Source organism: Siphateles boraxobius, unplaced genomic scaffold (assembly GCF_051911475.1).
Source record: "Siphateles boraxobius isolate OS27281-9 unplaced genomic scaffold, OSU_SipBor_1 6, whole genome shotgun sequence".
In the NCBI taxonomy this organism is placed as follows: domain Eukaryota; kingdom Metazoa; phylum Chordata; class Actinopteri; order Cypriniformes; family Leuciscidae; genus Siphateles; species Siphateles boraxobius.
In genome coordinates, this window is record NW_027509186.1 from 4056092 (window position 1) to 4126161 (window position 70070).

At 41.9% G+C, this 70070-nt stretch overlaps 30 non-coding genes across 30 annotated transcripts; 17 read left to right on the plus strand and 13 right to left on the minus strand.

The window, feature by feature from the left end:
* Window positions 1-15219: 15219 nt before the first annotated feature.
* Window positions 15220-15293, plus strand: trnam-cau (transfer RNA methionine (anticodon CAU)). The gene has a single exon. It is a non-coding gene; the product is annotated as a tRNA-Met (tRNA).
* A 2496-nt stretch (window positions 15294-17789) lies between these two features.
* Window positions 17790-17872, minus strand: trnal-cag (transfer RNA leucine (anticodon CAG)). Its single transcript has one exon. It is a non-coding gene; the product is annotated as a tRNA-Leu (tRNA).
* A 1010-nt stretch (window positions 17873-18882) lies between these two features.
* Window positions 18883-18956, plus strand: trnam-cau (transfer RNA methionine (anticodon CAU)). The gene has a single exon. It is a non-coding gene; the product is annotated as a tRNA-Met (tRNA).
* A 665-nt stretch (window positions 18957-19621) lies between these two features.
* Window positions 19622-19704, minus strand: trnal-cag (transfer RNA leucine (anticodon CAG)). The gene has a single exon. It is a non-coding gene; the product is annotated as a tRNA-Leu (tRNA).
* An 832-nt stretch (window positions 19705-20536) lies between these two features.
* trnal-cag (transfer RNA leucine (anticodon CAG)) lies at window positions 20537-20619 on the minus strand. Its single transcript has one exon. It is a non-coding gene; the product is annotated as a tRNA-Leu (tRNA).
* Window positions 20620-21629: 1010 nt separating this feature from the next.
* Window positions 21630-21703, plus strand: trnam-cau (transfer RNA methionine (anticodon CAU)). The gene has a single exon. It is a non-coding gene; the product is annotated as a tRNA-Met (tRNA).
* A 665-nt stretch (window positions 21704-22368) lies between these two features.
* trnal-cag (transfer RNA leucine (anticodon CAG)) lies at window positions 22369-22451 on the minus strand. Its single transcript has one exon. It is a non-coding gene; the product is annotated as a tRNA-Leu (tRNA).
* A 94-nt stretch (window positions 22452-22545) lies between these two features.
* trnam-cau (transfer RNA methionine (anticodon CAU)) lies at window positions 22546-22619 on the plus strand. Its single transcript has one exon. It is a non-coding gene; the product is annotated as a tRNA-Met (tRNA).
* Window positions 22620-23284: 665 nt separating this feature from the next.
* Window positions 23285-23367, minus strand: trnal-cag (transfer RNA leucine (anticodon CAG)). The gene has a single exon. It is a non-coding gene; the product is annotated as a tRNA-Leu (tRNA).
* Window positions 23368-23461: 94 nt separating this feature from the next.
* Window positions 23462-23535, plus strand: trnam-cau (transfer RNA methionine (anticodon CAU)). The gene has a single exon. It is a non-coding gene; the product is annotated as a tRNA-Met (tRNA).
* Window positions 23536-24200: 665 nt separating this feature from the next.
* trnal-cag (transfer RNA leucine (anticodon CAG)) lies at window positions 24201-24283 on the minus strand. Its single transcript has one exon. It is a non-coding gene; the product is annotated as a tRNA-Leu (tRNA).
* A 94-nt stretch (window positions 24284-24377) lies between these two features.
* Window positions 24378-24451, plus strand: trnam-cau (transfer RNA methionine (anticodon CAU)). Its single transcript has one exon. It is a non-coding gene; the product is annotated as a tRNA-Met (tRNA).
* An 842-nt stretch (window positions 24452-25293) lies between these two features.
* trnam-cau (transfer RNA methionine (anticodon CAU)) lies at window positions 25294-25367 on the plus strand. The gene has a single exon. It is a non-coding gene; the product is annotated as a tRNA-Met (tRNA).
* Window positions 25368-26032: 665 nt separating this feature from the next.
* Window positions 26033-26115, minus strand: trnal-cag (transfer RNA leucine (anticodon CAG)). Its single transcript has one exon. It is a non-coding gene; the product is annotated as a tRNA-Leu (tRNA).
* Window positions 26116-26209: 94 nt separating this feature from the next.
* On the plus strand, window positions 26210-26283 carry trnam-cau (transfer RNA methionine (anticodon CAU)). The gene has a single exon. It is a non-coding gene; the product is annotated as a tRNA-Met (tRNA).
* Window positions 26284-27125: 842 nt separating this feature from the next.
* trnam-cau (transfer RNA methionine (anticodon CAU)) lies at window positions 27126-27199 on the plus strand. The gene has a single exon. It is a non-coding gene; the product is annotated as a tRNA-Met (tRNA).
* Window positions 27200-27864: 665 nt separating this feature from the next.
* trnal-cag (transfer RNA leucine (anticodon CAG)) lies at window positions 27865-27947 on the minus strand. The gene has a single exon. It is a non-coding gene; the product is annotated as a tRNA-Leu (tRNA).
* A 94-nt stretch (window positions 27948-28041) lies between these two features.
* Window positions 28042-28115, plus strand: trnam-cau (transfer RNA methionine (anticodon CAU)). Its single transcript has one exon. It is a non-coding gene; the product is annotated as a tRNA-Met (tRNA).
* Window positions 28116-28957: 842 nt separating this feature from the next.
* trnam-cau (transfer RNA methionine (anticodon CAU)) lies at window positions 28958-29031 on the plus strand. Its single transcript has one exon. It is a non-coding gene; the product is annotated as a tRNA-Met (tRNA).
* Window positions 29032-29696: 665 nt separating this feature from the next.
* trnal-cag (transfer RNA leucine (anticodon CAG)) lies at window positions 29697-29779 on the minus strand. The gene has a single exon. It is a non-coding gene; the product is annotated as a tRNA-Leu (tRNA).
* Window positions 29780-29873: 94 nt separating this feature from the next.
* Window positions 29874-29947, plus strand: trnam-cau (transfer RNA methionine (anticodon CAU)). Its single transcript has one exon. It is a non-coding gene; the product is annotated as a tRNA-Met (tRNA).
* Window positions 29948-31528: 1581 nt separating this feature from the next.
* trnal-cag (transfer RNA leucine (anticodon CAG)) lies at window positions 31529-31611 on the minus strand. The gene has a single exon. It is a non-coding gene; the product is annotated as a tRNA-Leu (tRNA).
* Window positions 31612-32621: 1010 nt separating this feature from the next.
* Window positions 32622-32695, plus strand: trnam-cau (transfer RNA methionine (anticodon CAU)). Its single transcript has one exon. It is a non-coding gene; the product is annotated as a tRNA-Met (tRNA).
* Window positions 32696-33361: 666 nt separating this feature from the next.
* On the minus strand, window positions 33362-33444 carry trnal-cag (transfer RNA leucine (anticodon CAG)). Its single transcript has one exon. It is a non-coding gene; the product is annotated as a tRNA-Leu (tRNA).
* A 94-nt stretch (window positions 33445-33538) lies between these two features.
* Window positions 33539-33612, plus strand: trnam-cau (transfer RNA methionine (anticodon CAU)). The gene has a single exon. It is a non-coding gene; the product is annotated as a tRNA-Met (tRNA).
* Window positions 33613-52697: 19085 nt separating this feature from the next.
* trnam-cau (transfer RNA methionine (anticodon CAU)) lies at window positions 52698-52771 on the plus strand. Its single transcript has one exon. It is a non-coding gene; the product is annotated as a tRNA-Met (tRNA).
* Window positions 52772-53437: 666 nt separating this feature from the next.
* On the minus strand, window positions 53438-53520 carry trnal-cag (transfer RNA leucine (anticodon CAG)). Its single transcript has one exon. It is a non-coding gene; the product is annotated as a tRNA-Leu (tRNA).
* An 835-nt stretch (window positions 53521-54355) lies between these two features.
* Window positions 54356-54438, minus strand: trnal-cag (transfer RNA leucine (anticodon CAG)). The gene has a single exon. It is a non-coding gene; the product is annotated as a tRNA-Leu (tRNA).
* Window positions 54439-54531: 93 nt separating this feature from the next.
* Window positions 54532-54605, plus strand: trnam-cau (transfer RNA methionine (anticodon CAU)). The gene has a single exon. It is a non-coding gene; the product is annotated as a tRNA-Met (tRNA).
* A 14482-nt stretch (window positions 54606-69087) lies between these two features.
* Window positions 69088-69161, plus strand: trnam-cau (transfer RNA methionine (anticodon CAU)). Its single transcript has one exon. It is a non-coding gene; the product is annotated as a tRNA-Met (tRNA).
* Window positions 69162-70070: the final 909 nt, after the last annotated feature.

Genomic DNA, 70070 nt, shown 5'->3' on the forward strand with positions numbered 1-70070 from the left:
ACACTTGCAGGAATGTTTGTGGTTTAATCTCTTTAGAAAAGGACAAAAATAAAACAAATGACCATTGAGGTTTCCTGTGTTTCGCTGTAATCCTGCAATTCGCTACAAAACCCTTACTTTTGAGACAGGTCAAGGCCATCGTACCAAGGAGCTGTAGGCAGACTGCCATGCTGAATGACCTCTGTTCTGTTGTTTGTGGAATTTACAGACTGTCACACTGCTTGCAGGGCAGATTATGGGAAGCAGCCATCTTCTAAAAAGCACATGCGTCTCATCAATAGGTTTCCGTAGTGTATTGGATAACACGTTTGCGTTACAATTTTTCTGAAATGTCAGGACTTGAAATTCCAAGTGCCATAGAATCCCATACATTGCACTAAAGTGTTACTTTAAAGGTCATGTACTGCAGGTCAGTGTTACTTTAATGTTTGGTTAATTCTAGCATGAACTGAATTGCAGTGCTTTGTCAACATTACTGCATTTCTGGATAAACTTGCCAGAGGGTTAAAGACTCTAGCTTGAGCCCGCAGCCAAAGGTTAGGTTTGTCAGAAGTGGGATTCAAACCCACGCCTCCAATGGAGACTGCGACCTGAACGCCAGCTGCCGAAGGATAGTCAGTCAAAATGGGGATAATGTTGAACGCTATAACATTTTCAGCCAATCAGAGGGGGCCATTCTTGACTTTTTCCTTAACATTTTCGACATTTGACCAATCAGAGTACAAGGAAATGTTGATGGCACGTTTACGCTTAACACCGCTAGGAGGCAGAGCCGGCGGCAGAAACAAATCAATGGACGGGCATTTAATATTCTTGGGGGGGCCTAATTATGACAAACAAATAAATTGTGGGGGGGGGGTGCTTACATGCGCTTCATGCACGCAAGGTCTCGCGCTCTCTACCTCTCTGCCGTGCGCGCTGTTTGAACGTATATTCACGTAGACTTTCGAAAACCGGGACATATTCTTCGTAGCCTTTCGAAAACCGGGACATATTCACATAGCCTTTTGAAATTTTTTGAGCCTTTTGTATATCATAATTCTTATGAGCCTTTTGTATATCAGGGAGAGTTTATACATTTCCCGGGACAGGTTGTTAAAAAGAAGAACAATCCCGGAAAAAACGGGACGGGTGGTAACACTAGCTACAACAGTTTCACAGCGATTTCAATATCCTAACTATAATTAGCCTATTGCCCAATCATATTTCGGCTATCATGAGATATCATGTTACAGTTATAGCCTATAGGCTGTGAACTAACATGAACAAACAATGAACAGCTGTATTTTTATTAACTAACATTAACAAATACAGTAACAAATGTATCGCTCATGGTTAGTTCATGTTAGTCATTAACTAATGTTAACTAATGAACCTTGTCTGCATTGTTCCGTGAACACAGCATGCTATAAGCCAACTTCCTATAATAACAGCCAAATAGTCACAAATCTCAAGTTAAGTATTAAATCAACCATGCATAATCAACTACGACACACTCACACACATATTACATATAAATACTGCACGTAAATTATTATTATTATTATTAAAATAATTTATTAAATGCAAATTGGATGGAGGGGTGGCACAGGAGCTCTCTAGGCGGGCCCGGCCCCTAAGGCCCGCCCATAGCGCCGGCCTTGCTAGGAGGAGGAGTCAGGAAGCTAGCCAAGTGTCAATCAAGTTGCCGAACTGAGCCGAAGGTGTACGAAGTAATAACATATCAGGTGGGGCATGTCAGAGGGCAAGAAGTTCAGATGTCGAGCATCACTGTCACGGAGGTCAGGTAGCATCATTTTAACGGAGGACTGCGAAACATATTTTCCGGTCACTTTAACGGTATTTTTGGACAATGTCATTTTATATTTGTATATAATTGTATATATATTATAATTGTAAATATCGTGTGTGCTTTTTTTTAAGAAATCATTTTTATTGATAGTAGTTTTGTTCGATATAACCTAACCGTTAGCCCCCCAACAAAAAAAATGTCTGGCAAAAAATCCCATAAAGCCATGTCAGATACTGACTGGATTGCAAGGCTAAAAAAGTTTGTCAGCACAGGAGTTTGGCCATCAAATGAGGGTAACAGGCCAGCTCCTCGACAGAAAAAGTGGCATGACGTGTACCAAAGGGTGAGTGTGCTTTTGTCACCTTTGCATGATGTAATGATTCTAATCCTAATCATTTAATTCAATGTCATCATTATTTATAGATATGTATGTAGATAATGTTGCAGATATTTGAGAATTATGTTTATTTATGTAAACAAAAAAATTTTTTTTGCACTGGGAGATTCAGAGATTTGAGGCAGTGGGGGTGGGGATGTTGAGTGAATGGATATTTTGAAGGTGTGAAATGTTCCTCTCTTAATTCTAGCATGAACTGAATTGCAGTGCTTTGTCAACATTACTGCATTTCTGGATAAACTTGCCAGAGGGTTAAAGACTCTAGTTTCAGCCCGCAGCCAAAGGTTAGGTTTGTCAGAAGTGGGACTCCAACCCACGCCTACAGGGGAGACTGGGACTTGAACGCCAGCTGCCGAAGGATAGTCCGTCAAAATGGGGATAATGTTGAACAATGTTGAACGCCACAGCCAATCACGTCGACGCGCTATAACATTTGCAGCCAATTAGAGAGCGCCATTCTCGACATTATAACATTTGCAGCCAATCAGAGAGCGCCATTCTTGACTTTTTCCTTATCATTTTCGACATTTGACCAATCAGAGTACAAGGAAATGTCGATGGCACGTTTACGCTTAGTACCGCTAGGAGGAGGAGTCAGGAAGCTAGCCAAGTGTCAATCAAGTTGCCGAACTGAGCCGAAGGTGTTCGAGGTAATGACATATCCTGAGGGGCGTGTCAGAGGTCAAAAAGTTCAGACGTCGAGCATCACTGTCACGGAGGTCAGGCAGCATCATTTTAACGGAGGACTGCGAAACATATTTTTCGGTAACTTTAACTGTATTTTCGGACAATGTAATTTTATATTTGTATATAATTGTATATATTATAATTGTAAATATCGTGTGTGCTTTTTTTAAAGAAATAATTTGTATTATAGTTGTTCAAAACGATATAACCTAACCGTTAGCCCCCCAACAAAAAAAATTCTGGCAAAAAATCCCATAAAGCCATGTCAGATACTGACTGGATTGCAAGGCTAAAAAAGTTTGCCAGCACAGGAGTTTGGCCATCAAATGAGGGTAACAGGCCAGCTCCTCGACAGAAAAAGTGGCATGACGTGTACCAAAGGGTGAGTGTGCTTTTGTCACCTTTGCATGATGTAATATTTGTAATCCTAATCATTTAATTCAATGTCATCATTATTTATAGATATGTATGTAGATAATGTTGCAGGTATTTGAGATTTATGTTTATTTATGTAAAAAAAAAAAGATTTGAGGCAGTGGGGGTGGGGATGTTGAGTGAATGGATGTTTTTTTGAAGGTGTGAAATGTTCCTCTCTTGTTCTTTTAAAGAACATGAATAAAAATAAATGACACACTACAATAAATGAATGTGCCATTCATACTGATAAGTTAGAAATGCATGTATTCTATATTATATGTGTGATAATGTTTACAGATTGAAAGATGTCCGATGCAGTCTCGTGGCCAGACAACCTTGCTCGGAGCGGTCCCAAAGTGCATATGTGGTTTTCACACTCAAAAGGTAACAATGTAAAGATGTAACTTGTATTTTTTATATATATATATAATTTACTGAACAAATTCTTCTCGTTCAACAATTATTGTAGCCTATGTATTTTTGTGGTTGTCTTAAGCAGGCCACAGCCTCTATTAGACAAGCACCAAGGGTTGTTGAACAACAGTCTGCCGCTACTGGACCAGCACAGGAGGTCATGGTGCAGAGTCAGCGTCAGCTCCCACCCCAGCCTACTTCTAAAATTATACCAAGTTTGTCAAAGGTAATAACATTTTTTTTTTATATAATTGCAGTTTTAATATGCGTTTAGTATAAAGGTTTAAGTTCAGTAGAAATGGCTGGTATGTTTTTACACCTACCTGCCAGCTGTGACACCTTGTACAGGGGCGGCTGTAGTCTGCTTATTGGTCAGTTTCACTGTCTCAGGTTGGTTTAGATCAAGTAAAATGGTGAAAGAACAATGTAACCTATGTGATCTCTTTCTTCTCTGGGCTCTGCTCTTGCATTCTCCTCTTCCTCTCTAATTAGGCTTTGCCATTATGGGTGAAAGGACACTCACGTCCTTCATGGCATCTCTCTTGATTTTTCCAACTGGCTACTGAAGCTACGTCTTTCATTCTGTATTTCTCAGGTAACATTCCACTAATGCACAATTAATTATACACGTATTATTAATTAAGTCATCATGAATCTGCTTTGTTGCCATTTCAAGGGTAACCTTCTTTCTCTCAAGGATAGCTAAACTTTAGTCTAACTGGAAAGAAAGGCTTTAACAAAGAAATGGCCCCTTAAACGATTGGCTTCAATTACCCCTATATGTTTAAACACATTGAAGACCTTTCTCAAACACAAAACAAGTCCCTATTTCATTTCTGGAAGCTGTGTTAAATAAGCAAGCACTGCATTCAGATATCAAATACAGACATTAAAGAATACATGAAAAGAACATTTCAGTAATCACACTGGTAACTTATATAAATAAAGTAAAATCTCCAGAGAAGTCATTCAATTCATTTGATATTTAGAAGGAAAAATATTGATTAATACCTTAATTATAATCAATCATTACATATACATTGAAGCAGCAGTGGATTCCAATCCACCCCCTTCACTGTTAATAAACGCTTTCTCTTACAAACTATGTGCAAACAATTTTTGATTTTAAGTCATTTTTAAAAGGTACTTGTTAAATTACTATATACTCACATTCTAGCAATACCTTCCCACACATTTTTCTATTCTAACTGTGCTTATTTCAATCTGTATAAGTAGTAGAGTGTGGTAATACACAGACAAAAAAATAAGTTAAAGAAAGAAAGCAGGTCCTTTAGTTATATAATGAATGATAGGATCAATAGATATTTTCTCATTTTACATTTTATTATATTTTTGGCCAATGTGCTGTTACAATTCAATTTGTCTTTTCATTGACATTGTTTTGCCCTTTTTTGGTTTACCAAGCCAAGATTTGGTGGGTCCCACATTGCTGCTGCAAAGCCAAATCTGAGTGTGGCTAGGAGACCATCTCAGGCTGTTAACCAACCCAGCGCAGCAGTGTCCAGTGCCCCTACACCAAGCACCACTGTCTCTGTAAGTACTGGCATAATCCACATTGCATTCTAAGACACATTCCACATCTGTGCACTTTTTAGAAATATATTTTGTATGCAGGAAATCTTATCATAATGAATTAAGAGCAATACTATACAGTTTTCACACAATATGCAGTCAGTGAACACATTTCCACAATGCTTACATTTTCTTAACAGAAAAGCTATACCTCCCAACAAAATTATGGATTGTTTTTGTAGTATTTACAAATGTTAACACACACCACCCCACAATAGCAAAAACAATATTCCAAACCTTAGATACAGTATAAAAACCTCGGCTTCTTCAATGATATCAGTTCAAAAACAATATATCTCAGCTGATAATAAACAAACAATTGAATAATTGACACACACCTGATTTATGTTGGGTAAATTGAGCCAACCATAGCTGATTCCAGTCTGGCTTAGACTCAGTGGCAGGGGTTATTTTTTTCTGTTACATTGACACTTATACATTAAAAGGAGGACTTTGAGGAGTGATGTTTTTGGAAACAGAAAAAGACAAACACTGTAATGTCTGGACGAGGAAGAGTAAGAGCAAGGGGCCCAGGGAGAAGAGCAGGCCCAGTGAGATGTGCAGTGACAGATGCAGTGAGAGATGCAGTGAGATGTGCAGTGAGAGATGCAGTGAGATGTGCAGTGAGATGTCCAGTGAGAGGTGCAGTGAGATGTGCAGTGAGATGTGCAGTGACAGATGCAGTGAGAGATGCAGTGAGATGTGCAGTGAGATGTGCAGTGAGAGGTGCAGTGAGAGGTGCAGTGAGATGTGCAGTGAGAGGTGCAGTGAGTTGTGCAGTGAGAGGTGCATTGAGATGTGCAGTGAGAGGTGCAGTGAGAGGTGCAGTGAGAGATGAGAGGTGCAGTGAGATGTGCAGTGAGATGTGCAGGGAGTGGTGCAGTGAGAGATGAGATGTGCAGTGAGATGTGCAGTGAGATGTGCAGTGAGAGATGAGATGTGCAGTGAGATGTGCAGTGAGATGTGCAGTGAGAGGTGCAGTGAGAGATGAGAGGTGCAGTGAGATGTGCAGTGAGATGTGCAGTGAGAGATGCAGTGAGAGGTGCAGTGAGAGGTGCAGTGAGAGGTGCAGTGAGAGGTGCAGTGAGAGGTGCAGTGAGATGTGCAGTGAGAGGTGCAGTGAGAGATGAGATGTGCAGTGATAGGTGCAGTGAGAGATGAGATGTGCAGTGAGAGGTGCAGTGAGAGGTGCAGTGAGAGATGAGAGGTGCAGTGAGAGGTGCAGTGAGATGTGCAGTGAGAGGTGCAGTGAGAGATGAGATGTGCAGTGAGATGTGCAGTGAGATGTGCAGTGAGAGATGAGATGTGCAGTGAGATGTGCAGCGAGATGTGCAGTGAGAGGTGCAGTGAGAGATGAGAGGTGCAGTGAGATGTGCAGTGAGATGTGCAGTGAGAGATGCAGTGAGAGGTGCAGTGAGAGGTGCAGTGAGAGGTGCAGTGAGAGGTGCAGTGAGAGGTGCAGTGAGATGTGCAGTGAGAGGTGCAGTGAGAGATGAGATGTGCAGTGATAGGTGCAGTGAGAGATGAGATGTGCAGTGAGAGGTGCAGTGAGAGGTGCAGTGAGATGTGCAGTGAGAGGTGCAGTGAGAGATGAGATGTGCAGTGAGAGGTGCAGTGAGAGATGAGAGGTGCAGTGAGAGGTGCAGTGAGAGATGAGATGTGCAGTGAGAGGTGCAGTGAGAGATGAGAGGTGCAGTGAGAGGAGCAGGGCCAGGGAGAAGAGCAGGCCTAAGGACTTCCAAGGGCTGCAAGAACAGTAGTCAGTGATGAAATTCGTGCCACTATCATTGACCATGTAATCAACCACGGTCTTTCGCTAAGAGAGACTGGTACACAGTAAAGGGAAAAAAAACTGATTTGCTTTTTACTGGAATACTGTACATGTGGACATACAGTTCCCAACCAATAAATGCAAATACCTGTAAAACTGAAACACAAAAGTCTATGAAGTTTTTGTAATACAATAGCCAGTATTTTGAAACCTGGTGTACTTTGATTGACTGCATGTACCTTGTGAAGTGAAAACAAGTGTTATTCTTTGACAGAATAATTTCATTCTGAGTCAGATTTCCAGTGTTTTGGTAAAGTTAGTGTGTGCAGAGAAAGATGTGTTCTATTTTGAAATGAAGAGTTAGTATATATTTACAGTTTTTTTCAATTGTTTACACGCAATTTTGAAAACCTCTACCTCCTTCTCCTCTTCATCTACCTCCTTCACCTCTTCCTCTACCTCCTTCTCCTCTTCATCTACCTCCTCCTCTTCCTCTACCTCCTTCACCTCTTCCTCTACCTCCTTCTCCTCTTCATCTACCTCCTTCACCTCTTCCTCTACCTCCTTCTCCTCTTCCTCTACCTCCTTCTCCTCTTCATCTACCTCCTTCACCTCTTCCTCTACCTCCTTCTCCTCTTCCTCTACCTCCTTCTCTTCTTCCTCTACCTCCTTCTCCTCTTCATCTACCTCCTTCTCCTCTTCCTCTACCTCCTTCTCCTCTTCCTCTACCTCCACCTCCTCTTCATCTACCTCCTTCACCTCTTCATCTACCTCCTTCACCTCTTCCTCTACCTCCTTCTCCTCTTCCTCTACCTCCTTCTCCTCTTCCTCTACCTCCTTCTCCTCTTCATCTACCTCCTTCATCTCTTCCTCTACCTCCTTCTCCTCTTCCTCTACCGCCTTCATCTCCTCTTTGAGCCCCCCCTCTTATTCTCACTCTTCTTCTTCTTCTTCTTCTTCTAGCTCCTTCCATTTTTGTTGAAGACAGGTGAACTCACCTGCTGCCTTTTATAGCACTCCTGAGTAATGCGTTTTCAAATTAGCACATGTGTGCTTCCACGCCTGATGGATGTGCATATCCAATTCATTCATTAGTGTGGTCAATGGCAATCCGGGGCTTTGTAATGACAAGGAAGTAACCTCACAATCCTTATCTGTGTCTAAGGTGTGAAAATGTGTGTAGAGTTTTACAAATCACTGTGTGTAATGTTTTGCTAAAAGGGTAAAGCAGACATTGTGTGTAATGTTGTGCAAATCTGTGGAGGGGTTTTGCTCATTGGAGTAGAATTTTGCAAATTGCGTGGAAATTTTTATTTTAGTGTGTAAACAATCATAAAAATCTGTAACAAAATGTGTTCTTGAGAAGAAAATTATCCATTTGGCCAATTGTGTTTTGTTGGTGTGAGTCTGTGTTAAGAGTTTAGGAAAAAGTATCTGAAGTATGGGTAAGCGCTTGTTAGCGATTTAAAAAAACTGTAAATACTTTTGAAAACAGATTCAAATAAGCGGCGATCCTAAATTGCAATATTATTTCCCACTATTACTGTTTTTGACTGTATTTTAATCATATTTCAAAAACAAAAAGAATCTTACTGAACATAGACCTTTAAACAGTATTGTATAATTCCATCTAGGATTAGTTAAAATTATTGGACAGTTATGACTGTTTCTTTCTCTTGTTATATATGCAACATATATTATATTTCATTGCATGTTGTCTCGGTAAGTAATTTCAAATTTTATTGGTCCAAAATAATTGAATTTGCATATTAACTGTCACAACTCAGTAGAGTCACACAAATTAGTGCTAGCAGCTGACACAATTCTGAAAACTATTGGAACAAATGTATACATTTTATTCTATAACCTTAAGTACGTATTTGACATCCAATATTTTCTATTTTATATGAGGGTAGTCTTGGATAGATAAAGCGGTAATTAAATAAATGACCTGCTAGACTAAATGTTTTGTCTTTTTCCTTCACAGACTACTCCTTCGGGGGCATTACTGCAAGATGCATCTACAGTTCGACTGCATCGTTTGTGGTCGGACACTTTGCCACCAGAGGATCACAGGTGGATTGCCAGCAGGCTTTTTAAAATGGGGCCCAAGGGAAAACCAGAGCTTCGAGACAACCTACAGCTCTGGTATTACCCACCACAGCCAGCACTTATTTACAACCAGGCTCCAGCTCCAGACAGATTTTTTTGGACATCGATAGGATGTACAACATGGTCACAGAAACCCTCATCTGTACCAAGTGTAAAGCCTCGCATGTGTCCTGGAGTCAGACTGTCCTGCAACAGCTGGATCTGGGCCATCGCTCTGAATTTCGGGTCATCCTCACGCGGAAGTAAGGGCACTTTAATTCCACATCCAGTTGATAGCCCATCATCACATATGTTTGCAAATACTTTACAAATCAATTATGTAAAATATATGAATGTGTGGATTTTGCTTTTCCTAAGGTATGCCTGTGATATGAGAGTCATTCGGCTCCTGCGTGAGCGTGGCCTAGGCAACAGTCCCACGCGGGTCATCAAACAGCTGCGTGAGAACCACAGTGAGGAGTGGCTCCAGCGTATGGCCCGGAACACCACCCAATGTGTGGACTTCCTCAAACGACCCGGGGTGTTGCAAATACAATTCCAGGAACCCCCAGAGCCTACAGTGGTCCCAAGCTGCAAGTGGCTGCTCACCGTGTACAGCCAAGACATCCTGACAAGGCTGGATGAAATCCATGCAAGGATAACATCTACGTATGGTTCAGTCTTGAAGATGGATTCCACTAAAAAGGTTAGCAGGGGATTTTTGTTAATTTATGGTGTTTACTGTTATATCATTATCAGAGCATGAGTATCATATTCTACATGTTGTGATGTTTCATTGCATTGCATGCTTCCTGTCATCTACTGCAGATCACTAAGAAGCTGGCTGGGACGGCAAGGGGAACGGGACTCTGGCTTACCTCTGTTGGCAATGAGTTTGGTCAGGTGCTCATGAGTGTGCTGACAGCACAGGAAGGAGCAGGACTGGACATGATGGTCGATGGTCTGGTGAAAAGGTACCAGCAGGCTAGTGTGGATCCACCTGCTGTTTTGTACGTGGACTGTGGCTGCTGCACTGATGTGGGTGAGACCAAGCTGAAAACCAGATTCAGAGGGTGGCCTGATCTCATGATTCGGTTGGACATCTGGCATTTTATGCGCAGGATTGCCATGGGGTGTACAACTGATGCCCATCAGCTGTATCCCATCTTCATGTCACGGCTGTCAGCGTGCATTTTTGAGTGGGATGCGGCTGATGTTTCTATGCTTCGCAAAGCAAAGAGAGAGCTGTTGATATCCCAGGGTTGGCCTCCGCTGACAGATGAAGATGTCCACAAGCATCTTACCAGAAATGAGCTGGCACTCCATTGCCGGAGGAGGACCTGTGGAGAGGAGACTACCATCCTTCTCCTTGAGCGGCTGCTTACAGAGCTCCTGAGCAGCAAGGGCAAAGACTCCCTGGGTGTTCCTCTCCTGGACCGAGAAAGGATGGAGCACATCTGGAATGTCCAGAAGAAGCATGTGAAATGCATTCAAGACCCCCCTGGTGTTGTGCTCTATACAGAGACAGGGAGCCTAAACAAGGGAGGTGTGCTTCTAAAGACCTACAGATGTGCCAGAGGCTCCACTTCTCTCGAGTCCTTTCATTTACACCTGAACCGTTTCATCCCAGGTATTGTCTTTGTCACACACACTGTGCATGTGTAAAGAAAGAGCATTAAGTGTTTTTGTGTGTTCCTTTAACACCTCCTGAACACTGTTGTGTCTATTTACAGGGACCAGTGCAAACAGTCTGAACTTTCAGATTTATCTGCTGGAGGGTCTACACCGGTGGAACCAGGACCGGGAGGCTGCTTCCCTGTCATCGGAGCCATCAGCTTTGCGCAGCTACACAGGAGAACTTGTTCACTGTGTAAACGGCAATTATGAAAAGCTGTTTGGCAGGAAAGTGGTCCCCACGTTTTGTCCCCCTGCATGTTACACCGGTGAGAATTATTTTATATATTTTTTATTTTATCAACTTGCAATTACTGTGTAACCTCCGTCTATATGTCAGATTTAACCCTATAGAGTCGATTGTATCATAATTGATATGCAAGTTTCTAAAGGACTCTAAATGATCAACATGATCAAAACTTTTAAGGAAACATGCCCTCTGTCGTCTGATTGATTATAGTCTTTTAGTATAATTGTAAAAGTGTCCACCTTCAGCTCGTGCCTCACGTTTCTTTTCATTGTGAAACATTTACTGATTTTATAAAGTAATTGTAAGAATAACTTTTATATTGTTACTAATATTTAATGACTAGTTACTAGACTGAAGCAGCTTGGGTTCACTTGATTAGAAAATCATGTTACATGTAAATATCAAAATGATCATCAGACTTTTCTCTCAATCATCATTGTATTGCATTTCATTTCATGTTTTGCCCACATAATTAAACGTGTTGGGCCTCTAAATAAAACTGTTTTGTTTTTTTTCTCCTTGACGATGAGCTCTATATTCTCACACTATATGAGCTACTACAAAAGCCTAAGGTATCAAATATGATACACAACATTCTATTTAATTTCCATTTGTTTATTGTTTTTATTTCAGGTGAGCTCATTGGAGTGCAGTATCTGTTCCAGCAGACTGGTCAGGCACTGCAGGACATGAATCCTGACTCTGAGCAGACAGCAGAGCTCATTGAGGACCTCAGTGTGGAGGAGCGAGATGAAGATGAGGGCTTCTGTGACATCAGCGAGGATCACACAATAGCAGATCCGGAGGCTGTTCTGTCACCACCCTCTTCCACACTGACACTGGGTTCTTCTACCCTGGTCACCAGCAGTGCCACACCTGTACTGGGCTCCACATCCCCTTCACTGATCCCTGACCCCAAACTTGTCCTCACACAGTCTCCTTCATCACCTGGACCCTCAGGGACTGCTGTCACACCTGTTCCCTCTGAAATATCTGTTTCAACACTCCCCTCAGAGCCAGAGGATGCTGGTCAGGATGTTGATGAAGAAGAGACGGTAAATACTACTCCTTTGTATGTCTTTCAAATTAACTAGAATAATTATGATGAATTAACATCCAGTGCTTTAAATCCAGACTTTCCACATATTTTACATTTAAAAGTACAGCCTAAATTCATTTGTAAGCTGCAAATACACATCAAGTCAAGTCATCTTTATTTATTTGGTGCTTTGTAAAATGTCAAGAATGGCGCTCTCTGCTTTGTACTATACAGTGCTTTACGGTGATAAACAGGAAAATAACACAATCAGTTATGGAATTATGCATTAGACAGATGTGATGTAATAATTGTATTGCATGTTTGTGTTTTTTAATAGGCTGTTGACTACCAAAATATCCCGGGTTATCAACATGTGGACCAGCTGGCAGAATATCTGGTGGATCTCCGGGACCACACAGCCCTCAGCCTGACCAACCAGGAAGCCAACACCATAATTGCTCTTTGGCAGAACCTGGATGACCGGGACAAGGAACGGGTGGTGTATGACAGTCGATGCCGAAAGAGACTGCTGAGTGGACGCTTCAAGGTCCCGAAGAAGCCCACTCACCCTGGTGTAGAGAGCACCACCAGATGTGTGCTGGGTGCAAGCAGCGCACCTGCTCAGTGGCCTGACTGTTGCCGTCTGGTGGAGACCATCTTCATCAGACTTTGCACTGTCCACCCAAGCCCCAAAAGAAAAGGCAAGGGAGCCCTGTCAAGATGGTCTCTGATCCTGCAAGACTATCGCAGGATAAGGCAGCTTGTACTGGGCAACAGCTTGGTGATGGGAGGAACATCCATGCAGCTGGTGGAGGTTAACCAGAACACCCTGCTTCAGTGGTATAACAAAAGACAGAAAAAGCAGGAGCTGTCTGTGCTGCTTCAGGGCATTCAGTTGCCTCAGCCCCTCCCTGAAAATCATGAGCCTCTCCAGGTAGCCAAACGTCTACGGACTGAGCCAGAACAACCAGGGGAGCAGCACCAGTACAAGCTACCAGAGAGCACAGCTGGTCAGGCAAAGCAGAGGCAGACTTCTGTTGGGCGACCCCCTCTCAGACCCAAGGCACCAGCGCAGAGTCAGACGTTGCTGACACCATCTGCATCTGGAGCATCACTGCAGATGGTACCAAATATACTTATACCATCAGCACCAGGTTTCCAGGGTGTGCCCATGTTCCAGGCTGTGCCAATGTTCCAGGGTGTGCCAATGTTCCAGGGAGTGCAAATGATCCAGGGCATCCCAATGGCCCAGGGGATGCAAATGGTACAGCCACTGTTACAGCCAACAGCTGTACAGGGCACCCGCTTACCCGCTTCACCAGCTGCCAATCCAGACGCCATGCCCAAGAGACCCTACAGGAGAACCGTAGAGGCCAACACTTGCAAAAAATGTGGGCAATTTAAAACAAGTGCTACAGGACATAGCCAGTACAGGGGCAGGGTGTACTGCCCACAGACTGAGACTGTTTCAAAAGAGGTGTGGTTGGAGGAAATGCGGAGAACCATTTCCAAATAATGTATATATTTTCATGTATATAGCATCATGTATATAGTGTAAACAGTTGTTTAAATAGTTAATACTTGTGTTGAATATTATTTAATTGTTTTTTTTAACGTTATTTAACATTTTAACTTTTTATTTCTTGTTTTTGAAAACCTATTTAACTCTTCATTTTATTTATTTATTTTTAAAACATGTTACCAGTATTTAACATTTTAATATTCATTACTGTTCTGTTGGCATGATTGGAAAATAAAAACAAATTGGCAAGTGATTTCTTTTTGACTTTGACTTTCATATAACACTAGTTCATCAGAACACTGCAACAATATAACATTTGTATATAAAAAATATAATTTATACATTTTGTTATTCTTGTGATTGACATTTTCAGCATATTAGTTACTATTTAATGGGTTGCATCTTTGTTCACTACAAATAACAGATTTGCAAGTGTCTTGTTTGAATGTAACCTAAAAAAATACTTAATCAGATCAATAATAATACAACAACTACTAAATAATAACACTGTTCCATTGGCAATTATATATTTTTATGAAAGAATATCAAAGAAACACAACAAACAAATTACATATGTATATTTTATTAACACTGGAACAGTATGCATTCAAAAAGAATTTGCTTATTTACTTTTACTTTCATATAACACAATATTTCATCAGTACACTGCACCAATATAACATTTGTATTTAAAAAGATAATTTGTCCATTTTGTTATTCTTGTGACAGACAGTCTTCATATTAGTTACTATTTAATGGGTTGCATCTTTGTTCGTTGCATAATAATGCATTTTTTTTTAATGAAAGAATATCAAAAAACAACAAACAAATTACGTATGTATATTTTATAAACACTGGAACAGTATGCATTAAAAAATTTAGCTTATTTACTTTTACTTTATTATAACAATATTTTATCAGTACACTGCAACAATATAACATTTGTATATAAAAATATAATTTGTACATTTTGTTATTCTTGTGAAACATTTTACAGCATATAAGTTACTAATTAATGATTTGCATCTTTGTTCATTGCATAATAATGCAAATAACATTATTTTTCATGATAGAATATCAAAAAACACAACAAACAAATTAAATATGTATATTTTATTAAAACGGGAACAGTATGCATTCAAAAATAATGATTATTTATTCAAATAATAAATATTACAAAAATTTGTCTTTAGCTGGATTCGAACCCCGGTCTTGGTGCACACCTGCAATAGGAAACAGTGTGATATAAATGCGTGATTTTCACACACGAAGAAACCGGAAAATGTATCATAAGATCTATGCTAATGAAGGCATATCTTTGACCATCAAATTTCAGCCTTTCTTTTCTTCGTTTTTTCTTTCTCTTCTTCCCCCTCTCTTTTTCTCCCTTCCCCCTTTTCTTCCCCTCTTCCCCACCTTTGTTGGACTATTGTTCCCCAGCTTGAACGCAGCGCCTTAGACCGCTCGGCCATCCTGACATGACGGCCAGTGATGAGCAGCATTTTTCCACCTACACGGAATGGCAGATGATCTAGAATCTAGGGGTTAACGCTCATCTGAGTCACAGCACATGCCACGTTGGCGCAGTTAGGCAGCGCGTCAGTCTCATAATCTGAAGGTCGTGAGTTCGAGCCTCACACGGGGCAGAATGGTGCTTTTTGATACACGGGACTGTGTAAATAAAGGAGCTGCTTTCTGTATTCCCTTTTATGCCTTTGTCCATTTCTTCATATGCACTGTAATTGAAATCCAGTGTTTTTTAAGACTAATGTTGAACAAATGCAGTAATAGTATTACTCTCATATTCATGTCATATGTGTCAGTGTTGTTACAATGTTTTGTTAAGGCTTATATCATTCTTGCATTCTAATGGCATGTCTTGTTAATGCTAATGTAATGTTTTACATGACATTCCTTGAATCTTGTGTCATGACACTCCACCCCATGCCCCCAAACCCATGACATTTCATTCCAAGAAATTTCCAAGAATCCTTGCCATGAAATTCTACTGCATCTTCTTCCGGTAAACATCACAACGTTATTTCGTGAAATTCAGTTGAATCCGATTCAATCAACATGTCCATTTTTTCTGAAATGTCATGACTTGAAATTCCAAGTGCCATAGAATCCCATACATTGCACTAAAGTGTTACTTTAAAGGCCATGTACTGCAGGTCAGTGTTACTTTAATGTTTGGTTAATTCTAGCATGAACTGAATTGCAGTGCTTTGTCAACATTACTGCATTTCTTGATAAACTTGCCAGAGGGTTAAAGACTCTAGCTTGGGCCCGGAGCCAATGGTTAGGTTTGTCAGAAGTGGGATTCGAACCCACGCCACAAGGGGAGACTGCGACCTGAACGCAGCGCCTTAAACCGGTCGGCAATCCTGACATGACGGCCAGTGGTGAGCAGCATTTTTGCACCTACACGGAATGGCAGGTGATCTAGAATCTAGGGCTTCACCGCTCACCTGAGTCACAGCACATGCCACGTTTGCGCAGTTAGGCAGCGCGTCAGTCTCATAATCTGAAGGTCGTGAGTTCGAGCCTCACACGGGGCAGAATGGTGCTTTTTGATACACGGGACCGTGTAAATAAAGGAGCTGCTTTCTGTATTCCCTTTTATGCCTTTGTCCATTTCTTCATTTGCACTGTAATTGAAATCCAGTGTTTTTTAAGACTAATGTTGAACAAATGCAGTAATAGTATTACTCTCATATTCATGTCATATGTGTCAGTGTTGTTACAATGTTTTGTTAAGGCTTATATCATTCTTTCATTCTAATGGCATGTCTTGTTAATGCTAATGTAATGTTTTACATGACATTCCTTGAATCTTTTGTCATGACACTCCACCCCATGCCCCCAAACCCATGACATTTCATTCCAAGAAATTTCCAAGAATCCTTGCCATGAAATTCTACTGCATCTTCTTCCGGTAAACATCACAACATGTTATTTCGTGAAATTCAGTTGAATCCGATTCAATCAACATGTCCATTTTTTCTGAAATGTCATGACTTGAAATTCCAAGTGGCATAGAATCCCATACATTGCACTAAAGTGTTACTATAAAGGTCATGTACTGCAGGTCAGTGTTACTTTAATGTTTGGTTAATTCTAGCATGAACTGAATTGCAGTGCTTTGTCAACATTACTGCATTTCTGGATAAACTTGCCAGAGGGTTAAAGACTCTAGCTTGAGCCCGCAGCCAAAGGTTAGGTTTGTCAGAAGTGGGATTCGAACCCACGCCACAAGGGGAGACTGCGTCCTGAACGCAGCGCCTTAGACCGCTCGGCAATCCTGACATGACAGCCAGTGATGAGCAGCATTTTTCCACCTACACGGAATGGCAGATGATCTAGAATCTAGGGGTTAACGCTCACCTGAGTCACAGCACATGCCACATTGGCGCAGTTAGGCAGCGCATCAGTGTCATAATCTGAAGGTCGTGAGATCGAGCCTCACACGGGGCAGAATGGTGCTTTTTGATACACGGGACCGTGTAAATAAAGGAGCTGCTTTCTGTATTCCCTTTTATGCCTTTGTCCATTTCTTCATATGCACTGTAATTGAAATCCAGTGTTTTTTTAAGACTAATGTTGAACAAATGCAGTAATAGTATTACTCTCATATTCATGTCATATGTGTCAGTGTTGTTACAATGTTTTGTTAAGGCTTATATCATTCTTTCATTCTAATGGCATGTCTTGTTAATGCTAATGTAATGTTTTACATGACATTCCTTGAATCTTGTGTCATGACACTCCACCCCATGCCCCCAAACCCATGACATTTCATTCCAAGAAATTTCCAAGAATCCTTGCCATGAAATTCTACTACATCTTCTTCCGGTAAACATCACAACATGTTATTTCGTGAAATTCAGTTGAATCCGATTCAATCAACATGTCCATTTTTTCTGAAATGTCATGACTTGAAATTCCAAGTGCCATAGAATCCCATACATTGCACTAAAGTGTTACTTTAAAGGTCATGTACTGCAGGTCAGTGTTACTTTAATGTTTGGTTTATTCTAGCATGAACTGAATTGCAGTGCTTTGTCAACATTACTGCATTTCTTGATAAACTTGCCAGAGGGTTAAAGACTCTATCTTGGGCCCGCAGCCAAATGTCGGTTTGTCAGAAGTGGGATTCGAACCCACGCCTCCAGGGGAGACTGCGACCTGAACGCAGCGCCTTAGACCGCTCGGCCATCCTGACATGACAGCCAATGATGAGCAGCATTTTTCCACCTACACGGAATGGCAGATGATCTAGAATCTAGGGGTTAACGCTCACCTGAGTCACAGCACATGCCACGTTGGCGCAGTTAGGCAGCGCGTCAGTCTCATAATCTGAAGGTCGTGAGTTTGAGCCTCACTCGGGGCAGAATGGTGCTTTTTGATACACGGGACCGTGTAAATAAAGGAGCTGCTTTCTGTATTCCCTTTTATGCCTTTGTCCATTTCTTCATATGCACTGTAATTGAAATCCAGTGTTTTTTTAAGACTAATGTTGAACAAATGCAGTAATAGTATTACTCTCATATTCATGTCATATGTGTCAGTGTTGTTACAATGTTTTGTTAAGGCTTATATCATTCTTGCATTCTAATGGCATGTCTTGTTAATGCTAATGTAATGTTTTACATGACATTCCTTGAATCTTGTGTCATGACACTCCACCCCATGCCCCCAAACCCATGACATTTCATTCCAAGAAATTTCCAAGAATCCTTGCCATGAAATTCTACTGCATCTTCTTCCGGTAAACATCACAACATGTTATTTCGTGAAATTCAGTTGAATCCGATTCAATCAACATGTCCATTTTTTCTGAAATGTCATGACTTGAAATTCCAAGTGCCATAGAATCCCATACATTGCACTAAAGTGTTACTTTAAAGGCCATGTACTGCAGGTCAGTGTTACTTTAATGTTTGGTTAATTCTAGCATGAACTGAATTGCAGTGCTTTGTCAACATTACTGCATTTCTTGATAAACTTGCCAGAGGGTTAAAGACTCTAGCTTGGGCCCGCAGCCAAATGTCAGTTTGTCAGAAGTGGGATTCGAACCCACGCCACAAGGGGAGACTGCGTCCTGAACGCAGCGCCTTAGACCGCTCGGCAATCCTGACATGACAGCCAGTGATGAGCAGCATTTTTCCACCTACACGGAATAGCAGATGATCTAGAATCTAGGGGTTAACGCTCACCTGAGTCACAGCACATGCCACGTTGGCGCAGTTAGGCAGCGCGTCAGTCTCATAATCTGAAGGTCGTGAGTTCGAGCCTCACACGGGGCAGAATGGTGCTTCTTGATACACGGGACTGTGTAAATAAAGGAGCTGCTTTCTGTATTCCCTTTTATGCCTTTGTCCATTTCTTCATATGCACTGTAATTGAAATCCAGTGTTTTTTTAAGACTAATGTTGAACAAATGCAGTAATAGTATTACTCTCATATTCATGTCATATGTGTCAGTGTTGTTACAATGTTTTGTTAAGGCTTATATCATTCTTTCATTCTAATGGCATGTCTTGTTAATGCTAATGTAATGTTTTACATGACATTCCTTGAATCTTGTGTCATGACACTCCACCCCATGCCCCCAAACCCATGACATTTCATTCCAAGAAATTTCCAAGAATCCTTGCCATGAAATTCTACTACATCTTCTTCCGGTAAACATCACAACATGTTATTTCGTGAAATTCAGTTGAATCCGATTCAATCAACATGTCCATTTTTTCTGAAATGTCATGACTTGAAATTCCAAGTGCCATAGAATCCCATACATTGCACTAAAGTGTTACTTTAAAGGTCATGTACTGCAGGTCAGTGTTACTTTAATGTTTGGTTTATTCTAGCATGAACTGAATTGCAGTGCTTTGTCAACATTACTGCATTTCTTGATAAACTTGCCAGAGGGTTAAAGACTCTATCTTGGGCCCGCAGCCAAATGTAGGTTTGTCAGAAGTGGGATTCGAACCCACGCCTCCAGGGGAGACTGCGACCTGAACGCAGCGCCTTAGACCGCTCGGCCATCCTGACATGACAGCCAGTAATGAGCAGCATTTTTCCACCTACACGGAATGGCAGATGATCTAGAATCTAGGGGTTAACGCTCACCTGAGTCACAGCACATGCCACGTTGGCGCAGTTAGGCAGCGCGTCAGTCTCATAACCTGAAGGTCGTGAGTTTGAGCCTCACTCGGGGCAGAATGGTGCTTTTTGATACACGGGACCGTGTAAATAAAGGAGCTGCTTTCTGTATTCCCTTTTATGCCTTTGTCCATTTCTTCATATGCACTGTAATTGAAATCCAGTGTTTTTTTAAGACTAATGTTGAACAAATGCAGTAATAGTATTACTCTCATATTCATGTCATATGTGTCAGTGTTGTTACAATGTTTTGTTAAGGCTTATATCATTCTTTCATTCTAATGGCATGTCTTGTTAATGCTAATGTAATGTTTTACATGACATTCCTTGAATCTTGTGTCATGACACTCCACCCCATGCCCCCAAACCCATGACATTTCATTCCAAGAAATTTCCAAGAATCCTTGCCATGAAATTCTACTGCATCTTCTTCCGGTAAACATCACAACATGTTATTTTGGAAATTCAGTTGAATCCGATTCAATCAACATGTCCATTTTTTCTGAAATGTCATGACTTGAAATTCCAAGTGCCATAGAATCCCATACATTGCACTAAAGTGTTACTTTAAAGGCCATGTACTGCAGGTCAGTGTTACTTTAATGTTTGGTTTATTCTAGCATGAACTGAATTGCAGTGCTTTGTCAACATTACTGCATTTCTTGATAAACTTGCCAGAGGGTTAAAGACTCTATCTTGGGCCCGCAGCCAAATGTCGGTTTGTCAGAAGTGGGATTCGAACCCACGCCTCCAGGGGAGACTGCGACCTGAACGCAGCGCCTTAGACCGCTCGGCCATCCTGACATGACAGCCAGGGATGAGCAGCATTTTTCCACCTACACGGAATGGCAGATGATCTAGAATCTAGGGGTTAACGCTCACCTGAGTCACAGCACATGCCACGTTGGCGCAGTTAGGCAGCGCGTCAGTCTCATAATCTGAAGGTCGTGAGTTTGAGCCTCACACGGGGCAGAATGGTGCTTTTTGATACACGGGACCGTGTAAATAAAGGAGCTGCTTTCTGTATTCCCTTTTATGCCTTTGTCCATTTCTTCATATGCACTGTAATTGAAATCCAGTGTTTTTTTAAGACTAATGTTGAACAAATGCAGTAATAGTATTACTCTCATATTCATGTCATATGTGTCAGTGTTGTTACAATGTTTTGTTAAGGCTTATATCATTCTTGCATTCTAATGGCATGTCTTGTTAATGCTAATGTAATGTTTTTCATGACATTCCTTGAATCTTGTGTCATGACACTCCACCCCATGCCCCCAAACCCATGACATTTCATTCCAAGAAATTTCCAAGAATCCTTGCCATGAAATTCTACTGCATCTTCTTCCGGTAAACATCACAACATGTTATTTCGTGAAATTCAGTTGAATCCGATTCAATCAACATGTCCATTTTTTCTGAAATGTCATGACTTGAAATTCCAAGTGCCATAGAATCCCATACATTGCACTAAAGTGTTACTTTAAAGGTCATGTACTGCAGGTCAGTGTTACTTTAATGTTTGGTTTATTCTAGCATGAACTGAATTGCAGTGCTTTGTCAACATTACTGCATTTCTTGATAAACTTGCCAGAGGGTTAAAGACTCTATCTTGGGCCCGCAGCCAAATGTCGGTTTGTCAGAAGTGGGATTCGAAACCACGCCACAAGGGGAGACTGCGTCCTGAACGCAGCGCCTTAGACCGCTCGGCAATCCTGACATGACAGCCAGTGATGAGCAGCATTTTTCCACCTACACGGAATAGCAGATGATCTAGAATCTAGGGGTTAACGCTCACCTGAGTCACAGCACATGCCACGTTGGCGCAGTTAGGCAGCGCGTCAGTCTCATAATCTGAAGGTCGTGAGTTCGAGCCTCACACGGGGCAGAATGGTGCTTTTTGATACACGGGACCGTGTAAATAAAGGAGCTGCTTTCTGTATTCCCTTTTATGCCTTTGTCCATTTCTTCATATGCACTGTAATTGAAATCCAGTGTTTTTTTAAGACTAATGTTGAACAAATGCAGTAATAGTATTACTCTCATATTCATGTCATATGTGTCAGTGTTGTTACAATGTTTTGTTAAGGCTTATATCATTCTTTCATTCTAATGGCATGTCTTGTTAATGCTAATGTAATGTTTTACATGACATTCCTTGAATCTTGTGTCATGACACTCCACCCCATGCCCCCAAACCCATGACATTTCATTCCAAGATATTTCCAAGAATCCTTGCCATGAAATTCTACTACATCTTCTTCCGGTAAACATCACAACATGTTATTTCGTGAAATTCAGTTGAATCCGATTCAATCAACATGTCCATTTTTTCTGAAATGTCATGACTTGAAATTCCAAGTGCCATAGAATCCCATACATTGCACTAAAGTGTTACTTTAAAGGTCATGTACTGCAGGTCAGTGTTACTTTAATGTTTGGTTTATTCTAGCATGAACTGAATTGCAGTGCTTTGTCAACATTACTGCATTTCTTGATAAACTTGCCAGAGGGTTAAAGACTCTATCTTGGGCCCGCAGCCAAATGTCGGTTTGTCAGAAGTGGGATTCGAACCCACGCCTCCAGGGGAGACTGCGACCTGAACGCAGCGCCTTAGACCGCTCGGCCATCCTGACATGACAGCCAGTGATGAGCAGCATTTTTCCACCTACACGGAATGGCAGATGATCTAGAATCTAGGGGTTAACGCTCACCTGAGTCACAGCACATGCCACGTTGGCGCAGTTAGGCAGCGCGTCAGTCTCATAATCTGAAGGTCGTGAGTTCGAGCCTCACACGGGGCAGAATGGTGCTTTTTGATACACGGGACCGTGTAAATAAAGGAGCTGCTTTCTGTATTCCCTTTTATGCCTTTGTCCATTTCTTCATATGCACTGTAATTGAAATCCAGTGTTTTTTTAAGACTAATGTTGAACAAATGCAGTAATAGTATTACTCTCATATTCATGTCATATGTGTCAGTGTTGTTACAATGTTTTGTTAAGGCTTATATCATTCTTTCATTCTAATGGCATGTCTTGTTAATGCTAATGTAATGTTTTACATGACATTCCTTGAATCTTGTGTCATGACACTCCACCCCATGCCCCCAAACCCATGACATTTCATTCCAAGAAATTTCCAAGAATCCTTGCCATGAAATTCTACTACATCTTCTTCCGGTAAACATCACAACATGTTATTTCGTGAAATTCAGTTGAATCCGATTCAATCAACATGTCCATTTTTTCTGAAATGTCATGACTTGAAATTCCAAGTGCCATAGAATCCCATACATTGCACTAAAGTGTTACTTTAAAGGTCATGTACTGCAGGTCAGTGTTACTTTAATGTTTGGTTTATTCTAGCATGAACTGAATTGCAGTGCTTTGTCAACATTACTGCATTTCTTGATAAACTTGCCAGAGGGTTAAAGACTCTATCTTGGGCCCGCAGCCAAATGTCGGTTTGTCAGAAGTGGGATTCGAACCCACGCCTCCAGGGGAGACTGCGACCTGAACGCAGCGCCTTAGACCGCTCGGCCATCCTGACATGACAGCCAGTGATGAGCAGCATTTTTCCACCTACACGGAATGGCAGATGATCTAGAATCTAGGGGTTAACGCTCACCTGAGTCACAGCACATGCCACGTTGGCGCAGTTAGGCAGCGCGTCAGTCTCATAATCTGAAGGTCGTGAGTTCGAGCCTCACACGGGGCAGAATGGTGCTTTTTGATACACGGGACCGTGTAAATAAAGGAGCTGCTTTCTGTATTCCGTTTTATGCCTTTGTCCATTTCTTCATATGCACTGTAATTGAAATCCAGTGTTTTTTTAAGACTAATGTTGAACAAATGCAGTAATAGTATTACTCTCATATTCATGTCATATGTGTCAGTGTTGTTACAATGTTTTGTTAAGGCTTATATCATTCTTTCATTCTAATGGCATGTCTTGTTAATGCTAATGTAATGTTTTACATGACATTCCTTGAATCTTGTGTCATGACACTCCACCCCATGCCCCCAAACCCATGACATTTCATTCCAATAAATTTCCAAGAATCCTTGCCATGAAATTCTACTACATCTTCTTCCGGTAAACATCACAACATGTTATTTCGTGAAATTCAGTTGAATCCGATTCAATCAACATGTCCATTTTTTCTGAAATGTCATGACTTGAAATTCCAAGTGCCATAGAATCCCATACATTGCACTAAAGTGTTACTTTAAAGGTCATGTACTGCAGGTCAGTGTTACTTTAATGTTTGGTTTATTCTAGCATGAACTGAATTGCAGTGCTTTGTCAACATTACTGCATTTCTTGATAAACTTGCCAGAGGGTTAAAGACTCTATCTTGGGCCCGCAGCCAAATGTCGGTTTGTCAGAAGTGGGATTCGAACCCACGCCTACAGGGGAGACTGCGACCTGAACGCAGCGCCTTAGACCGCTCGGCCATCCTGACATGACAGCCAGTGATGAGCAGCATTTTTCCACCTACACGGAATGGCAGATGATCTAGAATCTAGGGGTTAACGCTCACCTGAGTCACAGCACATGCCACGTTGGCGCAGTTAGGCAGCGCGTCAGTCTCATAATCTGAAGGTCGTGAGTTCGAGCCTCACACGGGGCAGAATGGTGCTTTTTGATACACGGGGCCGTGTAAATAAAGGAGCTGCTTTCTGTATTCCCTTTTATGCCTTTGTCCATTTCTTCATATGCACTGTAATTGAAATCCAGTGTTTTTTTAAGACTAATGTTGAACAAATGCAGTAATAGTATTACTCTCATATTCATGTCATATGTGTCAGTGTTGTTACAATGTTTTGTTAAGGCTTATATCATTCTTTCATTCTAATGGCATGTCTTGTTAATGCTAATGTAATGTTTTACATGACATTCCTTGAATCTTGTGTCATGACACTCCACCCCATGCCCCCAAACCCATGACATTTCATTCCAAGAAATTTCCAAGAATCCTTGCCATGAAATTCTACTGCATATTCTTCCGGTAAACATCACAACATGTTATTTCGTGAAATTCAGTTGAATCCGATTCAATCAACATGTCCATTTTTTCTGAAATGTCATGACTTGAAATTCCAAGTGCCATAGAATCCCATACATTGCACTAAAGTGTTACTTTAAAGGCCATGTACTGCAGGTCAGTGTTACTTTAATGTTTGGTTAATTCTAGCATGAACTGAATTGCAGTGCTTTGTCAACATTACTGCATTTCTTGATAAACTTGCCAGAGGGTTAAAGACTCTAGCTTGGGCCCGCAGCCAAATGTCGGTTTGTCAGAAGCGGGATTCGAACCCACGCCACAAGGGGAGACTGCGACCTGAACGCAGCGCCTTAGACCGCTCGGCAATCCTGACATGACAGCCAGTGATGAGCAGCATTTTTCCACCTACACGGAATAGCAGATGATCTAGAATCTAGGGGTTAACGCTCACCTGAGTCACAGCACATGCCACGTTGGCGCAGTTAGGCAGCGCGTCAGTCTCATAATCTGAAGGTCGTGAGTTCGAGCCTCACACGGGGCAGAATGGTGCTTTTTGATACACGGGACCGTGTAAATAAAGGAGCTGCTTTCTGTATTCCCTTTTATGCCTTTGTCCATTTCTTCATATGCACTGTAATTGAAATCCAGTGTTTTTTTAAGACTAATGTTGAACAAATGCAGTAATAGTATTACTCTCATATTCATGTCATATGTGTCAGTGTTGTTACAATGTTTTGTTAAGGCTTATATCATTCTTTCATTCTAATGGCATGTCTTGTTAATGCTAATGTAATGTTTTACATGACATTCCTTGAATCTTGTGTCATGACACTCCACCCCATGCCCCCAAACCCATGACATTTCATTCCAAGAAATTTCCAAGAATCCTTGCCATGAAATTCTACTACATCTTCTTCCGGTAAACATCACAACATGTTATTTCGTGAAATTCAGTTGAATCCGATTCAATCAACATGTCCATTTTTTCTGAAATGTCATGACTTGAAATTCCAAGTGCCATAGAATCCCATACATTGCACTAAAGTGTTACTTTAAAGGTCATGTACTGCAGGTCAGTGTTACTTTAATGTTTGGTTTATTCTAGCATGAACTGAATTGCAGTGCTTTGTCAACATTACTGCATTTCTTGATAAACTTGCCAGAGGGTTAAAGACTCTATCTTGGGCCCGCAGCCAAATGTCGGTTTGTCAGAAGTGGGATTCGAACCCACGCCTCCAGGGGAGACTGCGACCTGAACGCAGCGCCTTAGACCGCTCGGCCATCCTGACATGACAGCCAGTGATGAGCAGCATTTTTCCACCTACACGGAATGGCAGATGATCTAGAATCTAGGGGTTAACGCTCACCTGAGTCACAGCACATGCCACGTTGGCGCAGTTAGGCAGCGCGTCAGTCTCATAATCTGAAGGTCGTGAGTTCGAGCCTCACACGGGGCAGAATGGTGCCTTTTGATACACGGGACCGTGTAAATAAAGGAGCTGCTTTCTGTATTCCCTTTTATGCCTTTGTCCATTTCTTCATATGCACTGTAATTGAAATCCAGTGTTTTTTTAAGACTAATGTTGAACAAATGCAGTAATAGTATTACTCTCATATTCATGTCATATGTGTCAGTGTTGTTACAATGTTTTGTTAAGGCTTATATCATTCTTTCATTCTAATGGCATGTCTTGTTAATGCTAATGTAATGTTTTACATGACATTCCTTGAATCTTGTGTCATGACACTCCACCCCATGCCCCCAAACCCATGACATTTCATTCCAAGATATTTCCAAGAATCCTTGCCATGAAATTCTACTACATCTTCTTCCGGTAAACATCACAACATGTTATTTCGTGAAATTCAGTTGAATCCGATTCAATCAACATGTCCATTTTTTCTGAAATGTCATGACTTGAAATTCCAAGTGCCATAGAATCCCATACATTGCACTAAAGTGTTACTTTAAAGGTCATGTACTGCAGGTCAGTGTTACTTTAATGTTTGGTTTATTCTAGCATGAACTGAATTGCAGTGCTTTGTCAACATTACTGCATTTCTTGATAAACTTGCCAGAGGGTTAAAGACTCTATCTTGGGCCCGCAGCCAAATGTCGGTTTGTCAGAAGTGGGATTCGAAACCACGCCACAAGGGGAGACTGCGTCCTGAACGCAGCGCCTTAGACCCCTCGGCAATCCTGACATGACAGCCAGTGATGAGCAGCATTTTTCCACCTACACGGAATATCAGATGATCTAGAATCTAGGGGTTAACGCTCACCTGAGTCACAGCACATGCCACGTTGGCGCAGTTAGGCAGCGCGTCAGTCTCATAATCTGAAGGTCGTGAGTTCGAGCCTCACACGGGGCAGAATGGTGCTTTTTGATACACGGGACCGTGTAAATAAAGGAGCTGCTTTCTGTATTCCCTTTTATGCCTTTGTCCATTTCTTCATATGCACTGTAATTGAAATCCAGTGTTTTTTTAAGACTAATGTTGAACAAATGCAGTAATAGTATTACTCTCATATTCATGTCATATGTGTCAGTGTTGTTACAATGTTTTGTTAAGGCTTATATCATTCTTTCATTCTAATGGCATGTCTTGTTAATGCTAATGTAATGTTTTACATGACATTCCTTGAATCTTGTGTCATGACACTCCACCCCATGCCCCCAAACCCATGACATTTCATTCCAAGATATTTCCAAGAATCCTTGCCATGAAATTCTACTACATCTTCTTCCGGTAAACATCACAACATGTTATTTCGTGAAATTCAGTTGAATCCGATTCAATCAACATGTCCATTTTTTCTGAAATGTCATGACTTGAAATTCCAAGTGCCATAGAATCCCATACATTGCACTAAAGTGTTACTTTAAAGGTCATGTACTGCAGGTCAGTGTTACTTTAATGTTTGGTTTATTCTAGCATGAACTGAATTGCAGTGCTTTGTCAACATTACTGCATTTCTTGATAAACTTGCCAGAGGGTTAAAGACTCTATCTTGGGCCCGCAGCCAAATGTCGGTTTGTCAGAAGTGGGATTCGAACCCACGCCTCCAGGGGAGACTGCGACCTGAACGCAGCGCCTTAGACCGCTCGGCCATCCTGACATGACAGCCAGTGATGAGCAGCATTTTTCCACCTACACGGAATGGCAGATGATCTAGAATCTAGGGGTTAACGCTCACCTGAGTCACAGCACATGCCACGTTGGCGCAGTTAGGCAGCGCGTCAGTCTCATAATCTGAAGGTCGTGAGTTCGAGCCTCACACGGGGCAGAATGGTGCTTTTTGATACACGGGACCGTGTAAATAAAGGAGCTGCTTTCTGTATTCCCTTTTATGCCTTTGTCCATTTCTTCATATGCACTGTAATTGAAATCCAGTGTTTTTTTAAGACTAATGTTGAACAAATGCAGTAATAGTATTACTCTCATATTCATGTCATATGTGTCAGTGTTGTTACAATGTTTTGTTAAGGCTTATATCATTCTTTCATTCTAATGGCATGTCTTGTTAATGCTAATGTAATGTTTTACATGACATTCCTTGAATCTTGTATCATGACACTCCACCCCATGCCCCCAAACCCATGACATTTCATTCCAAGAAATTTCCAAGAATCCTTGCCATGAAATTCTACTACATCTTCTTCCGGTAAACATCACAACATGTTATTTCGTGAAATTCAGTTGAATCCGATTCAATCAACATGTCCATTTTTTCTGAAATGTCATGACTTGAAATTCCAAGTGCCATAGAATCCCATACATTGCACTAAAGTGTTACTTTAAAGGCCATGTACTGCAGGTCAGTGTTACTTTAATGTTTGGTTAATTCTAGCATGAACTGAATTGCAGTGCTTTGTCAACATTACTGCATTTCTTGATAAACTTGCCAGAGGGTTAAAGACTCTAGCTTGGGCCCGCAGGCAAATGTCGGTTTGTCAGAAGCGGGATTCGAACCCACGCCACAAGGGGAGACTGCGACCTGAACGCAGCGCCTTAGACCGCTCGGCAATCCTGACATGACAGCCAGTGATGAGCAGCATTTTTCCACCTACACGGAATAGCAGATGATCTAGAATCTAGGGGTTAACGCTCACCTGAGTCACAGCACATGCCACGTTGGCGCAGTTAGGCAGCGCGTCAGTCTCATAATCTGAAGGTCGTGAGTTCGAGCCTCACACGGGGCAGAATGGTGCTTTTTGATACACGGGACCGTGTAAATAAAGGAGCTGCTTTCTGTATTCCCTTTTATGCCTTTGTCCATTTCTTCATATGCACTGTAATTGAAATCCAGTGTTTTTTTAAGACTAATGTTGAACAAATGCAGTAATAGTATTACTCTCATATTCATGTCATATGTGTCAGTGTTGTTACAATGTTTTGTTAAGGCTTATATCATTCTTTCATTCTAATGGCATGTCTTGTTAATGCTAATGTAATGTTTTACATGACATTCCTTGAATCTTGTGTCATGACACTCCACCCCATGCCCCCAAACCCATGACATTTCATTCCAAGAAATTTCCAAGAATCCTTGCCATGAAATTCTACTACATCTTCTTCCGGTAAACATCACAACATGTTATTTCCTGAAATTCAGTTGAATCCGATTCAATCAACATGTCCATTTTTTCTGAAATGTCATGACTTGAAATTCCAAGTGCCATAGAATCCCATACATTGCACTAAAGTGTTACTTTAAAGGTCATGTACTGCAGGTCAGTGTTACTTTAATGTTTGGTTTATTCTAGCATGAACTGAATTGCAGTGCTTTGTCAACATTACTGCATTTCTTGATAAACTTGCCAGAGGGTTAAAGACTCTATCTTGGGCCCGCAGCCAAATGTCGGTTTGTCAGAAGTGGGATTCGAACCCACGCCTCCAGGGGAGACTGCGACCTGAACGCAGCGCCTTAGACCGCTCGGCCATCCTGACATGACAGCCAGTGATGAGCAGCATTTTTCCACCTCCACGGAATGGCAGATGATCTAGAATCTAGGGGTTAACGCTCACCTGAGTCACAGCACATGCCACGTTGGCGCAGTTAGGCAGCGCGTCAGTCTCATAATCTGAAGGTCGTGAGTTCGAGCCTCACACGGGGCAGAATGGTGCTTTTTGATACACGGGACCGTGTAAATAAAGGAGCTGCTTTCTGTATTCCGTTTTATGCCTTTGTCCATTTCTTCATATGCACTGTAATTGAAATCCAGTGTTTTTTTAAGACTAATGTTGAACAAATGCAGTAATAGTATTACTCTCATATTCATGTCATATGTGTCAGTGTTGTTACAATGTTTTGTTAAGGCTTATATCATTCTTTCATTCTAATGGCATGTCTTGTTAATGCTAATGTAATGTTTTACATGACATTCCTTGAATCTTGTGTCATGACACTCCACCCCATGCCCCCAAACCCATGACATTTCATTCCAATTAATTTCCAAGAATCCTTGCCATGAAATTCTACTACATCTTCTTCCGGTAAACATCACAACATGTTATTTCGTGAAATTCAGTTGAATCCGATTCAATCAACATGTCCATTTTTTCTGAAATGTCATGACTTGAAATTCCAAGTGCCATAGAATCCCATACATTGCACTAAAGTGTTACTTTAAAGGCCATGTACTGCAGGTCAGTGTTACTTTAATGTTTGGTTAATTCTAGCATGAACTGAATTGCAGTGCTTTGTCAACATTACTGCATTTCTTGATAAACTTGCCAGAGGGTTAAAGACTCTAGCTTGGGCCCGCAGCCAAATGTCGGTTTGTCAGAAGCGGGATTTGAACCCACGCCACAAGGGGAGACTGCGACCTGAACGCAGCGCCTTAGACCGCTCGGCAATCCTGACATGACAGCCAGTGATGAGCAGCATTTTTCCACCTACACGGAATAGCAGATGATCTAGAATCTAGGGGTTAACGCTCACCTGAGTCACAGCACATGCCACGTTGGCGCAGTTAGGCAGCGTGTCAGTCTCATAATCTGAAGGTCGTGAGTTCGAGCCTCACACGGGGCAGAATGGTGCTTTTTGATACACGGGACCGTGTAAATAAAGGAGCTGCTTTCTGTATTCCCTTTTATGCCTTTGTCCATTTCTTCATATGCACTGTAATTGAAATCCAGTGTTTTTTTAAGACTAATGTTGAACAAATGCAGTAATAGTATTACTCTCATATTCATGTCATATGTGTCAGTGTTGTTACAATGTTTTGTTAAGGCTTATATCATTCTTTCATTCTAATGGCATGTCTTGTTAATGCTAATGTAATGTTTTACATGACATTCCTTGAATCTTGTGTCATGACACTCCACCCCATGCCCCCAAACCCATGACATTTCATTCCAAGATATTTCCAAGAATCCTTGCCATGAAATTCTACTACATCTTCTTCCGGTAAACATCACAACATGTTATTTCGTGAAATTCAGTTGAATCCGATTCAATCAACATGTCCATTTTTTCTGAAATGTCATGACTTGAAATTCCAAGTGCCATAGAATCCCATACATTGCACTAAAGTGTTACTTTAAAGGTCATGTACTGCAGGTCAGTGTTACTTTAATGTTTGGTTTATTCTAGCATGAACTGAATTGCAGTGCTTTGTCAACATTACTGCATTTCTTGATAAACTTGCCAGAGGGTTAAAGACTCTATCTTGGGCCCGCAGCCAAATGTCGGTTTGTCAGAAGTGGGATTCGAACCCACGCCTCCAGGGGAGACTGCGACCTGAACGCAGCGCCTTAGACCGCTCGGCCATCCTGACACGACGGCCAGTGGTGAGCAGCATTTTTCCACCTACACGGAATGGCAGATGATCTAGAATCTAGGGGTCAACGCTCACCTGAGTCACAGCACATGCCACATTGGCGCAGTTAGGCAGCGCATCAGTCTCATAATCTGAAGGTCGTGAGTTCGAGCCTCACACGGGGCAGAATGGTGCTTTTTGATACACGGGACCGTGTAAATAAAGGAGCTGCTTTCTGTATTCCCTTTTATGCCTTTGTCCATTTCTTCATATGCACTGTAATTGAAATCCAGTGTTTTTTTAAGACTAATGTTGAACAAATGCAGTAATAGTATTACTCTCATATTCATGTCATATGTGTCAGTGTTGTTACAATGTTTTGTTAAGGCTTATATCATTCTTGCATTCTAATGGCATGTCTTGTTAATGCTAATGTAATGTTTTACATGACATTCCTTGAATCTTGTGTCATGACACTCCACCCCATGCCCCCAAACCCATGACATTTCATTCCAAGAAATTTCCAAGAATCCTTGCCATGAAATTCTACTGCATCTTCTTCCGGTAAACATCACAACATGTTATTTCGTGAAATTCAGTTGAATCCGATTCAATCAACATGTCCATTTTTTCTGAAATGTCATGACTTGAAATTCCAAGTGCCATAGAATCCCATACATTGCACTAAAGTGTTACTTTAAAGGCCATGTACTGCAGGTCAGTGTTACTTTAATGTTTGGTTAATTCTAGCATGAACTGAATTGCAGTGCTTTGTCAACATTACTGCATTTCTTGATAAACTTGCCAGAGGGTTAAAGACTCTATCTTGGGCCCGCAGCCAAATGTCGGTTTGTCAGAAGTGGGATTCGAACCCACGCCACAAGGGGAGACTGCGTCCTGACCGCAGCGCCTTAGACCGCTCGGCAATCCTGACATGACAGCCAGTGATGAGCAGCATTTTTCCACCTACACGGAATAGCAGATGATCTAGAATCTAGGGGTTAACGCTCACCTGAGTCACAGCACATGCCACGTTGGCGCAGTTAGGCAGCGCGTCAGTCTCATAATCTGAAGGTCGTGAGTTCGAGCCTCACACGGGGCAGAATGGTGCTTTTTGATACACGGGACCGTGTAAATAAAGGAGCTGCTTTCTGTATTCCCTTTTATGCCTTTGTCCATTTCTTCATATGCACTGTAATTGAAATCCAGTGTTTTTTTAAGACTAATGTTGAACAAATGCAGTAATAGTATTACTCTCATATTCATGTCATATGTGTCAGTGTTGTTACAATGTTTTGTTAAGGCTTATATCATTCTTTCATTCTAATGGCATGTCTTGTTAATGCTAATGTAATGTTTTACATGACATTCCTTGAATCTTGTGTCATGACACTCCACCCCATGCCCCCAAACCCATGACATTTCATTCCAAGAAATTTCCAAGAATCCTTGCCATGAAATTCTACTACATCTTCTTCCGTTTAAACATCACAACATGTTATTTCGTGAAATTCAGTTGAATCCGATTCAATCAACATGTCCATTTTTTCTGAAATGTCATGACTTGAAATTCCAAGTGCCATAGAATCCCATACATTGCACTAAAGTGTTACTTTAAAGGTCATGTACTGCAGGTCAGTGTTACTTTAATGTTTGGTTTATTCTAGCATGAACTGAATTGCAGTGCTTTGTCAACATTACTGCATTTCTTGATAAACTTGCCAGAGGGTTAAAGACTCTATCTTGGGCCCGCAGCCAAATGTCGGTTTGTCAGAAGTGGGATTCGAACCCACGCCTCCAGGGGAGACTGCGACCTGAACGCAGCGCCTTAGACCGCTCGGCCATCCTGACATGACAGCCAGTGATGAGCAGCATTTTTCCACCTACACGGAATGGCAGATGATCTAGAATCTAGGGGTTAACGCTCACCTGAGTCACAGCACATGCCACGTTGGCGCAGTTAGGCAGCGCGTCAGTCTCATAATCTGAAGGTCGTGAGTTCGAGCCTCACACGGGGCAGAATGGTGCTTTTTGATACACGGGACCGTGTAAATAAAGGAGCTGCTTTCTGTATTCCCTTTTATGCCTTTGTCCATTTCTTCATATGCACTGTAATTGAAATCCAGTGTTTTTTTAAGACTAATGTTGAACAAATGCAGTAATAGTATTACTCTCATATTCATGTCATATGTGTCAGTGTTGTTACAATGTTTTGTTAAGGCTTATATCATTCTTTCATTCTAATGGCATGTCTTGTTAATGCTAATGTAATGTTTTACATGACATTCCTTGAATGTTGTGTCATGACACTCCACCCCATGCCCCCAAACCCATGACATTTCATTCCAAGATATTTCCAAGAATCCTTGCCATGAAATTCTACTACATCTTCTTCCGGTAAACATCACAACATGTTATTTCGTGAAATTCAGTTGAATCCGATTCAATCAACATGTCCATTTTTTCTGAAATGTCATGACTTGAAATTCCAAGTGCCATAGAATCCCATACATTGCACTAAAGTGTTACTTTAAAGGCCATGTACTGCAGGTCAGTGTTACTTTAATGTTTGGTTAATTCTAGCATGAACTGAATTGCAGTGCTTTGTCAACATTACTGCATTTCTTGAAAAACTTGCCAGAGGGTTAAAGACTCTAGCTTGGGCCCACAGCCAATGGTTAGGTTTGTCAGAAGTGGGATTCTAACCCACGCCACAAGGGGAGACTGCGACCTGAACGCAGCGCCTTAGACCGCTCGGCAATCCTGACATGACAGCCAGTGATGAGCAGCATTTTTCCACCTACACGGAATGGCAGATGATCTAGAATCTAGGGGTTAACGCTCACCTGAGTCACAGCACATGCCACGTTGGCGCAGTTAGGCAGAGCGTCAGTCTCATAATCTGAAGGTTGTCAGTTCGAGCCTCACACGGGGCAGAATGGTGCTTTTTGATACACGGGACCGTGTAAATAAAGGAGCTGCTTTCTGTATTCCCTTTTATGCCTTTGTCCATTTCTTCATATGCACTGTAATTGAAATCCAGTGTTTTTTTAAGACTAATGTTGAACAAATGCAGTAATAGTATTACTCTCATATTCATGTCATATGTGTCAGTGTTGTTACGTCCAAGGACGTGTTCATTGTGTGTCTGTAAAATACTAGGAGTGTTATGTGCATGTGTATTCTCTTTCTCTTTTCTTGTGCCTTTGATAGGATTAAGGGCTACCACCTGTGCTCGTTAAACTGTGAGTGTTGTCCGCGCACTGATTGGTGCGTGTCCTGAGGAGTCTAATAAAGCAGCAGAGAGAGTGCTGAGGAAAGAAAGAGACATCGCGGCGTTTGAGGTTGTTCCGCTCTCCAAGCCCAGACAAGGGAGCGCTGGTCGCGCTCTTTGATGTGTGTGGTCACAATGTGTGTCCTAACGTGACTCTTGAATTTATTTTTCAGTTATGATTAGTTAAGAGTTTGTGGGTAATGTAGGGTGGAGGATACCCAGAACTTTTCTCTTGTTTAATGGTTAGTTAGGGAGTGAGGGAAGTTATCTGTTTTGTTTTGTTTTCTGTTTTGTATAGGTAAGGTAATGTTATTCCCCTTTTAGGTAGAGGTTATTTTTGTTTTCTTTTGAATTGGGTCCTCCTCCCGAGGTAACATTTTTTGTTTTGGATTTATTTGTAATGTGTTTTGTTTACTTGATGTTATTAATTTTTTTTGTTTAGCTTTGTCAAAGGGTACAGAAATAAAAGGCAGACATGCCATTTCAAAGTGAACTTTGTTTGATTATTTGGTGAATCTGGGACTGGAGAGCTGCAGATCCTCAAAGTCTCTTCACTATTTGTTCGTCGTTCCCTATTATCCCCTGGACAAAGAGGGGAGACGTAACAATTGGGGGCTTGTCCGTACGGCGTAGTTGAAAGCCTTTCTAGTGAAGGAAACAACGTGGTGAGTTTACTCTCTTCTCTCTTTTTCTTGTCTGATATGTCTTTGTAGTAGGGGAGGGGAAAGAGACCTCTTGTGGTAGGAGAAATGGAATTCGATTTGACAGCTTTCACTCTTTCTCCTACCACAGAAGTTTTTGAGCGATGCAGAAAGAAAGATTTATTATTGATCGCAGATTTTTTTAATATTCGAGTGACGAGAGAGACTACTAAGCAGGTTATAAAAGAAGAATTATATGACAAGCTAGTAGAGGATGGTATTTTGGCAGAGGGTTCGGATAGGGAGAAATATCACAATGTTACACCTATGGCTTTGTCAGATACTGAGCAAGTGCGATATGATCCCAGGTTGCAGATTAGACTAAGAGAATTAGAGTTAGAAATAAAAAAACAAGAATGTGAGTCTCAAATTATTAGGCTGCGTGTTATAGAGGCGGAGAAGGAGCGTGATATTCAACTCCGTAAAAGAGATCTAGAAGCGTCAAAAAACCCGGTGCCTGTACCTCGTTCACGAACACCCTCTATGGCGTCCCAAATGTCGCCAGATAGATCTGTTGCGGCGTCTAATGTTTCTCCGTTTGACATCAGCAGAAATGTTAAACTCGTGCCTCCTTTCAGAGAAGCCGAAGTAGATGCTTATTTTGTAGCTTTTGAGCGAATAGCTGGTAAGCTTAACTGGCCAAAAGACATGTGGGCTTTGTTACTTCAATGTAGTCTCGTGGGTAAAGCACAAGAAGTTATCTCAGCGTTAAGCCTAGATGATTCGCTTGATTATGATGTGGTAAAGTCTACAGTGCTCCGCGTATACGAGTTAGTTCCCGAAGCGTATCGCCAGAGGTTTCGATCTCATACGAAGACATCCAGGCAAACATATGTTGAGTTTGGAAGAGAGAAGAGAACGTTGTTTGAAAAATGGTGCCTGTCTAGTAAAACTGACACTTTTGAACAACTTTGTGAATTAGTTTTACTAGAGGATTTTAAAAAGAGTATTCCAGAAAAAGTCGTGCAGCATTTAAATGAGCAGAAGATAACCACGCTGGCCGAAGCCGCTGTATCCGCGGATGAATTTGTGCTTACGCATCGTAAGTTTTTTATGCAAGAGTTACCAACTTCTAGTTTTTCTTCATCCGCTGATAAATTTGTGAGAGAAGATGTCCCTTCTCATAGTTTTTCTCGTTCGTGGAAAAACGATGCTCGTCCAAAAATGACTGGTCGAAATTCGGCGCGTCAAGGAGACAAGCGGGCTTGTTTTTACTGCCTGGATCCTGGACATTTAATTTCTGAGTGTAGGGAGTGGAATAAGAAAAATGTGAAAAAAAAAAGGTGTTGCGCTCACGCAGACGCTGCCAGGGGTGCGAGAGGTTGAAGTGTCTGGTTATGAACCATTTATTTTAGATGGTCAGGTGTCTATCTCTGATTCCCAGTTTACGCAGGTGTCGATCTTGCGAGATACGGGTTCTTTTCAGTCTTTTATATTAGAGAGTGTTTTGCCTTTCTCGGAAAAATCGTATACCGGTACTGATGTGTTAGTACGAGGTATAGAAATGGGCTGTGTACAGGTGCCTTTACATGAAGTGGACTTAAAATCGGATCTTGTCTCTGGCATTGTTAAGTTAGGTGTTCGCAAACAATTGCCTGTTGCTGGAGTACATATTATTCTGGGAAATGACCTTGCAGGGGGCAAAGTTTTTTCTAGTCCAGTCGTGATGCATAAACCCATGGTTAAGGAGCAGCCTGACCTAGGTGTTCAGTTCCCTTCTGTTTTTCCGGCATGTGCTGTGACAAGGGCTCAAGTTCAAAGGTTTCGAGACGTTGTTAATCTCTCTGATTTGTTTTTAAAAACAGAATCCAAGACGGAAGAGTCAAAGTTATGTGAGGTAAGCAAAGTGACAGATACTTCATTAATTCTTGAAGCTCCCTTTAATGTTGGAAAGGAGAAATTGTCAGCTGAGCAAAAATCAGATGTTTCCTTAGCAGAATGTGTTAAAGCAGCGGTCAACGTGGAAGACAGAGCGGATGCTAAAATAGGTTATTTTTGGGAGAATGATTTGTTAATGCGTAAATGGAAACCGCTTTATGATGAAAAAGGTGTGCAGGAGACGTTTCAGATTGTTTTGCCTGCTAGCTATCGTGTTCCAGTTTTAAAATTGGCACATGAAAATCTCATGGCAGGTCATTTAGGAGTGACAAAAACTGTTTGCCGCATTTCTAAATATTTCTTTTGGCCTGGTCTTCGATCCTCTGTTGTTAACTTTTGTCGCTCTTGTGGTGTGTGTCAACGTATTGGAAAGCCTAATCAGAAGGTACCCGTTGCCCCTCTGTATCCCATACCGGTAATAGAAGAACCATTTGAACAACTTATTGTTGATTGTGTGGGTCCGCTGCCAAAGTCCAAATCGGGACACCAGTATGTGCTAACGATCATGTGTGCAGCCACTAGATTCCCTGAAGCCATTCCCTTGCGTTCGTTGTAAGCACAGACGGTGGTAAAGGACTTGGTTAAGTTTTTTACCATGTTTGGTCTACCGCGAGTAATACAGAGCGATCAAGGAACAAATTTCACTTCTAAAATATTCACACAAATTTTGAAGGAATTGGGAATTGAGCACAGAGTATCTAGTCCTTATCACCCCGAGTCACAAGGGGCCTTAGAAAGGTTCCATCAAACCCTAAAAACTATGATCCGCGCATATTGTTTGCAGACGGGAAAAGACTGGGTGGAGGGGTTGCCTTTTTTGTTATTCGCTGCTAGAGAAGCAGTTCAGGAGTCCTTGGGATTTAGTCCCGCCGAACTAGTGTTCGGACACACCGTGAGGGGTCCGTTAAAATTGCTGTATGAACATTTGTTGATGAAAAATCCTTCTTCGGTCTCTCTCTTGGATTATGTGAGTTCATTCAGAGAGAGACTTCATAAGGCGTGTGATGTAGCTAAGGCTCATCTATCTGTCACACAGTCGAAAATGAAGCAGCAGTTTGATAAAAAGAGTGTCAGGAGGAATTTGCAGGTTGGTGACTCTGTTCTTGTGCTTTTGCCAGTGCCTGGTGATGCTTTGCAAGCAAAGTTTTCAGGACCATATGTCATAGAGAAAAAGCTCAGTGAAACTGATTACGTTATTCAAACTCCTGATCGTCGACGAAAAACTAGAGTTTGCCATGTGAATATGCTTAAGGCGTATGTGGAGAGGGAACCGAAAAATGCTCTGTCTGTAGACGTTCCATTGGTTTCTTCCGCGGTCACCATAATTGCCTCTTGTGCTGTAGAAGATGATGGTGTTGCTCCAACTTCTACTCCTCATCTGAAGAATTCTAACATTTTGGGTGATTTAGGAGGTTACCTGGTGCATTTATCTGAAAAACAGTATGAGGATGTGTGTAATTTGATCCAGTCTTTTCCCTCACTTTTTTCAGACGTGCCTAGCAGAACATCTGTATTATGTCATGACATTGAAGTGGGAAGTGCAACCCCGGTGAAACAGCATCCATATAGGGTGAATCCAAAAAAACGTGAAATTATGAAGGGCGAGGTAGAATATCTGTTAAAACATGGGTTAGCCGTACCAAGTCAGAGTCCATGGAGCTCCCCATGCTTGCTAGTACCCAAACCAGACTCCACATATCGCTTTTGTACGGACTATAGAAAAGTTAATAACCTTTCAAAACCTGATTCATTTCCACTGCCTCGCATTGAAGATTGTATCGATCGGGTGGGAGCAGCAAGATATGTAACAAAGTTGGATCTGTTGAAAGGTTACTGGCAGGTGCCTCTTACGCCACGGGCTTCAGAAATTTCCGCTTTTGCTACACCCGACAACTTTCTTCAATACACTGTCCTTGCGTTCGGGATGCGAAATGCTCCTGCGACATTTCAAAGGCTTATGCAGAGGGTTTTATCTAATGTACCGAAGTGTGATGCATATATAGATGATGTGGTACTGTATTCAGACAGTTGGACCGAACATATGACTAATCTTGAGTTATTGTTTACTCGATTGTCAGACTCTTCTCTGACTGTAAATCTCGCAAAGTGTGAATTTGCGAAAGCAGAGGTGACCTACTTGGGAAAGAAGGTGGGTCAAGGAAGTGTGAGACCTGTAGAAGCGAAGGTTTCTGCGATAATAGCCTATCCATCTCCATCTAATAAACGTGAGCTAAGACGGTTTCTTGGAATGTGTGGGTATTATAGAAATTTCTGCAAAAATTTCTCCAGCGTTGTGACCCCACTTACGGATCTACTTAGTGATAAAAGGAAATTTGTATGGTCTAATGAGTGCGAGCATGCTTTTTTATCTGCTAAAGATCTTCTGTGTTACGCCCCTGTTCTAAAGGCTCCGGATTTCCATCGCCCTTTTAAGCTGCACGTAGATGCGAGTTCATCTGGGGCAGGAGCAGTATTATTACAAGAGGACCATATGGAAATTGATCATCCTGTGTGCTATTTTTCCAAAAAGTTTTCGAGGTGCCAAAGTAACTACAGCACAATTGAAAAGGAAGCTCTTGCTTTAGTGCTGGCACTCCAACACTTTGAGGTTTATTTGGGAGGTAGTAGTGTGCCCATTATTGTATTCACCGACCATAACCCTCTGACGTTTCTTTCCCGTATGTGTAATGCCAACCAGCGTTTGATGCGATGGGCATTAATTGTACAGGAATATAACCTAGATATTAAACATCTGAAAGGCACTGAAAATGTCGTAGCGGATGCGCTGTCCAGGGTATAGTGTCCTGAACCATAAGAAAGGTTGTTTTTGTTTTTCCTATAATTGAGGGAATATAGGAAAAATTTATTGGTGGGGGTGTTACGTCCAAGGACGTATTCATTGTGTGTCTGTAACATACTAGGAGTGTTATGTGCATGTGTATTCTCTTTCTCTTTTCTTGTGCCTTTGATAGGATTAAGGGCTACCACCTGTGCTCGTTAAACTGTGAGTGTTGTCCGCGCACTGATTGGTGCGTGTCCTGAGGAGTCTAATAAAGCAGCAGAGAGAGTGCTGAGGAAAGAAAGAGACATCGCGGCGTTTGAGGTTGTTCCGCTCTCCAAGCCCAGACAAGTGAGCGCTGGTCGCGCTCTTTGATGTGTGTGGTCACAATGTGTGTCCTAACGTGACTCTTGAATTTATTTTTCAGTTATGATTAGTTAAGAGTTTGTGGGTAATGTAGGGTGGAGGATACCCAGAACTTTTCTCTTGTTTAATGGTTAGTTAGGGAGTGAGGGAAGTTATCTGTTTTGTTTTCTGTTTTGTATAGGTAAGGTAATGTTATTCCCCTTTTAGGTAGAGGTTATTTTTGTTTTCTTTTGAATTGGGTCCTCCTCCCGAGGTAACATATTTTGTTTTGGATTTATTTGTAATGTGTTTTGTTTACTTGATGTTATTAATTTTTTTTGTTTAGCTTTGTCAAAGGGTACAGAAATAAAAGGCAGACATGCCATTTCAAAGTGAACTTTGTTTGATTATTTGGTGAATCTGGGACTGGAGAGCTGGAGATCCTCAAAGTCTCTTCACTATTTGTTCGTCGTTCCCTATTATCCCCTGGACAAAGAGGGGAGACGTAACAGTGTTGTTACAATGTTTTGTTAAGGCTTATATCATTCTTTCATTCTAATGGCATGTCTTGTTAATGCTAATGTAATGTTTTACATGACATTCCTTGAATCTTGTGTCATGACACTCCACCCCATGCCCCCAAACCCATGACATTTCATTCCAAGAAATTTCCAAGAATCCTTGCAATGAAATTCTACTACATCTTCTTCCGGTAAACATCACAACATGTTATTTCGTGAAATTCAGTTGAATCCGATTCAATCAACATGTCCATTTTTTCTGAAATGTCATGACTTGAAATTCCAAGTGCCATAGAATCCCATACATTGCACTAAAGTGTTACTTTAAAGGCCATGTACTGCAGGTCAGTGTTACTTTAATGTTTGGTTAATTCTAGAATGAACTGAATTGCAGTGCTTTGTCAACATTACTGCATTTCTTGATAAACTTGCCAGAGGGTTAAAGACTCTAGCTTGAGCCCGCAGCAAAAGGTTAGGTTTGTCAGAAGTGGGATTTGAACCCACGCCTCCAGGGGAGACTGCGACCTGAACGCTACCTGACAGCCGTGCGGCTGTTTCACAACAGCCAAACAAGCGCGAGCACTCCATCATTGTTGAGCGAATGGCGTTCTCGGACTTCATCTTTGTCGGAGTTCCTCGGCCAATCACGCGTCGTATCTTCATCTTTGCTTGGCGAATGGCGTTATCGGGCTTCATCTTTTTCAGAGTTCCTTGGCCAATCACGTTTCGGATCTCCATCTTTGCTGAGCCAATGGCGTTCTCTGGTTTCATCTTTGAGAGGATTCTTTGGCCAATCACGCATCGAATCTTCATCTTTCAGGCGCCGTGGAGAGACGGGCTCTTTTTTATTCTCAGGTATACCCGCGCCGAAGTATTGCCGTTCATTCATCGAATGTCAACAAGTAAGAAAAACTACATTAACAACAATACAATAATACATATTTCATTTTCTTCTCGTATTTTATGACCCATTAAGGTGTTTATTGTTATGATCTATCGCGATCTTGATCTGCTGGCAACCTCAGCATTTCATCTTAATGTGTTGATGAACTACATTAACATCAGCAACATATTTTTCATATATTGCTAACTTTTTCTTGTATGTTATGCTGCATTAAGGTACTTTTTAATGTTATGATCTATATATCTTGATGAGCTAGTATATTGCAGCACTTTTCTATTACACTATTTTTTGATAAACTACAATCTACATTAACAACAACATATTTTAATTTGCATTTTAAAATGTAAAGTTGTTTAGTGTCATGATCAGTCTTGATGTAGTATACTGCAGCACTTCTCATGGTATTGTCTCCAATGATGAATTACATTAACAATAATATATTCGTGGATTTTTACCTTTCAGTGTTCTTTAAGGTGTGTTTAAAAATGTCAATATCGATCATGATTCTGGTATGTTATTGTTTAGTGTTTAATTATAGTAGTACTGTATCAAATACAGTAATAAGTAGTAAAGCGTTAGTAATACGTAAATGTAATTTATGTTTTAGCTAAAAAGACTAAACATGTTTCAAATGTTCCAGAGATGTCTAAAAAGTCACACAAGGCCATGTGGGACGATGAGTGGATGTCCCGTCTGCGGCGGTTTGCCAGCACAGGGGTTTGGAAAATAAAAATAAAAATTTTGCTTTTTATTTATAAAGCTTGATAAAGTGATACCACCTTTTACCGTGGATAACAATGTTGGCTATATCTAGTCCCATAGCTCCTCCAACGATTAAATAGGCAGAGACAATTTCTGATAGGCTTTGGTTTTTGCTTATTTATTCAAAAAAGTATTTTGTATGAAGCTTTTAAATCTTACCTCAAACAAAGTTGATGTGTCAGCAGTCCATTACCATTACCTATATCAATAATATTTATGTTAGGATTAATTTAGGATCAATTACATGGATTAATATATTCATGTAATTGACTATCTAATTCTAAGCTGCAAACAAATATATATATATATTTGTTTGCATCTTAGAATTAGACAGTCAATTACAATTTCATCTGCGATTTGCAGTTAGGCTCCATTAATTAGTGTATAATTGTAAATAAATAAAATATATATATAATGTGAATATAATTAATTTGTGGCCACTGTGTGTATTTCTCCAAATATCAAAATATACGTATCCACAGATTACGAAGCACAGGTTTTATTTATGACCTCATTACAGATATAAAAACACAAGCAAACAAAAACATTTAGAAATGATTTGGATTTTAAAAATTGCCAAAGAGACCAGTTAGTATTGATTTTATTTTTATTGGGTGTTATATTTATTTTTATACAGCTTCTCCTTGCTGTTTCTGCTCTCAGACTCTTGCTGGTGTACAGGGACGGATTGTCCTGATTAAATGTATAAATGTCTGTGAATGTTAGATTTTGGCATGCCTGTGCCGAATTAGATCGGTAAAATGTACCACGAATGAAAGATGAATACAACCTGTTTTCCTCATTCTTGATTGTTCTTTTACCAGACCACAAGTGCTCCACCTGCATCCAGTCCTACCGCTGTCCCAACCTCTACCTCAGCCCCGACCTTTACACGGCCTGCACTTAACTTATCAATGGTAAAGCATTATTTTAATATTTGAGTAGATTACCTCCTCCACAAGCAATGATCTCCGGAATTTCCCAATGCCTTTTATTGGTAGGCTGGAAGATTATTTGTGTATTCTTCAATAGGGAATTCATATCATCAAATTTCCAATGCATGTATGATATTACATGAATGTCAATCTGTTCAATAATCTCCTTCTTTTAGTTTACAAAGCCACGATTTGGGGGATCCATTAGTTCAGCAGCCAAACCCAGCCTGAATGTACAAAGGCGGATTCAGGTAATTTAAAAAGACCTTAATATGTTTCATCATCATCATCTTTATTATGTTTGTTGATAATGTACAATATGTATCTTTATAGCCTGGTAGTCACAGTCCGCCTCCTTCAGCCAGACCCAGTCTTTCACCTTCATCCAGTCCTTCTCATTCAAGCATTCAACCGGCAGCCAGTGCTTCTCCTTCTGCAGCCAGACCTCCTTCAACCAGTCCGTCTCCTGCACCCAGACCTGCTTCTGCAGCCAGACCTCCTTCTGCAGCCAGACCCCCTTCAGCCAGTCTGTCTCCTGCAGCCAGACCTCCTTCTGCAGCCAGACCTCCTTCTGCAGCCAGACCTCCTTCTGCAGCCAGACCTCCTTCTGCAGCCAGACCTCCTTCAGCCAGTCTGTCTCCTGTAGCCAGACCTCCTTCTGCAGCCAGACCTCCTTCTGCAGCCAGACCTCCTTCAGCCAGTCTGTCTCCTGCAGCCAGACCTCCTTCAGCCAGTCTGTCTCCTGCAGCCAGACCTCCTTCAGCCAGTCTGTCTCCTGCAGCCAGACCTCCTTCAGCCAGTCTGTCTCCTGCAGCCAGACCTCCTTCAGCCAGTCTGTCTCCTGCAGCCAGACCTCCTTCAGCCAGTCTGTCTCCTGCAGCCAGACCTCCTTCAGCCAATCCGTCTCCTGAAGTCAGACCTCCTTCTGCAGCTAGTCCGACTCTTACATCCTTGGTGAGTGCCCATCTATTTTTTGTGGCATCTCTTACTTCCTGTGTGTGAAGTACATGTACATGTGGCTTATTCAAAAAATTGGGGGGTACATTACAAAAATTACTGTTGGTTTATGTTTCCCTGGTGAATTTGTCAACCATTACAAACAAATTGAATGTTAAACTTCAAGTAAAACATGTATATGAGTGTTATTTTTTTCCATTTAGCCATGTATACAGTGTTTTTTTTTTTTAAATCATTTGAGAACCAGTTCTCAAATCTGCCTTAAATATAATTTTGTTTGAAGAAAATATAGGCTAATTATCATAAATGAACATGAAATGTCCCCTAATGCCCCTTTGTAGAATTACTTGTATGCAAACTTGAGAGAAACAATGTTTTAATATTACATCTCTAATCTTTCATTGCTTTTGAATCAGGAGGAGCATGTTGCCCCTTCTATGCCCGGACCTGCTCCTGCATCCGAGCCAGATCAATTTTGGCTGCCCACTAAAATGAGGCAGACAATCCCCTCACAGGATCAGAGGTGGATTGCTTCTGCGATCTTTCACTCTGGCAGACTTAGGACAGACTTGAAGCTCTGGTATGAGCCACCCGTCCCTTCCCTCATCTACCACCAGGCTCCATCTCCAGATCGCTTTTTTAATCACAGGCTTCTGGTGTGGATGCCCTACCACTTGTGGAAGTTCAGACTGTTCTGTCCTGCATGTGGGAAGCAGCTGACTGGATATGGCCTCCACAAGAGAGCAGGGAAGGTCCTGGACATCGACAGGTACTACCTTATGGTAACAGAGACTCTCAGGTGTACTGTGTGTTGCCTGAGTTACCTGTCTACCAGTCAGACTGTCCTGGACCAGCTCGATGTGCCCCATAGAAGACTTTTCCGTCTGATTTTGACACAGAAGTGAGTTAAAATCTACACGCCTTGTACAGAATTTTGTAATGTGTTTATAATAAAGACATTCATATTTCAAAATTAATAATTTATTTTCTGAAGCAGAAATGTGTAATATGAAGTAAATGCAAAATAAAAGTGTTTTTTATTTACCATAAAATAAATTACATAAGCAAATCTTCTCTTTTACACAAAGGTATGCTTGTGACATTCGTGTCATACGCATGCTGAGGGAACGGACGCTGGGCAACAGTCCCACAAGACTTGTCAAACAGCTGAGGGAGAACCACGGGGAGGAGTGGCTTGACCGTTTGGCGCACTATATGGAGGAGTGTGCTGGTTTTATCAACCGCCCCAGCCTCTTACCTGTCATGTGCCAAAAGCCTCCAGAGCCCATTGATGTCCCTACTAGCAAGTGGCTGCTGTCAGTTTATGGGAGGGACATTATCAGTTGCATAGACCACATCAAGGCAAGCATAACCTCCACGTTTGGGACCATTTTGAAAATGGACTCAACCAAACAGGTAATTGTTTGACATTATTACTGATGTTTTAACTGTTGTGAAATTTGAAAATGATTTGTGTTATGCTTTATTAATATTTTTAATTTGGTTGATTTTAGATCACAAAGAAGTTGGCAGGCACAGCCAGGGGAACAGCACAGTGGGTGACTTCTGTTGGCAATGAGACAGGACAAATTCTTATCAGTGTCTTGACTGCTCAGGAAGGTCCAGCACTGGACACCATGGTCTCCGGACTGATTAACAGGTACAGCCAGGCGGCCGTGGCTCCACCACTGCTGCTGTACGTGGACTGTGGCTGCTTCATAGAGAAGGGGCAGAGCAAGCTACAGGCCAGATTTGGAGGATGGCCTGACCTCAATATCAGGCTGGACATCTGGCACTTCATGCGTCGGCTGGCAGTGGGGTGCACCACTGATGCTCATCCTCTATACCCAGTCTTCATGTCACGTCTCTCTGCGTGCATTTTTGAATGGGACCCAGATGATGTGGCTTTGTTGCGGCGGGCAAAGAGAGAGCAACTGCAGGAGGAAGGTGTGCCTGTCATCACAGATAACCTTGTGGACCGACGCATCACCAAAAAAGAGCTGGCGCTCTATTGCCGTCGGAGGACTCCCTCGGAGGACTCCACCCCATGCCCCCAAACCCATGACATTTCATTCCAAGAAATTTCCAAGAATCCTTGCCATGAAATTCTACTGCATCTTCTTCCGGTAAACATCACAACATGTTATTTCGTGAAATTCAGTTGAATCCGATTCAATCAACATGTCCATTTTTTCTGAAATGTCATGACTTGAAATTCCAAGTGCCATAGAATCCCATACATTGCACTAAAGTGTAACTTTAAAGGTCATGTACTGCAGGTCAGTGTTACTTTAATGTTTGGTTTATTCTAGCATGAACTGAATTGCAGTGCTTTGTCAACATTACTGCATTTCTTGATAAACTTGCCAGAGGGTTAAAGACTCTAGCTTGGGCCCGCAGCCAAAGGTTAGGTTTGTCAGAAGTGGGATTGGAACCCACGCCTCCAGGGGAGACTGCGACCTGAACGCGGCGCCTTAGACCGCTCGGCCATCCTGACATGATGGTCAGTGGTGAGCAGCATTTTTAAATCTACACGGAATGGCAGGTGATCTAGAATCTAGGGCTTCACCGCTCACCTGAGTCAGAGCACATACCTCGTTGGCGCAGTTAGGCAGTGCGTCAGTCTCATATTCTGAAGGTCGTGAGTTCGAGCCTCACACGGGACAGAATGGTGCTTTTTGATACACGGGACCGTGTAAATAAAGGAGCTGCTTTCTGTATTCCCTCTTATGCCTTTGTCCATTTCTTCATATGCACTGTAATTGAAATCCAGTGTTTTTTTAAGACTAATGTTGAACAAATGCAGTAATAGTATTACTCTCATATTCATGTCATATGTGTCAGTGTTGTTACAATGTTTTGTTAAGGCTTATATCATTCTTTAATTCTAATGGCATGTCTTGTTAATGCTAATGTAATTTTTTACATGACATTCCTTGAATCTTGTGTCATGACACTCCACCCCATGCGCCCAAACCCATGACATTTCATTCCAAGAAATTTCCAAGAATCCTTGCCATGAAAGGTACAATATGTATCTTTATAGCCTGGTAGTCACAGTCCGCCTCCTTCAGCCAGACCCAGTCTTTCACCTTCATCCAGTCCTTCTCATTCAAGCATTCAACCGGCAGCCAGTGCTTCTCCTTCTGCAGCCAGACCTCCTTCAACCAGTCCGTCTCCTGCACCCAGACCTGCTTCTGCAGCCAGACCTCCTTCTGCAGCCAGACCCCCTTCAGCCAGTCTGTCTCCTGCAGCCAGACCTCCTTCTGCAGCCAGACCTCCTTCTGCAGCCAGACCTCCTTCTGCAGCCAGACCTCCTTCTGCAGCCAGACCTCCTTCTGCAGCCAGACCTCCTTCAGCCAGTCTGTCTCCTGCAGCCAGACCTCCTTCTGCAGCCAGACCTCCTTCAGCCAGTCTGTCTCCTGCAGCCAGACCTCCTTCAGCCAGTATGTCTCCTGCAGCCAGACCTCCTTCAGCCAGTCTGTCTCCTGCAGCCAGACCTCCTTCAGCCAGTCTGTCTCCTGCAGCCAGACCTCCTTCAGCCAGTCTGTCTCCTGCAGCCAGACCTCCTTCAGCCAGTCTGTCTCCTGCAGCCAGACCTCCTTCAGCCAATCCGTCTCCTGAAGTCAGACCTCCTTCTGCAGCTAGTCCGACTCTTACATCCTTGGTGAGTGCCCATCTATTTTTTGTGGCATCTCTTACTTCCTGTGTGTGAAGTACATGTACATGTGGCTTATTCAAAAAATTGGGGGGTACATTACAAAAATTACTGTTGGTTTATGTTTCCCTGGTGAATTTGTCAACCATTACAAACAAATTGAATGTTAAACTTCAAGTAAAACATGTATATGAGTGTTATTTTTTTCCATTTAGCCATGTATACAGTGTTTTTTTTTTTAAATCATTTGAGAACCAGTTCTCAAATCTGCCTTAAATATAATTTTGTTTGAAGAAAATATAGGCTAATTATCATAAATGGACATGAAATGTCCCCTAATGCCCCTTTGTAGAATTACTTGTATGCAAACTTGAGAGAAACAATGTTTTAATATTACATCTCTAATCTTTCATTGCTTTTGAATCAGGAGGAGCATGTTGCCCCTTCTATGCCCGGACCTGCTCCTGCATCCGAGCCAGATCAATTTTGGCTGCCCACTAAAATGAGGCAGACAATCCCCTCACAGGATCAGAGGTGGATTGCTTCTGCGATCTTTCACTCTGGCAGACTTAGGACAGACTTGAAGCTCTGGTATGAGCCACCCGTCCCTTCCCTCATCTACCACCAGGCTCCATCTCCAGATCGCTTTTTTAATCACAGGCTTCTGGTGTGGATGCCCTACCACTTGTGGAAGTTCAGACTGTTCTGTCCTGCATGTGGGAAGCAGCTGACTGGATATGGCCTCCACAAGAGAGCAGGGAAGGTCCTGGACATCGACAGGTACTACCTTATGGTAACAGAGACTCTCAGGTGTACTGTGTGTTGCCTGAGTTACCTGTCTACCAGTCAGACTGTCCTGGACCAGCTCGATGTGCCCCATAGAAGACTTTTCCGTCTGATTTTGACACAGAAGTGAGTTAAAATCTACACGCCTTGTACAGAATTTTGTAATGTGTTTATAATAAAGACATTCATATTTCAAAATTAATAATTTATTTTCTGAAGCAGAAATGTGTAATATGAAGTAAATGCAAAATAAAAGTGTTTTTTATTTACCATAAAATAAATTACATAAGCAAATCTTCTCTTTTACACAAAGGTATGCTTGTGACATTCGTGTCATACGCATGCTGAGGGAACGGACGCTGGGCAACAGTCCCACAAGACTTGTCAAACAGCTGAGGGAGAACCACGGGGAGGAGTGGCTTGACCGTTTGGCGCACTATATGGAGGAGTGTGCTGGTTTTATCAACCGCCCCAGCCTCTTACCTGTCATGTGCCAAAAGCCTCCAGAGCCCATTGATGTCCCTACTAGCAAGTGGCTGCTGTCAGTTTATGGGAGGGACATTATCAGTCGCATAGACCACATCAAGGCAAGCATAACCTCCACGTTTGGGACCATTTTGAAAATGGACTCAACAAAACAGGTAATTGTTTGACATTATTACTGATGTTTTAACTGTTGTGAAATTTGAAAATGATTTGTGTTATGCTTTATTAATATTTTTAATTTGGTTGATTTTAGATCACAAAGAAGTTGGCAGGCACAGCCAGGGGAACAGCACAGTGGGTGACTTCTGTTGGCAATGAGACAGGACAAATTCTTATCAGTGTCTTGACTGCTCAGGAAGGTCCAGCACTGGACACCATGGTCTCCGGACTGATTAACAGGTACAGCCAGGCGGCCGTGGCTCCACCACTGCTGCTGTACGTGGACTGTGGCTGCTTCATAGAGAAGGGGCAGAGCAAGCTACAGGCCAGATTTGGAGGATGGCCTGACCTCAATATCAGGCTGGACATCTGGCACTTCATGCGTCGGCTGGCAGTGGGGTGCACCACTGATGCTCATCCTCTATACCCAGTCTTCATGTCACGTCTCTCTGCGTGCATTTTTGAATGGGACCCAGATGATGTGGCTTTGTTGCGGCGGGCAAAGAGAGAGCAACTGCAGGAGGAAGGTGAAAAAAAGCTGGCGCTCTATTGCCGTCGGAGGACTCCCTCGGAGGACTCCACCCCATGCCCCCAAACCCATGACATTTCATTCCAAGAAATTTCCAAGAATCCTTGCCATGAAATTCTACTGCATCTTCTTCCGGTAAACATCACAACATGTTATTTCGTGAAATTCAGTTGAATCCGATTCAATCAACATGTCCATTTTTTCTGAAATGTCATGACTTGAAATTCCAAGTGCCATAGAATCCCATACATTGCACTAAAGTGTAACTTTAAAGGTCATGTACTGCAGGTCAGTGTTACTTTAATGTTTGGTTTATTCTAGCATGAACTGAATTGCAGTGCTTTGTCAACATTACTGCATTTCTTGATAAACTTGCCAGAGGGTTAAAGACTCTAGCTTGGGCCCGCAGCCAAAGGTTAGGTTTGTCAGAAGTGGGATTGGAACCCACGCTTCCAGGGGAGACTGCGACCTGAACGCAGCGCCTTAGACCGCTCGGCCATCCTGACATGATGGTCATTGGTGAGCAGCATTTTTAAACCTACACGGAATGGCAGGTGATCTAGAATCTAGGGCTTCACCGCTCACCTGAGTCAGAGCACATACCTCGTTGGCGCAGTTAGGCAGTGCGTCAGTCTCATATTCTGAAGGTCGTGAGTTCGAGCCTCACACGGGACAGAATGGTGCTTTTTGATACACGGGACCGTGTAAATAAAGGAGCTGCTTTCTGTATTCCCTCTTATGCCTTTGTCCATTTCTTCATATGCACTGTAATTGAAATCCAGTGTTTTTTTAAGACTAATGTTGAACAAATGCAGTAATAGTATTACTCTCATATTCATGTCATATGTGTCAGTGTTGTTACAATGTTTTGTTAAGGCTTATATCATTCTTTAATTCTAATGGCATGTCTTGTTAATGCTAATGTAATTTTTTACATGACATTCCTTGAATCTTGTGTCATGACACTCCACCCCATGCCCCCAAACCCATGACATTTCATTCCAAGAAATTTCCAAGAATCCTTGCCATGAAATTCTACTGCATCTTCTTCCGGTAAACATCACATGTTATTTCGTGTAATTCAGTTGAATCCGATTCAATCAAAATGTCAATTTTTTCTGAAATGTCATGACTTGAAATTCCAAGTGCCATAGAATCCCATACATTGCACTAAAGTGTTACTATAAAGGTCATGTACTGCAGGTCAGTGTTACTTTAATGTTTGGTTAATTCTAGCATGAACTGAATTGCAGTGCTTTGTCAACATTACTGCATTTCTTGATAAACTTGCCAGAGGGTTAAAGACTCTAGCTTGGGCCCGCAGCCAAAGGTTAGGTTTGTCAGAAGTGGGATTGGACCCCACGCCTCCAGGGGAGACTGCGACCTGAACGCAGCGCCTTAGACCGCTCGGCCATCCTGACATGACAGTCAGTGGTGAGCAGCATTTTTAAACCTACACGGAATGGCAGGTGATCTAGAATCTAGGTCTTCACCGCTCACCTGAGTCAGAGCACATACCTCGTTGGCGCAGTTAGGCAGTGCGTCAGTCTCATATTCTGAAGGTCGTGAGTTCGAGCCTCACACGGGACAGAATGGTGCTTTTTGATACACGGGACCGTGTAAATAAAGGAGCTGCTTTCTGTATTCCCTCTTATGCCTTTGTCCATTTCTTCATATGCACTGTAATTGAAATCCAGTGTTTTTTTAAGACTAATGTTGAACAAATGCAGTAATAGTATTACTCTCATATTCATGTCATATGTGTCAGTGTTGTTACAATGTTTTGTTAAGGCTTATATCATTCTTTAATTCTAATGGCATGTCTTGTTAATGCTAATGTAATTTTTTACATGACATTCCTTGAATCTTGTGTCATGACACTCCACCCCATGCCCCCAAACCCATGACATTTCATTCCAAGAAATTTCCAAGAATCCTTGCCATGAAATTCTACTGCATCTTCTTCCGGTAAACATCACATGTTATTTCGTGTAATTCAGTTGAATCCGATTCAATCAAAATGTCAATTTTTTCTGAAATGTCATGACTTGAAATTCCAAGTGCCATAGAATCCCATACATTGCACTAAAGTGTTACTATAAAGGTCATGTACTGCAGGTCAGTGTTACTTTAATGTTTGGTTAATTCTAGCATGAACTGAATTGCAGTGCTTTGTCAACATTACTGCATTTCTGGATAAACTTGCCAGAGGGTTAAAGACTCTAGCTTGAGCCCGCAGCCAAAGGTTAGGTTTGTCAGAAGTGGGATTCAAACCCACGCCTCCAGGGGAGACTGCGACCTGAACGCAGCGACTTAGACCGCTCGGCCATACTGACATGACGGCCAGTGGTGAGCAGCATTTTTCCACCTACACGGAATGGCAGATGATCTAGAATCTAGGGGTCAACGCTCACCTGAGTCACAGCACATGCCACGTTGGCGCAGTTAGGCAGCGCGTCAGTCTCATAATCTGAAGGTCGTGAGTTCGAGCCTCACACGGGGCAGAATGGTGCTTTTTGATTCACGGGACCGTGTAAATAAAGGAGCTGCTTTCTGTATTCCCTCTTATGCCTTTGTCCATTTCTTCATATGCACTGTAATTGAAATCCAGTGTTTTTTTAAGACTAATGTTGAACAAATGCAGTAATAGTATTACTCTCATATTCATGTCATATGTGTCAGTGTTGTTACAATGTTTTGTTAAGGCTTATATCATTCTTTCATTCTAATGGCAAGTCTTGTTAATGCTAATGTAATGTTTTACATGACATTCCTTGAATCTTGTGTCATGACACTCCACCCCATGCCCCCAAACCCATGACATTTCATTTCAAGAAATTTCCAAGAATCCTTGCCATGAAATTCTACTGCATCTTCTTCCGGTAAACATCACAACATGTTATTTCGTGAAATTCAGTTGAATCCGATTCAATCAACATGTCCATTTTTTCTGAAATGTCATGACTTGAAATTCCAAGTGCCATAGAATCCCATACATTGCACTAAAGTGTTACTTTAAAGGTCATGTACTGCAGGTCAGTGTTAATTTAATGTTTGGTTTATTCTAGCATGAACTGAATTGCAGTGCTTTGTCAACATTACTGCATTTCTTGATAAACTTGCCAGAGGGTTAAAGACTCTAGCTTGGGCCCGCAGCCAAAGGTTAGGTTTGTCAGAAGTGGGATTGGAACCCACGCCTCCAGGGGAGACTGCGACCTGAACGCAGCGCCTTAGACCGCTCGGCCATCCTGACATGACAGCCAGTGGTGAGCAGCATTTTTGCACCTACACGGAATGGCAGGTGATCTACAATATAGGACTTCACCGCTCAACCGAGCCAGAGAACATGCCTCGTTGGCGCAGTTAGGCAGTGCGTCAGTCTCATAATCTGAAGGTCGTGAATTCGAGCCTCACACGGGGCAGAATGGTGCTTTTTGATACACGGGACCGTGTAAATAAAGGAGCTGCTTTCTGTATTCCCTTTTATGCCTTTGTCCATTTCTTCATATGCACTGTAATTGAAATCCAGTGTTTTTTTAAGACTAATGTTGAACAAATGCAGTAATAGTATTACTCTCATATTCATGTCATATGTGTCAGTGTTGTAACAATGTTTTGTTAAGGCTTATATCATTCTTTCATTCTAATGGCATGTCTTGTTAATGCTAATGTAATGTTTTACATGACATTCCTTGAATCTTGTGTCATGACACTCCACCCCATGCCCCCAAACCCATGACATTTCATTCCAAGAAATTTCCAAGAATCCTTGCCATGAAATTCTACTGCATCTTCTTCCGGTAAACATCACAACATGTTATTTCGTGAAATTCAGTTGAATCCGATTCAATCAACGTGTCCATTTTTTCTGAAATGTCATGACTTGAAATTCCAAGTGCCATAGAATCCCATACATTGCACTAAAGTGTTACTTTAAAGGCCATGTACTGCAGGTCAGTGTTACTTTAATGTTTGGTTAATTCTAGCATGAACTGAATTGCAGTGCTTTGTCAACATTACTGCATTTCTGGATAAACTTGCCAGAGGGTTAAAGACTCTAGCTTGAGCCCGCAGCCAAAGGTTAGGTTTGTCAGAAGTGGGATTCGAACCCACGACTCCAGGGGAGACTGCGACCTGAACGCAGCGCCTTAGACCGCTCGGCCATACTGACAGACGGCCAGTGGTGAGCAGCATTTTTCCACCTACACGGAATGGCAGATGATCTAGAATCTAGGGGTCAACGCTCACCTGAGTCACAGAACATGCCACGTTGGCGCAGTTAGGAAGCGCGTCAGTCTCATAATCTGAAGGTCGTGAGTTCGAGCCTCACACGGGGCAGAATGGTGCTTTTTGATACACGGGACCGTGTAAATAAAGGAGCTGCTTTCTGTATTCCCTCTTATGCCTTTGTCCATTTCTTCATATGCACTGTAATTGAAATCCAGTGTTTTTTTAAGACTAATGTTGAACAAATGCAGTAATAGTATTACTCTCATATTCACGTCATATGTGTCAGTGTTGTTACAATGTTTTGTTAAGGCTTATATCATTCTTTCATTCTAATGGCATGTCTTGTTAATGCTAATGTAATGTTTTACATGACATTCCTTGAATCTTGTGTCATGACACTCCACCCCATGCCCCCAAACCCATGACATTTCATTCCAAGAAATTTCCAAGAATCCTTGCCATGAAATTCTACTGCATCTTCTTCCGGTAAACATCACAACATGTTATTTCGTGAAATTCAGTTGAATCCGATTCAATCAACATGTCCATTTTTTCTGAAATGTCATGACTTGAAATTCCAAGTGCCATAGAATCCCATACATTGCACTAAAGTGTTACTTTAAAGGTCATGTACTGCAGGTCAGTGTTACTTTAATGTTTGGTTTATTCTAGCATGAACTGAATTGCAGTGCTTTGTCAACATTACTGCATTTCTTGATAAACTTGCCAGAGGGTTAAAGACTCTATCTTGGGCCAGCAGCCAAATGTTGGTTTGTCAGAAGTGGGATTCGAACCCACGCCTCCAGGAGAGACTGCGACCTGAATGCAGCGCCTTAGACCGCTCAACCATCATGAAATGACGGCCAGTGGTGAGCAGCATTTTTGGACCTACACGGAATGGCAGGTGATATAGAATCTAGGGCTTCACCGCTCACCTGAGTCAGAGCACATACCTCGTTGGCGCAGTTAGGCAGTGCGTCAGTCTCATAATCTGAAGGTCGTGAATTCGAGCCTCACACGGGGCAGAATGGTGCTTTTTGATACACGGGACCGTGTAAATAAAGGAGCTGCTTTCTGTATTCCCTTTTATGCCTTTGTCCATTTCTTCATATGCACTGTAATTGAAATCCAGTGTTTTTTTAAGACTAATGTTGAACAAATGCAGTAATAGTATTACTCTCATATTCATGTCATATGTGTCAGTGTTGTAACAATGTTTTGTTAAGGCTTATATCATTCTTTCATTCTAATGGCATGTCTTGTTAATGCTAATGTAATGTTTTACATGACATTCCTTGAATCTTGTGTCATGACACTCCACCCCATGCCCCCAAACCCATGACATTTCATTCCAAGAAATTTCCAAGAATCCTTGCCATGAAATTCTACTGCATCTTCTTCCGGTAAACATCACAACATGTTATTTCGTGAAATTCAGTTGAATCCGATTCAATCAACATGTCCATTTTTTCTGAAATGTCATGACTTGAAATTCCAAGTGCCATAGAATCCCATACATTGCACTAAAGTGTTACTTTAAAGGTCATGTACTGCAGGTCAGTGTTAATTTAATGTTTGGTTTATTCTAGCATGAACTGAATTGCAGTGCTTTGTCAACATTACTGCATTTCTTGATAAACTTGCCAGAGGGTTAAAGACTCTAGCTTGGGCCCGCAGCCAAAGGTTAGGTTTGTCAGAAGTGGGATTGGAACCCACGCCTCCAGGGGAGACTGCGACCTGAACGCCAGCTGCCGAAGGATAGTCCGTCAAAATGGGGATAATGTTGAACAATGTTGAACGCCACAGCCAATCACGTCGACGCGCTATAACATTTGCAGCCAATTAGAGAGCGCCATTCTCGACATTATAACATTTGCAGCCAATCAGAGAGCGCCATTCTTGACTTTTTCCTTATCATTTTCGACATTTGACCAATCAGAGTACAAGGAAATGTCGATGGCACGTTTACGCTTAGCACCGCTAGGAGGAGGAGTCAGGAAGCTAGCCGAGTGTCAATCAAGTTGCCGAACTGAGCCGAAGGTGTACGAAGTAATGACATATCCTGAGGGGCGTGTCAGAGGTCAAAAAGTTCAGACGTCGAGCATCACTGTCACGGAGGTCAGGCATCATCATTTTAACGGAGGACTGCGAAACTTATTTTTCGGTAACTTTAACTGTATTTTCGGACAATGTAATTTTATATTTGTATATAATTGTATATATTATAATTGTAAATATCGTGTGTGCTTTTTTTAAAGAAATAATTTGTATTATAGTAGTTTTGTTCAAAACGATATAACCTAACCGTTAGCCCCCCAACAAAAAAATGTCTGGCAAAAAATCCCATAAAGCCATGTCAGATACTGACTGGATTGCAAGGCTAAAAAAGTTTGCCAGCACAGGAGTTTGGCCATCAAATGAGGGTAACAGGCCAGCTCCTCGACAGAAAAAGTGGCATGACGTGTACCAAAGGGTGAGTGTGCTTTTGTCACCTTTGCATGATGTAATAATTGTAATCCTAATCATTTAATTCAATGTCATCATTATTTATAGATATGTATGTAGATAATGTTGCAGGTATTTGAGATTTATGTTTATTTATGTAAAAAAAAAAACCTTTTTTTTTGCACTGGGAGATTCAGAGATTTGAGGCAGTGGGGGTGGGGATGTTGAGTGAATGGATGTTTTTTTGAAGGTGTGAAATGTTCCTCTCTTGTTCTTTTAAAGGAGGATACAAACTTTACTCACTCTTTATCTCTAATTTTACAGTTTGTATCTCCCCTTCAAAGAACATGAATAAAAATAAATGACAGACTACAATAAATTAATGTGGCATTCATACTGATAAGTTAGAAATGCATGTATTCTATATTATATGTGTGATAATGTTTACAGATTGAAAGATGTCCGATGCAGTCTCGCGGCCAGACAACCTTGCTCGGAGCGGTCCCAAAGTGCATATGTGGTTTTCACACTCGAAAGGTAACAATGTAAAGATGTAACTTGTATTTTTTTTTATATATGTATAATTTACTGAACAAATTCTTCTCGTTCAACAATTATTGTAGCCTATGTATTTTTGTGGTTGTCTTAAGCAGGCCACAGCCTCTATTGGACAAGCACCAAGGGTTGTTGAACAACAGTCTGCCGCTACTGGACCAGCACAGGAGGTCATGGCGCAGAGTCAGCGTCAGCTCCCACCCCAGCCTACTTCTAAAATTATACCAAGTTTGTCAAAGGTAATAACATTTTTTTTATATATATATATAATTGCAGTTTTAATATACGTTTAGTATAAAGGTTTAAGTTCAGTGGAAATGGCTGGTATGTTTTTACACCTACCTGCCAGCTGTGACACCTTGTACAGGGGCGGCTGTAGTCTGCTTATTGGTCAGTTTCACTGTCTCAGGTTGGTTTAGATCAAGTAAAATGGTGAAAGAACAATGTAACCTATGTGATCTCTCTTTCTTCTCTGGGCTCTGCTCTTGCATTCTCCTCTTCCTCTCTAATTGGGCTTTGCCATTATGGGTTAAAGGACACTCGCGTCCTTCATGGCATCTCTCTTGATTTTTCCAACTGGCTACTGAAGCTACGTCTTTCATTCTGTATTTCTCAGGTAACATTCCACTTATGCACAATTAATTATACACGTATTATTAATTAAGTCATCATGAATCTGCTTTGTTGCCATTTCAAGGGTAACCTTCATTACTGTTAATAAACGCTTTCTCTTACAAACTATGTGCAAACTATTTTTGATTTTAAGTCATTTTTAAAAGGTACTTGTTAAATTACTATATACTCACATTCTAGCAATACCTTCCCACACATTTTTCTATTCTAACTGTGCTTATTTCAATCTGTATAAGTAGTAGAGTGTGGTAATACACAGACAAAAAATAAGTTAAAGAAAGAAAGCAGGTCCTTTAGTTATATAATGAATGATAGGATCAATAGATATTTTCTCATTTTACATTTTATTATATTTTTGGCCAATGTGCTGTTACAATTCAATTTGTCTTTTCATTGAAATTGTTTTGCCCTTTTTTAGTTTACCAAACCAAGATTTGGTGGGTCCCACATTGCTGCTGCAAAGCCAAATCTGAGTGTGGCTAGGAGACCATCTCAGGCTGTTGACCAACCCAGCGCAGCAGTGTCCAGTGCCCCTACACCAAGCACCACTGTCTCTGTAAGTACTGGCATAATCCACATTGCATTCTAAGACAAATTCCACATCTGTGCACTTTTTAGAAACTTGCATTCTAAGATACATTCCACATCTGTGCACTTTTTAGAAACATATTTTGTATTCCAGGAAACATCTCAGGCTGTTGACCAACCCAGCGCAGCAGTGTCCAGTGCCCCTACACCAAGCACCACTGTCTCTGTAAGTACTGGCATAATCCACATTGCATTCTAAGACACATTCCACATCTGTGCACTTTTTAGAAATATATTTTGTATGCAGGAAATCTTATCATAATGAATTAAGAGCAATAATATACAGTTTTCACACAATAGGCAGTCAGTGAACACATTTCCACAATGCTTACATTTTCTTAACAGACAAGCTATACCTCCCAACAAAATTATGGATTGTTTTTGTAGTATTTACAAATGTTAACACACACCACCCCACAATAGCAAAAACAATATTCCAAACCTTAGATACAGTATAAAAACCTCGGCTTCTTCAATGATATCAGTTCAAAAACAATATATCTCAGCTGATAATAAACAAACAATTGAATAATTGACACACACCTGATTTATGTTGGGTAAATTGGGCCAACCATAGCTGATTCCAGTCTGGCTTAGACTCAGTGGCAGGGGTTATTTTTTTCTGTTACATTGACACTTATACATTAAAAGGAGGACTTTGAGGAGTGATGTTTTTGGAAACAGAAAAAGACAAACACTGTAATGTCTGGACGAGGAAGAGTAAGAGCAAGGGGCCCAGGGAGAAGAGCAGGCCCAGTGAGAGATGCAGTGAGAGGTGCAGTGAGAGGTGCAGTGAGATGTGCAGTGACAGATGCAGTGAGAGATGCAGTGAGATGTGCAGTGAGAAGTGCAGTGAGAGGTGCAGTGAGATGTGCAGTGAGATGTGCAGTGAGAGGGGCAGTGAGATGTGCAGTGAGAGGTGCAGTGAGATGTGCAGTGAGATGTGCAGTGAGAGGTGCAGATAGAGGTGCAGTGAGAGGTGCAGTGAGATGTGCAGTGAGATGTGCAGATAGAGGTGCAGTGAGATGTGCAGTGAGATGTGCAGTGAGAGATGCAGTGAGATGTGCGAGAGGTGCAGTGAGATGTGCAGTGAGATGTGCAGTGAGAGGTGCAGTGAGATGTGCAGTGAGAGGTGCAGTGAGAGATGAGAGGTGCAGTGAGAGGAGCAGGGCCAGGGAGAAGAGCAGGCCTAAGGACTTCCAAAGGCTGCAAGAACAGTAGTCAGTGATGAAATTCGTGCCACTCTCATTGACCATGTAATCAACCACGGTCTTTCGCTAAGAGAGGCTGGTAAACAGTAAAGGGAAAAAAAACTGATTTGCTTTTTACTGGAATACTGTACATGTGGACATACAGTTCCCAACCAATAAATTTAGTGTAAAAATGGTGGATTGCATGTTTTGTATGCAAATACCTGTAAAACTGAAACACAAAAGTCTATGAAGTTTTTGTAATACAATAGCCAGTATTTTGAAACCCTAGTACTTTGATTGACTGCATGTACCTTGTGAAGTGAAAACAAGTGTTATTCTTTGACAGAATAATTTCATTCTGAGTCAGATTTCCAGTGTTTTGGTAAAGTTAGTGTGTGCAGAGAAAGATGTGTTCTATTTTGAAATGAAGAGTTAGTATATATTTACAGTTTTTTTCAATTGTTTACACGCAATTTTGAAAACCTCTACCTCCTTCTCCTCTTCATCTACCTCCTTCACCTCTTCCTCTACCTCCTTCTCCTCTTCCTCTACCTCCTTCTCCTCTTCCTCTACCTCCTTCTCCTCTTCATCTACCTCCTTCACCTCTTCCTCTACCTCCTTCTCCTCTTCCTCTACCTCCTTCTCCTCTTCATCTACCTCCTTCTCCTCTTCATCTACCTCCTTCTCCTCTTCCTCTACCTCCTTCATCTCCTCTTTGAGCCCCCCCTCTTATTCTCACTCTTCTTCTTCTTCTTCTTCTAGCTCCTTCCATTTTTGTTGAAGACAGGTGAACTCACCTGCTGCCTTTTATAGCACTCCTGAGTGATGCGTTTTCAAATTAGCACATGTGTGCTTCCACGCCTGATGGATGTGCATATCCAATTCATTCATTAGTGTGGTCAATGGCAATCCGGGGCTTTGTAATGACAAGGAAGTAACCTCACAATCCTTATCTGTGTCTAAGGTGTGAAAATGTGTGTAGAGTTTTACAAATCACTGTGTGTAATGTTTTGCTAAAAGGGTAAAACAGACATTGTGTGTAATGTTGTGCCAATCTGTGGAGGGGTTTTGCTCATTGGAGTAGAATTTTGCAAATTGCGTGGAAATTTTTATTTTAGTGTGTAAACAATCATAAAAATCTGTGACAAAATGTGTTATTGAGAAGAAAATTATCCATTTGGCCAATTGTGTTTTGTTGGTGTGAGTCTGTGTTAAAAGTTTAGGAAAAAGTATCTGAAGTATGGGTAAGCGCTTGTTAGCGATTGAAAAAAACTGTAAATACTTTTGAAAACAGATTCAAATAAGCGGCGATCCTAAATTGCAATATTATTTCCCACTATTACTGTTTTTGACTGTATTTTAATCATATTTCAAAAACAAAAAGAATCTTACTGAACATAGACCTTTAAACAGTATTGTATAATTCCATCTAGGATTAGTTAAAATTATTGGACAGTTATGACTGTTTCTTTCTCTTGTTATATATGCAACATATATTATATTTCATTGCATGTTGTCTCGGTAAGTAATTTCAAATTTTATTGGTCCAAAATAATTGAATTTGCATATTAACTGTCACAACTCAGTAGAGTCACACAAATTAGTGCTAGCAGCTGACACAATTCTGAAAACTATTGGAACAAATGTATACATTTTATTCTATAACCTTAAGTACGTATTTGACATCCAATATTTTCTATTTTATATGAGGGTAGTCTTGGATAGATAAAGCGGTAATTAAATAAATGACCTGCTAGACTAAATGTTTTGTCTTTTTCCTTCACAGACTACTCCTTCGGGGGCATTACTGCAAGATGCATCTGCAGTTCGACTGCATCGTTTGTGGTCGGACACTTTGCCACCAGAGGATCACAGGTGGATTGCCAGCAGGCTTTTTAAAATGGGGCCCAAGGGAAAACCAGAGCTTCGAGACAACCTACAGCTCTGGTATTACCCACCACAGCCAGCACTTATTTACAACCAGGCTCCAGCTCCAGACAGATTTTTTTGTCATGCTCTGTTGCTGTGGATGCCGTACAAGCTGTGGAAGATCAAGGCTCTCTGTCCCAATTCTGCCTGCGGGCAGCATCAGCTGACTGGAGGCGGTCTGCACAAAAGGGCACGGCAGGTTCTGGACATCGATAGGATGTACAACATGGTCACAGAAACCCTCATCTGTACCAAGTGTAAAGCCTCGCATGTGTCCTGGAGTCAGACTGTCCTGCAACAGCTGGATCTGGGCCATCGCTCTGAATTTCGGGTCATCCTCACGCGGAAGTAAGTACACTTTAATTCCACATCCAGTTGATAGCCCATCATCACATATGTTTGCAAATACTTTACAAATCAATTACGTAAAATATATGAATGTGTGGATTTTGCTTTTCCTAAGGTATGCCTGTGATATGAGAGTCATTCGGCTCCTGCGTGAGCGTGGCCTAGGCAACAGTCCCACGCGGGTCATCAAACAGCTGCGTGAGAACCACAGTGAGGAGTGGCTCCAGCGTATGGCCCGGTACACCACCCAATGTGTGGACTTCCTCAAACGACCCGGGGTGTTGCAAATACAATTCCAGGAACCCCCAGAGCCTACAGTGGTCCCAAGCTGCAAGTGGCTGCTCACCGTGTACAGCCAAGACATCCTGACAAGGCTGGATGAAATCCATGCAAGGATAACATCTACGTATGGTTCAGTCTTGAAGATGGATTCTACTAAAAAGGTTAGCAGGGGATTTTTGTTAATTTATGGTGTTTACTGTTATATCATTATCAGAGCATGAGTATCATATTCTAGATGGTGTGATGTTTCATTGCATTGCATGCTTCCTGTCATCTACTGCAGACCACTAAGAAGCTGGCTGGGACGGCAAGGGGAACGGGACTCTGGCTTACCTCTGTTGGCAATGAGTTTGGTCAGGTGCTCATGAGTGTGCTGACAGCACAGGAAGGAGCAGGACTGGACATGATGGTCGATGGTCTGGTGAAAAGGTACCAGCAGGCTAGTGTGGATCCACCTGCTGTTTTGTACGTGGACTGTGGCTGCTGCACTGATGTTGGTGAGACCAAGCTGAAAACCAGATTCAGAGGGTGGCCTGATCTCATGATTCGGTTGGACATCTGGCATTTTATGCGCAGGATTGCCATGGGGTGTACAACTGATGCCCATCAGCTGTATCCCATCTTCATGTCACGACTGTCAGCGTGCATTTTTGAGTGGGATGCGGCTGATGTTTCTATGCTTCGCAAAGCAAAGAGAGAGCTGTTGATATCCCAGGGTTGGCCTGCGCTGACAGATGAAGATGTCAACAAGCATCTTACCAGGAATGACCTGGCACTCCATTGCCGGAGGAGGACCTGTGGAGAGGAGACTACCATCCTTCTCCTTGAGCGGCTGCTTACAGAGCTCCTGAGCAGCAAGGGCAAAGACTCCCTGGGTGTTCCTCTCCTGGACCGAGAAAGGATGGAGCACATCTGGAATGTCCAGAAGAAGCATGTGAAATGCATTCAAGACCCCCCTGGTGTTGTGCTCTATACAGAGACAGGGAGCCTAAACAAGGGAGGCGTGCTTCTGAAGACCTACAGATGTGCCAGAGGCTCCACTTCTCTCGAGTCCTTTCATTTACACCTGAACCGTTTCATCCCAGGTATTGTCTTTGTCACACACACTGTGCATGTGTAAAGAAAGAGCATTAAGTGTTTTTGTGTGTTCCTTTAACACCTCCTAAACACTGTTGTGTCTATTTACAGGGACCAGTGCAAACAGTCTGAACTTTCAGATTTATCTGCTGGAGGGTCTACACCGGTGGAACCAGGACCGGGAGGCTGCTTCCCTATCATCGGAGCCATCAGCTTTGCGCAGCTACACAGGAGAACTTGTTCACTGTGTAAACGGCAATTATGAAAAGCTGTTTGGCAGGAAAGTGGTCCCCACGTTTTGTCCCCCTGCATGTTACACCGGTGAGAATTATTTTATATATTTTTTATTTTATCAACTTGCAATTTCTGTGTAACCTCCGTCTATATGTCAGATTTAACCCTATAGAGTCGATTGTATCATAATTGATATGCAAGTTTCTAAAGGACTCTAAATGATCAACATGATCAAAAATTTTTAGGAAACCTGGCCTCTGTCGTCTGATTGATTATAGTCTTTTAGTATAATTGTAAAAGTGTCCACCTTCAGCTCGTGCTTCACGTTTCTTTTCATTGTGAAACCTTTACTGATTTTATAAAGTAATTGTAAGAATAACTTTTATATTGTTACTAATATTTAATGACTAGTTACTAGACTGAAGCAGCTTGGGTTCACTTGATTAGAAAATCATGTTACATGTAAATATCAAAATGATCATCAGACTTTTCTCTCAATCATCATTGTATTGCATTTCATTTCATGTTTTGCCCACATAATTAAACGTGTTGGGCCTCTAAATAAAACTGTTTTGTTTTTTTTCTCCTTGACGATGAGCTCTATATTCTCACACTATATGAGCTACTACAAAAGCCTAATGTATCAAATATGATACACAACATTCTATTTCATTTCCGTTTGTTTATTGTTTTTATTTCAGGTGAGCTCATTGGAGTGCAGTATCTGTTCCAGCAGACTGGTCAGGCACTGCAGGACATGAATCCTGACTCTGAGCAGACAGCAGAGCTCATTGAGGACCTCAGTGTGGAGGAGCGAGATGAAGATGAGGGCTTCTGTGACATCAGCGAGGATCACACAATAGCAGATCCGGAGGCTGTTCTGTCACCACCCTCTTCCACACTGACACTGGGTTCTTCCACCCTGGTCACCAGCAGTGCCACACCTGTACTGGGCTCCACATCCCCTTCACTGATCCCTGACCCCAAACTTGTCCTCACACAGTCTCCTTCATCACCTGGACCCTCAGGGACTGCTGTCACACCTGTTCCCTCTGAAACATCTGTTTCAACTCTCCCCTCAGAGCCAGAGGATGCTGGTCAGGATGTTGATGAAGAAGAGACGGTAAATAATACTCTTTTGTATGTCTTTCAAATTAACTAGAATAATTATGATGAATTAACATCCAGTGCTTTAAATCCAGACTTTCCACATATTTTACATTTAAAAGTACAGCCTAAATTCATTTGTAAGCTGCAAATACACATCAAGTCAAGTCATCTTTATCTATTTGGTGCTTTGTAAAATGTCAAGAATGGCGCTCTCTGCTTTGTACTATACAGTGCTTTACGGTGATAAACAGGAAAATAACACAATCAGTTATGGAATTATGCATTAGACAGATGTGATGTAATAATTGTATTGCATGTTTGTGTTTTTTAATAGGCTGTTGACTACCAAAATATCCCGGGTTATCAACATGTGGACCAGCTGGCAGAATATCTGGTGGATCTCCGGGACCACACAGCCCTCAGCCTGACCAACCAGGAAGCCAACACCATAATTGCTCTTTGGCAGAACCTGGATGACCGGGACAAGGAACGGGTGGTGTATGACAGTCGATGCCGAAAGAGACTGCTGAGTGGACGCTTCAAGGTCCCGAAGAAGCCCACTCACCCTGGTGTAGAGAGCACCACCAGATGTGTGCTGGGTGCAAGCAGCGCACCTGCTCAGTGGCCTGACTGTTGCCGTCTGGTGGAGACCATCTTCATCAGACTTTGCACTGTCCACCCAAGCCCCAAAAGAAAAGGCAAGGGAGCCCTGTCAAGATGGTCTCTGATCCTGCAAGACTATCGCAGGATAAGGCAGCTTGTACTGGGCAACAGCTTGGTGATGGGAGGAACATCCATGCAGCTGGTGGAGGTTAACCAGAACACTCTGATTCAGTGGTATAACAAAAGACAGAAAAAGCAGGAGCTGTCTGTGCTGCTTCAGGGCATTCAGTTGCCTCAGCCCCTCCCTGAAGCTCATGAGCCTCTCCAGGTAGCCAAACGTCTACGGACTGAGCCAGAACAACCAGGGGAGCAGCACCAGTACAAGCTACCAGAGAGTACAGCTGTTCAGGCAAAGCAGAGGCAGACTTCTGTTGGGCGACCCCCTCTCAGACCCAAGGCACCAGCGCAGAGTCAGACGTTGCTGACACCATCTGCATCTGGAGCATCACTGCAGATGGTACCAAATATACTTATACCATCAGCACCAGGTTTCCAGGGTGTGCCCATGTTCCAGGCTGTGCCAATGTTCCAGGGTGTGCCAATGTTCCAGGGAGTGCAAATGATCCAGGGCATCCCAATGGCCCAGGGGATGCAAATGGTACAGCCACTGTTACAGCCAACAGCTGTAAAGGGCACCCGCTTACCCGCTTCACCAGCTGCCAATCCAGACGCCATGCCCAAGAGACCCTACAGGAGAACCGTAGAGGCCAACACTTGCAAAAAATGTGGGCAATTTAAAACAAGTGCTACAGGACATAGCCAGTACAGGGGCAGGGTGTACTGCCCACAGACTGAGACTGTTTCAAAAGAGGTGTGGTTGGAGGAAATGCGGAGAACCATTTCCAAATAATGTATATATTTTCATGTATATAGCATCATGTATATAGTGTAAACAGTTGTTTAAATAGTTAATACTTGTTGAATATTATTTAATTGTTTTTTTTAACGTTATTTAACATTTTAACTTTTTATTTCTTGTTTTTGAAAACCTATTTAACTCTTCATTTTATTTATTTATTTTTAAAACATGTTACCAGTATTTAACATTTTAATATTCATTACTGTTCTGTTGGCATGATTGGAAAATAAAAACAAATTGGCAAGTGATTTCTTTTTGACTTTGACTTTCATATAACACTAGTTCATCAGAACACTGCAACAATATAACATTTGTATATAAAAAATATAATTTATACATTTTGTTATTCTTGTGATTGACATTTTCAGCATATTAGTTACTATTTAATGGGTTGCATCTTTGTTCATTACAAATAACAGATTTGCAAGTGTCTTGTTTGAATGTAACCTAAAAAAATACTTAATCAGATCAATAATAATACAACAACTACTAAATAATAACACTGTTCCATTGGCAATTATATATTTTTATGAAAGAATATCAAAGAAACACAACAAACAAATTACATATGTATATTTTATTAACACTGGAACAGTATGCATTCAAAAAGAATTTGCTTATTTACTTTTACTTTCATATACCACAATATTTCATCAGTACACTGCACCAATATAACATTTGTATTTAAAAAGATAATTTGTCCATTTTGTTATTCTTGTGACAGACATTCTTCATATTAGTTACTATTTAATGGGTTGCATCTTTGTTCGTTGCATAATAATGCAAATAACATTTTTTTTTTAATGAAAGAATATCAAAAAACAACAAACAAATTACATATGTATATTTTATAAACACTGGAACAGTATGCATTAAAAAATTTAGCTTATTTACTTTTACTTTATTATAACAATATTTTATCAGTACACTGCAACAATATAACATTTGTATATAAAAAATATAATTTGTAAATTTTGTTATTCTTGTGAAACATTTTACAGCATATAAGTTACTAATTAATGATTTGCATCTTTGTTCATTGCATAATAATGCAAATAACATTATTTTTCATGATAGAATATCAAAAAACACAACAAACAAATTAAATATGTATATTTTATTAAAACGGGAACAGTATGCATTCAAAAATAATGATTATTTATTCAAATAATAAATATTACAAAAAGTTGTCTTTAGCTGGATTCGAACCCCGGTCTTGGTGCACACCTGCAATAGAAAACAGTGTGATATAAATGCGTGATTTTCACACACGAAGAAACCGGAAAATGTATCATAAGATCTATGCTAATGAAGGCATATCTTTGAACATCAAATTTCAGCCTTTCTTTTCTTCGTTTTTTCTTTCTCTTCTTCCCCCTCTCTTTTTCTTCCCTCCCCTTTTCTTCCCTCCCCTTTTCTTCCCTTCTTCCCTTCTTCCCTCCCCTTTTCTTCCCCCCCCTTTTCTTCCCCCCCCTTTTCTTCCCCTCTTCCCTTCCCCCCCCTTTTCTTCCCCTCTTCCCCCCCCTTTCTTCCCCCCCCCTTTCTTCCCCCCCCCTTTTCTTCCCCCCCCCCCTTTTCTTCCCCCCCCCCCCTTTTCTTCCCCCCCCCCCTTTTCTTCCCCCCCCCTTTTCTTCCCCCCCCCCCTTTTCTTCCCCCCCCCCCTTTTCTTCCCCCCCCCCTTTTCTTCCCCCCCCCTTTTCTTCCCCCCCCCCCTTTTCTTCCCCCCCCCCCTTTTCTTCCCCCCCCCCTTTTCTTCCCCCCCCCCTTTTCTTCCCTCCCCTTTTCTTCCCCCCCCCCTTTTCTTCCCCCCCCCCTTTTCTTCCCCCCCCCCTTTTCTTCCCTCCCCTTTTCTTCCCTTCTTCCCTTCTTCCCTCCCCCCCCTTTTCTTCCCCCCCCTTTTCTTCCCCCCCCTTTTCTTCCCCTCTTCCCCCCCCTTTTCTTCCCCCCCCTTTCTTCCCCCCCCTTTCCTTCCCCCCCCCTTTCCTTCCCCCCCCCCTTTCCTTCCCCCCCCCCCTTTCCTTCCCCCCCCCCCTTTCCTTCCCCCCCCCCTTTCCTTCCCCCCCCCCTTTCCTTCCCCCCCCCCCTTTTCTTCCCCCCCCCCCCCCCTTTTCTTCCCCCCCCCCCCCCCTTTTCTTCCCCCCCCTTTTCTTCCCCCCCCTTTTCTTCCCCTCTTCCCCCCCCTTTTCTTCCCCCCCCTTTCTTCCCCCCCCTTTCCTTCCCCCCCCCTTTCCTTCCCCCCCCCCTTTCCTTCCCCCCCCCCCTTTCCTTCCCCCCCCCCCTTTCCTTCCCCCCCCCCTTTCCTTCCCCCCCCCCTTTCCTTCCCCCCCCCCCTTTTCTTCCCCCCCCCCCCCCCTTTTCTTCCCCCCCCCCCCCCCTTTTCTTCCCCCCCCCCCCCCCCCCCCCCCCCCCTTTTCTTCCCCCCCCCCCCCCCCCTTTTCTTCCCCCCCCCCCCCTTTTCTTCCCCCCCCCCCCTTTTCTTCCCCCCCCCCTTTTCTTCCCCCCCCCTTTTCTTCCCCACCTTTGTTGGACTATTGTTCCCCAGCTTGAACGCAGCGCCTTAGACCGCTCAGCCATCCTGACATGACAGCCAGTGATGAGCAGCATTTTTCCACCTACACTGAATGGCAGATGATCTAGAATCTAGGGGTTAACGCTCACCTGAGTCACAGCACATGCCACGTTAGCGCAGTTAGGCAGCGCGTCAGTCTCATAATCTGAAGGTCGTGAGTTCGAGCCTCACACGGGGCAGAATGGTGCTTTTTGATACACGGGACCGTGTAAATAAAGGAGCTGCTTTCTGTATTCCCTTTTATGCCTTTGTCCATTTCTTCATATGCACTGTAATTGAAATCCAGTGTTTTTTTAAGACTAATGTTGAACAAATGCAGTAATAGTATTACTCTCATATTCATGTCATATGTGTCAGTGTTGTTACAATGTTTTGTTAAGGCTTATATCATTCTTGCATTCTAATGGCATGTCTTGTTAATGCTAATGTAATGTTTTACATGACATTCCTTGAATCTTGTGTCATGACACTCCACCCCATGTCCCCAAACCCATGACATTTCATTCCAAGAAATTTCCAAGAATCCTTGCCATGAAATTCTACTGCATCTTCTTCCGGTAAACATCACAACATGTTATTTCGTGAAATTCAGTTGAATCCGATTCAATCAACATGTCCATTTTTTCTGAAATGTCATGACTTGAAATTCCAAGTGCCATAGAATCCCATACATTGCACTAAAGTGTTACTTTAAAGGCCATGTACTGCAGGTCAGTGTTACTTTAATGTTTGGTTAATTCTAGCATGAACTGAATTGCAGTGCTTTGTCAACATTACTGCATTTCTTGATAAACTTGCCAGAGGGTTAAAGACTCTAGCTTGGGCCCGCAGCCAATGGTTAGGTTTGTCAGAAGTGGGATTCGAACCCACGCCACAAGGGGAGACTGCGACCTGAACGCAGCGCCTTAAACCGCTCAGCAATCCAGACATGACGGCCAGTGGTGAGCAGCATTTTTGCACCTACACGGAATGGCAGGTGATCTAGAATCTAGGGCTTCACCGCTCACCTGAGTCACAGCACATGCCACGTTTGCGCAGTTAGGCAGCGCGTCAGTCTCATAATCTGAAGGTCGTGAGTTCGAGCCTCA